Source organism: Garra rufa, chromosome 8, assembly GCF_049309525.1.
Source record: "Garra rufa chromosome 8, GarRuf1.0, whole genome shotgun sequence".
Classification (NCBI taxonomy): domain Eukaryota; kingdom Metazoa; phylum Chordata; class Actinopteri; order Cypriniformes; family Cyprinidae; genus Garra; species Garra rufa.
The window spans coordinates 20,703,039-20,775,127 of NC_133368.1; the positions used below are offsets into that span (position 1 = coordinate 20,703,039).

At 41.2% G+C, this 72,089-nt stretch overlaps 1 protein-coding gene and 2 long non-coding RNA genes across 3 annotated transcripts; 2 read left to right on the plus strand and 1 right to left on the minus strand.

Annotated features, from left to right (window-relative positions):
• Positions 1-7,448: 7,448 nt before the first annotated feature.
• On the minus strand, positions 7,449-10,328 carry LOC141340065 (uncharacterized). Its single transcript, XR_012356541.1, has 5 exons — positions 10,081-10,328; positions 9,456-9,531; positions 9,282-9,384; positions 9,059-9,188; positions 7,449-8,167 (listed from the first exon to the last, which is right to left on the minus strand). It is a non-coding gene; the product is annotated as an uncharacterized lncRNA (long non-coding RNA).
• A 23,955-nt stretch (positions 10,329-34,283) lies between these two features.
• Positions 34,284-36,692, plus strand: LOC141341182 (uncharacterized). Its single transcript, XR_012356632.1, has 5 exons — positions 34,284-34,613; positions 35,424-35,474; positions 35,667-35,731; positions 35,843-35,950; positions 36,288-36,692. It is a non-coding gene; the product is annotated as an uncharacterized lncRNA (long non-coding RNA).
• Positions 36,693-41,810: 5,118 nt separating this feature from the next.
• Positions 41,811-54,622, plus strand: LOC141341200 (uncharacterized). Its single transcript, XM_073846349.1, has 2 exons — positions 41,811-42,003; positions 53,221-54,622. Exons 1-2 carry the CDS (start codon positions 41,832-41,834, stop codon positions 54,159-54,161), a joined length of 1,113 nt encoding a protein of 370 aa, XP_073702450.1. The 5' UTR covers positions 41,811-41,831; the 3' UTR covers positions 54,162-54,622.
• Positions 54,623-72,089: the final 17,467 nt, after the last annotated feature.

The following is a 72,089-nucleotide window of genomic DNA, read 5'->3' on the forward strand; positions in this document are numbered from 1 at the left end:
GGCGTGTCTGTGGCGGCCTCGCAAATTTCGATGTTTCGCCATGAAAAAGGAAGTTGCTATAACTTAGGCATAAAATGTCCGATCTTTACCAAACTTCACATGTGTGATAACACTCCTGACCTGAAGACATCTACATGCCCATATTCAGTTATAGTCATAGCGCCACCTGCAGGCAACAGGAAGTGTCATGCTGTACTCTGCAACAAACTCCTCCTAGAGATTTATACAGATCAACTCCAAAAACGGTCAGTCTAATATAAAGGCTTTAGCGATGTTAAATTGTAAAGATCTTGAGTTTTCGGTAAAGGGCGTGTGCGTGGCGGCCTGACAAATTTCGAGGTCTCGCCATGGATATAAAACTTGTTATAACTCAGCCATAAAATGTCCGATTTGCCTCAAACTTCACATATTCGATAAAAGTCCTGGCCTGAACACATCTCAAGGCCAACATTCTATTATAATCACAGCGCCACCTGTTGGCAACAGGAAATGACTTGTATCAAACTCCTCTTAGAGATTTAATGATATCAACATTATATTTGGTCATTCTGATCTAGAGGCCTTAAAGATGTTAAATTGCGAAGATCTTGAGTTTTCGTTAAAGGGCGTGTCCGTGGCGGCCTGACAAAGTTTGATGTTTCGCCTTGGACATAGAAGTTGTTATAACTCAGCCATAAAATGTCCGATCTGCCTCAAACTTCACAGGTTTGGTAAGAGTCCTGGCCTGAAGACACCTAAAGGCCAAAATTCAGATATTATCATAGCGCCACCTGTTGGCAGCAGGATATATCATATCTTTCACTAACTCAAACATACCAAGGTCAATCTGCACCAAACTTCATATGTTTGATGAAAGTGGTGGCCTGAACACATCTACATGCCAATAATCAGTTATAGGCATAGCGCCACCAGCTGGCAGCAGGAAATTTGGCACATTTAAGTGATTTTCATTTATTTTTCCTACATTTACTGTATTGAAAGCATACTGCCCACCGTTTGCTGTTTTCCTGAAGCCACCGGTCGGCGGTGAGCCCGGGTGCGAGGGCCCGTTCATCGCTGCTTGCAGCTTTAATTATTATTATTATTATTATTCTTCTTCTTCTCCAAAGTGAATCGCATTTTAGAGGACCTAAACATTCCCGAAAACTCACAAAACTTTGCACACACATCAAACCTGGCGAAAATTTACGTCTGATTTGGGTTTCAGAAGTGGGTGTGGCAAAATGGCTCGACAGCGCCACCTTTAGACGTTCAGCGGTGTGCGCTTTCAGCTGTGATTCACGTACATGCACCGAAATCGGTACACACATGTAACTCACCAATACCTACAAAAAAGCCTCTTGGAACAAAATCCGGAACCCAACAGGAAGTCGGTTAATATTAATATTCTCAGCAAAATTTGTGTCATTTTTGCCTTTTTCAGGTGTCGTACTTGAACGAACTCCTCCTACAGATTTATTCGGATCAACGCCAAATTTGCAGAGTCTAGTCTAAAGCCCTTTGTGACGTTAAATTGTGAAGATCTAGAGTTTTCATCGGAGGGCGTGTCCGTGGCGGCCTCGCAAATTTCGATGTTTCGCCATGAAAAAGGAAGTTGCTATAACTCAGGCATACAATGTCCTATCTGTCCCAAACTTCACATGTGTGATAACACTCCTGACCTGAAGACATCTACATGCCCATATTCAGTTATAGTCATAGCGCCACCTGCAGGCAACAGGAAGTGTCATGCTGTACTCTACAACCAACTCCTCCTAGAGATTTATTCAGATCAACACCAAAATCGGTCAGTCTAATATAAAGGCCGTAGCGATGTTAAATTGTGAAGATCTTGAGTTTTCGGTAAAGGGCGTGTCCGTGGCGGCCTGACAAATTTCGAGGTCTCGCCATGGATATAAAACTTGTTATAACTCAGCCATAAAATGTCCGATTTGCCTCAAACTTCACATATTCGATAAGAGTCCTGGCCTGAACACATCTGAAGGCCAATATTCTATTATAATCACAGCGCCACCTGTTGGCAACAGGAAATGACTTGTATCAAACTCCTCCTAGAGATTTAATGATGTCAACATTATATTTGGCCATTCTGATCTAGAGGCCTTAGAGATGTTAAATTGTGAAGATCTTGAGTTTTCGTTAAAGGGCGTGTCTGTGGCGGCATGACAAAGTTTGATGTTTCGCCATAGACATATAAGTTGTTATAACTCAGCCATAAAATGTCCGATCTGCCTCAAACTTCACTGGTTTGGTAAGAGTCCTGGCCTGAAGACACCTAAAGGCCAATATTCAGATATTATCATAGTGCCACCTGTTGGCAGCAGGATATATCATATCTTTCACTAACTCAAACATACCAAGGTCAATCTGCACCAAACTTCATATGATTGATGAAAGTGGTGGCCTGAACACATCTACATGCCAATAATCAGTTATATGCATAGCGCCACCAGCTGGCAGCAGGTAATTTGGCACATTTAAGTGACTTTGATCTATTTTTCCTACATTTACTGTATTAAAAGCATACTGCCCACCGTTTGCTGTGTTCCTAAAGCCACCGGTCGGCGGTGAGCCCGTGTGCGAGGGCCCGTTCATCGCTGCTTGCAGCTTTAATTATTATTATTATTATTATTATTCTTCTCCAAAATGAATCGCATTTTTGAGGGCTTAGACATACCCGAAAACTCATGAAACTTCGCACACACATCAGACCTGGCGAAAATTTACGTCTGATATGGGTTGCAGAAGTGGGTGTGGCAAAATGGCTCGATAGCGCCACCTTTACACGTTCCGCGGTGTGCGCTTTCAGTTGTGATTCACGTACATGCACGAAAATCGGTACACACATCTAGCTCACCAATACCTACAAAAAAGCCTCTTGGAGCAAAATTTGACACCCAACAGGAAGTCGGTTATTTTTAATTTTCTTAGCAAAATTTGTGTAATTTTTGCCATTTTCAGGCGTCGTACTTGAACGAACTCCTCCTAGAGATTTATTCGGATCAACGGCAAATTTGGTGAGTCTAATCTAAAGCCCTTTGTGACGTTAAATTGCGAAGATCTAGAGTTTTCATCGGAGGGCGTGTCCGTGGCGGCCTGGCAAATTTCGATGCTTCGCCATGAAAAAGGAAGTTGCTATAACTCAGGCATAAAATGCCCGATCTGCCCCAAACTTCACATGTGTGATAACACTCCTGACCTGATGACATCTACATGCCCATATTCAGTTTTACTCATAGCGCCACCTGCTGGCACCAGGAAGTGTCATGCTGTACTCTGCAACAAACTCCTCCAAAAGATTTAATCAGATCAACACCAAAATCTGTCAGTCTAATATAAAGGCCTTAATGATGTTAAATTGCTAAGATCTTGAGTTTTCGTTGAAGGGTGTGTCCGTGGCGACCTGGCAAATTTCGTGGTCTCGCCATGGATATAAAACTTGTTATAACTCAGCCATAAAATGTCCGATTTGCCTCAAACTTCACATGTTCGATAAGAGTCCTGGCCTGAACCAATCTGAAGGCCTATATTCTATTATAATCACAGCGCCACCTGTTGGCAATAGGAAATGACTTGTACCAAACTCCTCCTAGAGATTTAATGATATCAACATTATATTTGGTCAGTCTGATCTCGAGGCCTTAGAGATGTTAAATTGTGAAGATCTTGAGTTTTCGTTAAAGGGCGTGTCCGTGGCGGCCTGACAAAGTTTGATGTTTCGCCATGGACATAAAAGTTGTTATAACTCAGCCATAAAATGTCCGATCTGCCTCAAACTTCACATGTTTGGTAAAAGTCCTGGCCTGAAGACATCTAAAGGCCAATATACAGATATTATTATAGCGCCACCTATTGGCAGCAGGATATATCATATCTTGCACTAACTCACACATACCAAGGTCAATCTGCACCAAACTTCATATGTTTGATCAAAGTGCTGGCCTGAACACATCTACATGCCAATAATCAGTTATAGGCATAGCGCCACCAGCTGGCAGCAGGAAGTTTGGCACATTTAAGTGACTTTGATCTATTTTTCCTACATTTACTGTATTAAAAGCATACTGCCCACCGTTTGCTGTGTTCCTAAAGCCACCGGTCGGCGGTGAGCCCGTGTGCGAGGGCCCGTTCATCGCTGCTTGCAGCTTTAATTATTATTATTATTATTCTTCTCCAAAATGAATCGCATTTTAGAGGACCTAAACATGCCCGAAAACTCACAAAACTTTGCACACACATCAAACTTGGCGAAAATTTACGTCTGATATGGGGTTCAGAAGTGGGTGTGGCAAAATGGCTCGACAGCGCCACCTTTAGACGTTCAGCGGTGTGCGCTTTCAGCTGTGATTCACGTACATGCACGGAAATCGGAACACACATGTAACACACCAATACCTACAAAAAAGCCTCTTGGAGCAAAATCCGGAACCCAACAGGAAGTCGGTTAATATTAATATTCTCAACAAAATTTGTGTCATTTTTGCCATTTTCAGGCGTCGTACTTGAACGAACTCCTCCTAGAGATTTATTCGGATCAAAGCCAAATTTGGTGAGTCTAATCTAAAGCCCTTTGTGAAGTTAAATTGCGAAGATCTAGAGTTTTCATCGGAGGGCGTGTCCGTGGCGGCCTGGCAAATTTCGATGTTTCGCCATAAAAAAGGAAGTTGCTATAACTCAGGCATGAAATGTCCGATCTGCCCCAAACTTCACATGTGTGATAACACTCCTGACCTGATGACATCTACATGTCCATATTCAGTTATACTCATAGCGCCACCTGCTGGCAACAGGAAGTGTCATGCTGTACTCTGCAACAAACTCCTCCTAGAAATTTATACAGATCAACACCAAAATCGGTCAGTCTAATATAAAGGCTTTAGTGATGTTAAATTGTGAAGATCTTGAGTTTTCGTTGAAGGGCGTGTCCGTGGCGGCCTGACAAATTTCGAGGTCTCGCCATGGATATAAAACTTGTTATAACTCAGCCATAAAATGTCCGATTTGCCTCAAACTTCACATGTTCGATTAAAGTCCTGGCCTGAAAACATCTGAAAGCCAATATTCTGTTATAATCACAGCGCCACCTGTTGGTAACAGGAAATGACTTGTAGCAAACTCCTCCTACAGATTTAATGATATCAACATTAAATTTGGTCAGTCTGATCTAGAGGCCTTAGAGATGTTAAATTGTGAAGATCTTGAGTTTTCGTTAAAGGGCGTGTCCGTGGCGGCGTCACAAAGTTTGATGTTTCGCCATGGACATAGAAGTTGTTATAACTCAGCCATAAAATGTCCGATCTGCCTCAAACTTCACAGGTTTAGTAAGAGTCCTGACCTGAAGACACCTAAAGGCCAATATTCAGATATTATCATAGCGCCACCTGTTGGCAGCAATATATATAATATCTTTCACTAACTCAAACATACCAAGGTCAATCTGCACCAAACTTCATATGTTTGATGAAAGTGCTGGCCTGAACACATCTACATGCCAATAATCAGTTATAGGCATAGCGCCACCAGCTGGCAGCAGGAAGTTTGGCACATTTTAGTGACTTTGATCTATTTTTCCTACATTTAATGTATTAAAAGCATACTGCCCACCGTTTGCTGTTTTCCTAAAGCCACCAGTCGGCGGTGAGCCCGTGTGCGAGGGCCCGTTCATCGCTGCTTGCAGCTTTAATTCTGATTGAATTCTAAAGTAACTGAATTGATCCGACATAGTGTGATCACAGAATTATTTCATGATATTTGTGTTATAGTGTAGTGAGTCCGACGTACCTTGACTCTGTTAAGTTTAAAACAGTAACCCGAAGCAGTGTGGTTTTTAGCCCGACGTAATGTGACACTGTTTTTAATCTGATAAATATCAGTTTGAGCCTAAAGAACTGTGGCTAGAAAAAAGCTGTTTAAAAAAAATTATGTAACAAAAAATGTTTTGTTCCATGCACTGTGACAAACATTGTTATATATATATATATTTTAAACAGTTGCAGAAGTTGAAACTGTAAGTGCTTGTTTTGCCTGATGTGTGAGACATTTGTCATAATTCTGTTAAGATTCTAAGGTAATTGAATCAGCCCGACGAAGTGTGGCAGCAGAGTGGTATAAGGCCTATTGTTTCTAAAGTAACTGAAACTGAGTTCTACGTTTCTAAAGTAATTGAAACAGAGTAAGTTGTTTTGATAATTCTGATGAAAGTAAACTGTTTTAAAAATATAACCTAAAACCCGATGTAATGTGGTTTTTGTCCGACGTACTGTGATAGTGTTACATTTTTAATAGTTTAGTGTAGTGAAGTGTAAGGCCCGACGGAGTGTGGCCGTGTCCGAAGAAGTAAAAATTTGGTTTAGTAGTGTGGTTGTTTTATCAATTTGCGTCCAAAGCACAGGAGCTGTGAATAATTAGACTAACAGGTATCTTAAAGTAACTAGATAATGTTCAGTCAGTGAAGGAATAAAGCTAATCGATCTGCTGAAGACAATTTAATAAGATTGTGAAAAATGGAAGAGCTGATAGTCAAATACATTGCTAAGCATGGCTCAGTAGGAATGTGTGATGGGATAGAGAAGGCAGATGACCCCTATGAGTGGGCTATGACTCAATTCAAAAATTTTCCCAAAATGCCTAAAAACAAAGAGGGAAAAGTTGCTAATGCACTTCAAGCTCTTTTTGCTTCATACAAGGTAACTAAGAAAAGATTAGAAGAAATAAAAACAGAAAACAAGTTGCTAAATTCTCAAGTCAGCTGCTATGTTATGTCATTGAGAAAGTGTGAGGCTGAAGAGATCATTCTGAAAGAACAGATGAAGAACAGAAAAGCTGAAACAGAGAGGGAAACATTTAGATCTTTGCATGAAGGGACAACTATACGGTTGGTACATGCCCAATCCAATTCTGAATATGACGAGAAGAAGAGCAAGGAAGCCTTTAGTCAACAGCATAATTCTTCAGATGATTCTGTGAGGTTCCCAATAGCACCAGTGCGAACAAGACAGTTTGGAAATAGAAATGGAAATGAGAGGGTTCTTGATCAAAGAACTGAAAATGGCAAAGCTGTTAGACAGCTGTCTTTTATGGACTTCCAAAGTCTTGTTGCAGCAGTGGGTACTTTTGAGCCTCATAACATGGAGCCTGCACAGCAAATTCTGGTCTTTGGAATAAACTCCCTGGTAGTTAAAATCAACTCAATCTGAGTGTACATGCGTGACCATCAAATAGACTCCAGCGCAGAGTTAAAATAACTCCGCTCTTGGAGTTGAATTTTTAACACTTTCTCAGAGTTAAATTTTAACACTTTCTGGAGTTAAAATATTAATCATTTGGAGAGTAATTTTAACTCTAAAATTTTGTTAATTATAATTTAAACTCTTTAACCAGTGTTAAAAACACTTTTTAGGGTTAACACAATATGTTTTATGTGGAAATGACTACACTGAAAGCCATACTCTCAACTTGCTGCTTTTATTTCAGGAAATACATAGATTGGATTTAGAAATTCCATGCATGTAAACACTTTGAAATTAACTGCTGTCATAAAATACTGAAAAATCTAACAGCAAAACATTTACATTTAATACATGTCTGCAGTGCCAACAAGAAATGTTTAGTAAAATTGTTTACAGCATAGTCAACACCACATCATTGCATTATATAAAATCAAGCCTGAATGATTATAAAATAGTGCAGTAGTATTGTGTAACCAGAGGTAGATATACATCAGATGAAGTAACAAGAAACAACTCCACAGTGATACCAGGATACATTCCATGAATTAGTTTGAGGCGCCTGAATAAAAACAAAGCTGAAAGCTGAAGGATGGAGCACAGAGGAGAGAACTTAACATTTTGCTTAAATAAGAAAATTACTGCTTGTTCAACTGCCTTGCTCTCAGTTCTTTGACTTCAGTTGTACCTATCAATATTATATACATTTGTCTGTCTGTAAAAAAAATGTGTACAGGCTGGACAGAGCATCATGATACTTCACTTTACTTGAACAGCTTTTCAACAATACCCAAGGTTTTACATGACTGACAAGGCGAAGCTTCTCTGTCCAAGACGATGTAAAAGGTGGAAACCTGTGCTTTTGATGTCCCTGAGGCAAGAAGATATGGCTGAGGGTTTTCTTTAGTGGTCAGGTGATGGTCATCAAGACTTTGGCATGACTGAAACACAAGATAAACATCCCTTTATAAACAATAGGCATTAAAGGAAGAGAACAAAAAATACAGATAATTTACTCACCCGCTTTTCATCCAAGAGGTTCATGTCTTTCTTTTCTTTCTTCAGTCGCAAATAATTTTTTTTTTAAGAAACATTCATTTCACAGCATTTCTCTCCATATAGTGAACTTCGATGGTGCATGCGAGTTTGAATTTCAGAATTGCAGTTTCAATGCAACTTCAAATGGCTCTAAACCATCCCAGCCGGGGAAGAAGGGTCTTATCTAGCAAAACAATGTGTTACTTTCATTAATAAATTCATATTTGTACACGTTTTAGCCACAAATGCTCGTCTTGTCTAGCTGTGCATTGAGCATACATACTATGTGCACTCTGGTTTCAAGACAGTTAGGGTACGTCGAAAAACTACCATCTCAATTTCATCCATCTCTGACTCAAAATTGTCCTACATCGCTGCAGAAGTACCGACCCAGTGTTTACAAAGTGAACGTGCAAAGATTATCAAATGCCCTTTGCAAAAAAAAATAAAATAAATAAATAAATAAATAAAAGAGTTTTTCGATATACTCTAAATGTATTGAACCATAGTGCACAGAGTATGCCTGTGCACCACAGAGGTAGACAAGACCAGCATTTGAGATTAAAAACTGTATAAATATAAATGTATTCAACACGTTAAGCACCACAGAAATCCACTATGTTGAGAAAAATCCTGCAATGCTTTCCTCAAAAAACACAATTTCTTTATGACTGATGAAAGAAAGACATGAACATCTTGGATGACAAAGGGGTAAATTATCTGTAAGTTTTTGTTCTGGAAGTGAATTAATTCAAGCTAAATATTTGGAATAGAATAGTGTTGTCTAAACAAACCTTTTCACCAGATGATATGTTGCCTCTTCAAAATTGATCTTCTTGGCCTCAATTACTTTCCAAGTGTTCAAATTTTCCAGGAACCTTGTAGCAACCACCATTCCAAGCATCCGTGATAATTCTTGCAAATCTAAAAAAAAAAAAAAAAAAGATAATCTTTTAGACAAATGTAACAATATATATATTTTTTCAATAACATTTTGAAATATTTTTTAATACTTACCAGTCCTTTGACATCCAAGAATCAAGAAAAAGTACATCAGCTGAGCCCTGGTCATCTGTGGTTTTCAGTGTTGTTTTATCTGGTGTCAAAAACTTCTGCTGGACTACACAATAACATGTTATTAACAAAATAAATCATAAAATTACAGTCACTTACTCTAAACATATAACTCACCTGAATTGAGAGAATCTGAGAAACAAATTTTGTCCAGTTTTACTACTTTACTCCATCCTGCACTTCTGTCAACATCCTGACAATGAAGAGAAAACATGTAATTTAAAATAACCTCTAATGTTATTGTGATTGAAAATGCAAAATGTTTAATATGAAAGCCACAAACTCTCAGGTCACGAGTCACTACTAAAACATTTGTAACGTTAGCCGTTACGACTCAAAACATTGCAGGCATAACTTTACACGTTCATGGCTAAACTATGATCGTTTTTAGCCAGGGTGAAGTTAGACTTAGACACTTCAGTTTACTGACATTGCTAGATATTACCTCGTCTCGTCGGCATTACATTATGGAAGCTTAACAGAATGTTTCTTGAGCGAGTCACAACTTAAATTTGACAGCAAACACTCGTTTACAAAAATAAGGTGAACAGAAAGACGTAAGCTAATATTAGCTTGTTCACATCGGGAAAAAAAGTCCGCTCAAAACAGCCATGTTTGCATCGGAGATTCATTCAACACAAAGTTCGCTGCGATTATTGGCGTCAGTACACTAACGTATCAGCTATGTAATCAGCTGTCTGTCAGAAGATAAAGAACATTTTGGAATTAGTTTTTTACCTACCTCATGACGAAGTAGACAACTTCCTCAGTCCTTCGTGTGGCAGAACCAGGCTCGTGTCATGGCGCGCTACTGATGTAACGTTAGTGTTAAAACGTGCTCCTGAACACCAATGAATGAACTCCGAAAAACAACACAGCCAGGGAGTATCCCGTAACACAAAATGTAGTGAAAGTTAAAAAATAAACTCCAAAAATTTAACTCTTTCACACTTTTTTGCCTAACTCCTGATTTTCGAACTCCAGAAATTTGCTGTGTGTAGAGTTCTTGTCAAAAATGGAAAAGGTAGTGGATGTTTATAGTGTGTCAGACGAAGATGCTTGTAGACTTCTCGTGATCTGCATTCCTCGCTCATTAACTAGTGCTCTCTTACAGGAAATTAGAGACAAAAGAGCAGACAGAGGGGCAAGGAGAGAGGCTCTACTTAGACTTGTTGGAACTGATTTGGTTAACTTGAGGAAGATAACTGAGGTGACAATGGAACCTGGAGAGCATCCTCTAGCATTTGCTTCCAGGTTGTGGGAAATGTTTAGCTGTTACAGTGGTTTGCCAAATGCAACTAAACAAAATCTCATGTTTAAGTCTGCATTAATCGCACAGAGCAGTCCACACATGCGAGAAGCCATTGCTCTTCATGTAGATGCAAATGCACCATACGAGCAAATCATTTCCAAAATGACACGGTATTTTAATGCAAATAGTCAGAGGAACGCTGCAGAACCTAGACATCCAGTTGATGCCTTTGGCAGGAGAGATTGTTCTGGATTATCTGATGGGTTCCTTCAGAGACCAAGCAGATTTGAAAGAGTAAATTCAGAAGGTGTTACTCTTTGTTATGCGTGTGGACAAGCTGGTCACATTGCTAGACATTGTCAAGAGAATGAGAGACCTCATCAAAGCTTTGTCTGTTATGCATGTGGAAAATATGGTCACATAGCAAGACATTGTTTGGAGAAAGGTAGGAAAGATCAGGAAGTTGTTTATTTTGCTTGTGGAAGGATGGGACACAAGGCAAGACAATGTCACTTTTCACACAAAAGAAAGATGGGCTATCGTGATTTGCTTAAAAAGATAGGCAATTTAGAGACCCAGTTGGCATTGTTGAAAGGAAATAAGGAAAAGGCCATTCACACCTTGCCAGACACAGCACTGCAAGAACATGACTGTAGCTCAGTCACAAGCAGATGCTGATGTGAACTGAAGGAATTGTTTTATAATAGTATCATATTTTAGAAAAATATGTTTACTATCAAAAGGGGGGTGATTCTTTATAAATTATGAGAAATATGATAATGGAATTGGTATTTAAATACATATTATGAGAAATGATTTAATTGCATTCTGTGATTAAATTTCTAGAACTTTGATGTTTCGAATGTGAAAAGATTCTTGTAGGGGAAAGGGGGGACAATCTCTTCTTTTTGATCATTTCAGGTATATGCATCAAGATGTTTGTTGGAAAGGTGTGAACTTTTGGAATAAAAAATGATCCAGTTATTCGAAGAACAAGAAGGCCAACAGAACCAGTGGAGCCAGGGAACTTCCACAAGAAAAAGGACTTCTTAAAGAACCAGAAATCCAGAGATTTCCAGACCTACAAGAACCAGAACTCCATGCCTAAAAGATTTAGGAACCATGGAACCCACCATAGGATGGATGGACCTGATTGAATGGCATGGATAGCAACAACACCAGTGACTGCTTCTTTTCTGAAGACTTGTTATCCAATGTGAAAAGAATGGACAACAGATAAAAGAACCAAGGAGAGATCAAACCTTTTCAGAGACTATGGACAGCAATTGTTCCACCAAGATGGAAAAGAAGTGGGCAAAGGACAGACCCACTCAAAGAAATGCACAAAGACACAAACTCACTGCACACAACACTAGAAAGACACAAATATATGCATACTCGAATGCAGAAAATATATTATTGTGTACTGAATGCACACATGTGGATAAAGGATGTCCACACACTAAGAAAACGGACCCAATGCACATGACACTAGAAAGACACAAATATATGCAGAACATATATTATTGTCTATTGAATGCACATGTGGACAAGGGATGTTCACAATGATTAAAAAGACGGAATGCACGTGAAGAAAACACAATGCATGCACATGGCTACACACACACTTTATCCTATTGATTGATGTTTTAGTCCTTAGGCTTTTGGCTATGGTTGTACTATCATAATGATTACATTTAGATAATTCCTTTTGCTGTTATGGTTCTCAAGTGCTCCTCCCACAAACCCAAGAAAATGTTTGTATGTCATTTTGCTAAATTTTAGAAAAGGTCTCTATGATAATTTTGCCTAATTGGATGGAGCGATAACCAGTGTGCATGAGATGAAGACCCAATGACGGGTAAGATTCTCTGATGGGAAGGGAGGTGTAATCTGTGTAAGGGAGTGGATGTGATGCTTCTTCCGGGCCAAAAGCATCAAACGGGGGACTGTAAGAAATATAGTCTGCCTCGACCCAGATTCCACTCCGCAATATATGTTTAATCATGCTCATTCCCCAAAATGGCTTAATTATTATAGAGAAGAAGAAAGTCAACAGTTTAGACCATTTGGGATAATCTCATCGTGAGCAAAAGGTGACCAATTGTAGAATGGGAGCGGGTATGAGACACTGATTACCATCTTAGACAAAGGGGTGTCAGAATTTAATTAACATAAAGACCACAGCTATTACGACAGGAGCAACTTCATTTACATTAAGGGTAGTAAACTGTAATGCTATAAAAAGTTTGAGCTAAGGATGTTCTGGGTTCATTCCAACTCCGCTGAACCCAAGGTACAACATGTACTTTGTCACTGCTATGCTGCAATAAACATCTTCATCGAGATCTTCTACGTCCTCATCACTTTTTCTTACATAAGAAAATTTTCCTTACCCCTCTGGCAAATAATTTAACTTGTTTTAAGCAAAATTCACTTAATTTAGATTTTTTTAAAAATAGTGTTTTATTAAATTTGAATTTATTCTTATTATTCCATAGCCTACACTGTAACCGATTTTTGTAATTTGAACAGTATTTTACTGTAATATCTACAGTAAGATACTGTAAAATGTATATACAGTATTTTACTGTAAACTGCAAAGGATTATGGGAAAATATATGATCACTACTGTAATTCTCCACTACTGTAAATCCGTTTACAGTAGTGAACTTGCCCGCGAAAAATTGACCAATGGCAAGGGAGATTTTTTTTTCTCCTGTTGAGAGGAAGTGGCGGTAAAAAGGACAAAAGAGAAATGTTGCATCAATAACTCGACAAAAAGGTTAGTATATTATTTCTGTTTTATGAAAAACTGAACAATTTTAATTTGTTTTCACTTGTTAACAGCAAACTAACAATATTCATCGTGTTTTTCCTGTCGGTAGCCTTTTTTTTCTGACTGACGGCCGGGGCGCCGCCATAACGGTGAAAACATGGACTGGTGAGTAAATTAAGGTGACCTATATTAGTCGAAATAAACTTTATTTAAACTGAGAAACACGTTTGTATATTGTGCTGCCCTTTAATGCAAGTTAGTTCGTCTGACGAGCCCTTACTCAAGCTTAACAGCAAACTGAGGTGAAATACTGAGGTAAAGTGCGTTAAGCAACACCACTGTTTCTGTGGAGATTTTAAACTGTATTTTCAAGCCCTTCTTTTGCTTGTCATTTTCAAGTTTCTGGTCTGGATGTCGTCTGTAACGTCGGAGCGCGGAGGTGTATTTTGGATCTTCTTCTGTGAATGACTGCCATAGTATCGACGATAATGAACTGGTAAGCTAATAATGTCAGTAAGCCGAAGTTCACAAACTTAACGTTAGTCACAGAGCAGCATAATATCTTTTAAACGCTGCCTCTTTATAGCTGGCAAGGTAATTCTCTTCAAATGATGTTTAAGTAAGAAATGTGTGTATGAATGTCGTATGTAACTTTATAGACGGTCCCTTCAGTGACAGACGTGACATAAACAGCGCGCTAACATGAAACACTGAGGTAAAACTGAACACCGCGGTTAACTGCATCTTTTGTGTTTTATTTTCAAGTTTGTGGTCTCGTGGTCATGTCGTCTGCATCGGAGGTGTATTAGAGTCTTTTCTGGTGATTGCCGTCGTCGCGGTGCAAACAACAGGTGAGCTTCCCCTTTCATCAATTTAACTAAGTTAATGTTAACGTTACTAAATTAGCCAAATTAGCCACAGGCTGCTGTTCTCCACTGACTTGCAGAACAGGTTAACTTTTTAAAGAGAGTAACGGGCTAGCAATATATTAATATAACAAGTTTTGCTAATAAATATTATAAATGTTTATTTTATTAAAAATGTAGATTTTATTACTGTACAGTAGTTGTCTTTTCTGATCATAAACTATAGTAACACTAAAAGGGTGTTGTGACACTGTCTGTTACAGGAGATTTCTCCAAGCACTAACTGGATGCTGACCATCAGATGCAGAATCATCATACAGCCAGCTGTCCATTTTACAGACATGCAGAATCAGGTAACCCAAAACATTTTTGTTTTACATTGCATTTACATTCATGCATTTTTCAGATGCTTTTATCCTAAGCAAGTTATATTGTATTTAAAGTACACATTTGAAAGGTATTTATTTCCGGGGAATGTTTTTTATTACCATGTCTTGTCACATCAAGATTGAGTTTGCATGCACATTAAAATTATTTCTATTAAACCAGCATTTAAACAGCAAAATGCAGCTGCTTCAGGTATCTTTAACTTACTGTAACCTTTAAATTCATAATAGCAATCTTACCGTCTGTCAATTTAGATTATTGTTACTGTAAAGCAACAATTAGAGATTTTTAATCATAGTAGGCTTATTATATGCACAGACTTTCTAGGAAACACACATTTAGAATGTTTATATGAACAGATTGGTTAGCATTTAGCATGGTCTGTGGCAGACTTTTGAGTGTCAGGGCAACAAAATTCAATAAACAAGAATGTAATATTAAGTGATTTAAATCATGAAGAAAGTATTGTCTTTTTGCTCCATTTAGTAAAAACGGTTCTTAACAAAGCCATGTTGTGCATCTCTGCACACAGCAGTGTTTCATTACTGAATGAATTTACCTTTTTTAAACACCTAGAATCAGTGACTTACTGACCCATTCATAAAATTCTTTATAAAAAATTTCAAGAAAAAGTTTCTTCAGTTTTTTTTCTTACTACTGCGTTCGTATGTAGTATATCATTTTTTTTTTTAAATGCATACAGCACCAAGTTTGACAGTTGAGGCAAATTCTTTAAACACTGTTTTTCTTGTGCTTGCAGGTTTGTTCAGACAGTCAACCTTTGTGGCAGCAAATGCATTGACAGTCACAGATCAGATGGACTTCTGGAAAGAGGGTGCAAACAACAAGCATCAGCCTGAATCCCATTCTGCCGTTTCTCATCAAAGAGCTTGTCAACTTTGACTCAAAACTACTAAAATGTAACACAACACAAACACATTTTTACTGTATGATTTTATTTTATTTACACTACCAGACAAAGCTTTTGAACAGTAAGATTTTAAATGTTTTTAAAGAAGGTCTCTTCTGCTCACTAAGCCTGCATTCATTTGATCCAAAGTACAGCAAACACAGTACACTTTTGAACCATTTTTATTATTTAAAATAACTGTTTTCTTTTTGAATATATTTTAAAATGTAATTTATTGCTGTGATCAAACCTTAATTTTTAGCATCATTACTGCAGTCACATGATCCTTCAGAAATCATTCTAATAATTTGATTTTCTGCTCAAAAACTATTATTATGATGTTGCTGAAATTATTATAATGCTAAAATACTTTTTTTTTTCAGGTTTCTTTGATGAATAGAAAGTTCAGATAAACAGCATTTATCTGAAACAGAAATAGTTTGTAACATTATGAATGTCTTTATTATCACTTTTGATCAATTTAAATCATCCTTGCTAAATAATATCTTTCTATTCATCAAAGAATCCTGAAAAATCTAAAAATTAAATAATGTTTATCAGCATACTAGAATGATTTCTGAAGGATCATGTGATACTGAAGACGAGTAATGATGCTGAAAATTCAGCTTTGATCAAAGGAATAAATTAAATTTGGATCAAATTAATGCAGGCTTGGTAAGCAGAAGAGAATTCTTTAAAAAAAATCTTAGTGTTCAAAAACTTATGACTGGTAGTGTACTTACTTATGTTTGCTTTTCTGTATGTGTATGTTTGCCATGATACAAAGTCTCTGTACTTTTAAAAAGAAAATGTTCAACAATTAAAAAGAATATTATCAGAACTAATGCTTATGAGTTATTGTGATTTTTATGGGGTTGGGGTGGTAAAAATCTTGAATTACAGTGCTGTAGGTTAATTGGATTGTTTTTACAGGTAAAAAATGTTTAAAATAAATGAAAATAAACTCTATAGTACTGATACTGTAATTGAAAATACAGTAAAAATACTGTAATTGAAGATACAGTAAAAACACTGTAAATTAAATAACAGTAAAAATAATGTAAATGAAATTACAGTAAAAATACTGTAAATGAAATTACAGTAAAAATACTGTAAATGAAATTACAGTAAAGACCTTTTAGTACTGTAAATGCACTTACAGTATTAATACTGTAAACATTTTTACAGTAACTTACTGGCATCCAGCTGCCAGTAAGTTACTGTAAAATTTACAGCAAACTTTTTACAGTGTAGAATCTAGACGCGCCCCTAGCGGCAGCAAATTACATTTGCTTCTAAGGTCAGTCTAGTTACTCTCAATTCACTTAAATTTCCGAAAAATCCAAGATGTACCGGGCCAATCACGAGTCGGTGGGCGGGCTTAACATGATGACGTCTGACCTGCGACCATAAGTTCAGTCAGACATGAATTCCTGGTTCCGTGAATTAAGCGTGGAAAACTGAACAGTATTTATATATTTTATATATATATTACTTTTGATACACAGCCACGTCCATGTGTCCTGAGCAGGAGCTCGTTACATCTGAACGCGCTGTGGTGTAGAATATGCAAACACCGGAAGCGATCTGTGGCGTGTATACGACACTCATTGTTTACACAGCACAAGAGATTGTGGATATAGCGGCTATTCAAAATGGTAATTACTTGCGCTTGTCCTGGTTGTTCAAACCCATTTAAAGCTGAAAAAGATTACGTTTGCTTGCGCAAACTCATCCTGGACTTTTTTTTTACATATTTCCCCTTTCGGTGTTTGCGTATACTACATCAAAGCGCGTTCACATGTGACGAGTCGAATCATAGATATGCTAAACTCGTGCTCATGACAGATGGACGTGGGTGTGTATCAAAGGTAAAAAGAAAATTATATAAATACTGTTCATTTTCTTGCAAAAACCGATCGTTTCGTGTCTTAGGACATCAATGTATCGTCACGAGCCGCAGGGTGTAATTTGGATTTGTCTGTGCATGTTTTTGTTTACTTTTAAAGGTTTAGTGCCCATCTATGTCTATTATTTAGCTGACAGACTGCACAGTGCACTGATTTTTGTTAAAAATCTTCGTCGCTCTGACTACGTCACCTGACCGACTAAGTCTCTGATTGGTTGTAGCGCTATCCTATTGCATGGCGAGGAGTTTGAAAGACAACCGTTTATCCCACCCCTCCGGTTGAGCCCTGTCTATGGAGAGTGCCCAGACCCTACATTTATGTGGGTCTGGCTTGCCAGGCTAATTATTCCAAGCATACGACATTTAATTTATAGCAGACAACCATTCTACTGGCCATGTGAGCAGTGCATTTCTGGGTTTATATGATCACACATCTTGCTTCCCCACTGCAAATAAATTGAATATCACTGAGGTGCCATGTAAAAATATTTTTACATACTGTATGTTGCTATCGTCTGAATAGAGCTTCTCTGACAGAGTTGACTTGGTGATACGTAAATATAATTGTAAAAGGTCCCAGTGTCATTTTTTGTGCAATCACTTAATGTTCTCATAGGCTATTGCAGAGAATTTAAGACTTGTAATTCGAAAAATAGCAAATGTTTTTTTGTTTTGTGCTGTTAATGTTGTATCAGTCAATGTCTGTTGTACAGATTGTTTGTGTAAGAACAAAATGAAAAATGTTGATTGAAAATGATGTTTACGGGTCCAATATTAAAATAAAATAATCAAGTTTAATTATGTCATTTATTTCTTTTTTTATTCAATTACAAATAAATCCAGTGAATTAAATCCATGTAAAAACAGAAACATTTCACAACAAAAAGGTATAGCAAAGATGCATCATTAAACTGCTGTAGTTTTAACTGGTTGATATCATCATTCCTAGAGGTTTTTAAGTTCTTTATTTCTTTAAGACACTAGTCAACAAATTTGAACGTGCTCCCTTTAAACCAAGGCCATAGGTTGCCTTGCCAAATATCTTCTCAAAGCCAGTTTCTTGGAGTCTTCAAAATTGTTCCTGCAATTGAAATGCATAAAGAATTTGGTTTCAGTTTACACTGGTAGTCATAAAAAAAAAATAAAAAAAAGAAAGTAAAAAAAAAAAAATACCTGAAGGCTTTAGTGGATATTGAATCATGGCCACCCTCATTTTCTTATATTTCCTGGACCACTTTCTTTTGTTGAGCAAACTTCCATACCAGGAAGATTACATCCAGCACCAGCTCACTGCACAGCATCTGAAATATAGCAACGTATACAAACAAAATTACTAGTAAAATCATAAGATCAAAGATAAAACTCATTTAAAACTCCCTCACAATTCCTAAAGCCTACTGTAGTCTGTTTGGCCTCAGCTACAACTACAATGATTGAGGACAGATCAGAGTATATGTTTGAGGGACAGCCAATAAAGTCCATAGGTTGGCATTAAGCAAACCTACCAGGTAATTGGTAACAGGAAGTAGACTGGAGTTACTACACCTAATTCATAGAAAACATTAAAATAGAGAAAGAACTTGGAAAAGGTAAATACTTTGGCAATAAAATCAAATGCAATAATGCTGTACAAATACAAATATTAACTATGTGGCAAACATATGAATCGTAACAGAAACTTTTTTCTTTTTTTTTTTTACCTCATCAGGAAGCTGCTGATACAAAGTGAATATGGCCAAAGTTTTTGTTTCTTTCCTATTCTGGTCTTGCTGTCCTGAGAAAAAACAAAACAAAAAAAACATAATGTATTGTTACTGTCACGCATCAGTCGGTCTCAGTCAGTCCCAGCTCATCACTAATCACCGTCACCTGCATGCCATGAATCACGCGCACCTGCAAACAATCTCAAGGCACTATAAGAGCCCTCAGAAGACACCACTCTTGGTCCAGGCTCGTTGCTGCGAAAGCGGACTCACTCTACTCTCCTCATCGGATTCTAGAGGTGATCTAAAATACTTACCTGTTGTTACTGTCACGTGAGATAGAGGGAGGTCTGGGTCCAAATGCAGGGTAAGAAGGTTTTTAATGAGAACAACTACTAAACAAACAAAAAGGCCAACACGGCACAACACGACTATAATCAAAGATCAAAAATAAACAGAACTGAAGCACAATCTAGAGCCGGATCAAAACATAGAGAACACACACACACACACACACACGAAGACAATGCAGCCAGAATGAGTAGTGGGAAATGAGAGTTCTTATAGACCAGATAATTGTGACCAGGTGAGAGGTAAATGATTGCTAATGACAAACAGGAGTGTACAATTTGGGGAAGTGCTGTGGAGGGAAGGGAAAACAGCGACCTCAGGTGGCTGAGGGAAACCCCACAGCCCAGATCATGACACTACCCCCTCCCTACGGAACGGCTCCCAGACGTTCCACAAGTCTGGAGGGTGGAGGAACGGGGGAAGGCAAATCAGGGGGAGGGACGGCGGGCCAGGCCCGTGCAGCGCAGTCACCGCCGCGTCAGGAACAGAGAGCGCGGTTGCCTCCGCGTCCAAAACAGAGAGCGCGGTTGCCTCCGCGTCCAGAACAGAGAGCGCAGTCGCCTCCGCGTCAGGCGCAGAGATAGCGGTCACCGCTGCGTCAGGAACAGAGAGAGCGGTCACCGCCGCGTCCGGAACAGCGAGAGCGGTCACCGCCGCGTCCGGAACAGCGAGAGCGGTCACCGCCGCGTCCGGAACAGCGAGAGCGGTCACCGCCGCGTCCGGAACAGCGAGAGCGGTCACCGCCGCGTCCGGAACAGCGAGAGCGGTCACCGCCGCGTCAGGAACAGAGAGCGCGGTCACCGCCGCGTCAGGAACAGAGAGCGCGGTCACCGCCGCGTCCGGAACAGCGAGAGCGGTCACCGCCGCGTCAGGAACAGAGAGAGCGGTCACCGCCGCGTCCGGAACAGCGAGAGCGGTCACCGCCGCGTCAGGAACAGCGAGAGCGGTCACCGCCGCGTCAGGAACAGCGAGAGCGGTCACCGCCGCGTCCGGAACAGAGAGCGAGGTCACCGCCGCGTCCGGAACAGAGAGCGCGGTCACCGCCGCGTCCGGAACAGAGAGCGCGGTCACCGCCGCGACCGGAACAGAGAGAGCGGTCACCGCCGCGTCCGGAACAGAGAGAGCGGTCACCGCCGCGTCCGGAACAGAGAGCGAGGTCACCGCCGCGTCCGGAACAGAGAGCGCGGTCACCGCCGCGTCCGGAACAGAGAGCGCGGTCACCGCCGCGTCCGGAACAGAGAGCGCGGTCACCGCCGCGACCGGAACAGAGAGAGCGGTCACCGCCGCGTCCGGAACAGAGAGAGCGGTCACCGCCGCGTCCGGAACAGAGAGCGAGGTCACCGCCGCGTCCGGAACAGAGAGCGCGGTCACCGCCGCGTCCGGAACAGAGAGCGCGGTCACCGCCGCGTCCGGAACAGAGAGAGCGGTCACCGCCGCGTCCGGAACAGAGAGCGCGGTCACCGCCACGTCAGGAACAGAGAGAGCGGTCACCGCCGCGTCCGGAACAGCGAGAGCGGTCACCGCCGCGTCAGGAACAGAGAGAGCGGTCACCGCCACGTCAGGAACAGAGAGAGCGGTCACCGCCGCGTCCGGAACAGAGAGCGCGGTCACCGCCGCGTCCGGAACAGAGAGCGCGGTCACCGCCGCGTCCGGAACAGAGAGAGCGGTCACCGCCGCGTCCGGAACAGAGAGCGCGGTCACCGCCGCGTCCGGAACAGAGAGCGCGGTCACCGCCGCGTCCGGAACAGAGAGAGCGGTCACCGCCGCGTCCGGAACAGAGAGCGAGGTCACCGCCGCGTCCGGAACAGAGAGCGCGGTCACCGCCGCGTCCGGAACAGAGAGCGCGGTCATCGCCGCGTCAGGAACAGAGAGCGCGGTCACCGCCGCCGTCTTGGGAACATTAACAGCGGACGCCGCCGCATTAGGAACAGGAATAGCGATCGCCGCCGCTTCGGGGACCGAGATAGTGGACGCCGCCACCTTCCCGTGAAACAGCGTCTCTATCCCCGCCGCAAAGCAGGGGCGCATCCGCGCAGCCTCGGCGCTACGGGCATCCATCGCCGCCAGGCAGGCGTAGATGCATTCAAAACGAGCGGCCGACGCCGCCTCGAAGGACATCCCCGCCGTCTCGGGAACAGAACGGGGGGACGCCCGCTGGACCCATATTTGCTGGCTGCATTCTGTCACGTGAGATAGAGGGAGGTCTGGGTCCAAATGCAGGGTAAGAAGGTTTTTAATGAGAACAACAACTAAACAAACAAAAAGGCCAACACGGCACAACACGACTATAATCAAAGATCAAAAATAAACAGAACTGAAGCACAATCTAGAGCCGGATCAAAACATAGAGAACACACACACACACGAAGACAATGCAGCCAGAATGAGTAGTGGGAAATGAGAGTTCTTATAGACCAGATAATTGTGACCAGGTGAGAGGTAAATGATTGCTAATGACAAACAGGAGTGTACAATTTGGGGAAGTGCTGTGGAGGGAAGGGAAAACAGCGACCTCAGGTGGCTGAGGGAAACCCCACAGCCCAGATCATGACAGTTACTTACCTGTCTTGCCTTGCATTCCAGTCAGTCTGTCTCGTCAGTCGATCACCATCTCCAGTGAGTGTGTGCCATAAGCCGAACGTCCAGTCTGTCTCTTCAACGCCCTCCGATCATCGTTCCTGCAAAAGGATAGGAACTCCACATCATTCATTCATCGAATATTCAACCATCATCAAATATCTGGACAGTTAAACTTACCCGGTCTTGCACGCCATCTTCTTCACTTGCTCCGCTGAAATCAAATAAACATTACCTGTTGTTTCACTCACCAGTTTGTCAGTCTGCTTCCCTAACAGTTACAGAGCATTATTCTTATTAATTGCAGGCAAGATATATACCCACACGGAAATAACCTATATAAACATATATGTTTTAATATATATGTACACATATATGTGCAAATATGTACATATAATATAGGAAAACAGCCAGTTTTATATATGTCACATATATTACAAACCTATATCAAAACCTATATTAAAACATATGTGTTTATATAGGTTATTTCTGTGTGGGCAATTTCACGTGTTTGCACATAAGTTTTTTGCATTTTTTTTAGTTAGTTCTAAGTTATTGCCTTGATAATAGAAAATATGAGGTAAGTATCATGTATGACAGTTGCCAAAGTGAGATATGAGCTAAAATTACCAGATCCTGCCGTGAGCTATATAGGAAACATATCTTGTATGTACATATAGGGCTTATATGTGGATATAAAGAAGCAATACAGGAGACCTATATGGCCTCTGTATATGCACATATATGCACCTCAATTTTGCCTATATGTGGCATATATACACATATATGCAGCATATATATATTATCATATATGTGCATATATATACTGCATATATAGGTTTCATAATATTTTTTTCTTAGAACACTGTATTCTTAGAGTCCAGCTCAAATCCTGTTTAAACAAACCTGTCTGTAATTATCAAGTGCTCTTGAAGATCTTAATTAGCTGGTTAATGTTTGTTTGATTAAGTCTGAACCTGATTTTGTAGGAAGGCAGATCTCCAGGAACAGGATTGGTTTAAACCAGGTGTTTTAAAAATGTTTCTTAAGGTAATCCAAGGAAACCAAGGAATAAGGAAAACATTTAAATGTACAAAGCTGGGACTTGGGAGGCTCTAGGAAAAAAATGGAATTTCTTGAGGTGGTTTTTGGCTTGTTTGATTAAGGGTTAATGCAAATAATGCACGATGGAAATGCATTTGAAATGGGGATGGCATAACCTGACTAACCAGCGGACCAATCCTGTTGCACAGCATCTGAAATGTTTTTAAGGTCAGTTTTAGTCATACAGAAATACTTTGATGTGAGTACACTACAAATAACTGTAATATGAACCTATTGATTACTCCTGTCCTGAGAGCAGTGTGTAGTTCATTAAAAATGACAGTAATACGAACCTATTCAGTACTCCTGCCCTGAGAGCAGCGCAGTTCAGTAAAAACACTAAATAATAGTGTTTGATTCTCGCTGCCAGCCTCGACCTTTCTGCATGTTTTTTGACTACGATTTCTGCCTGCCCCTTTGTGTTTGTTTGCCTGAATAAAATGCTGCAAATGGATCCGCACGTCTCAGTCTGTCCCTGTGACAGCAGCGCAGTTTCGTAAAAATATCAGTAATTTTAATATTGATTACTTCTGCCCTGAGAGCAGCGTATAGTTCAGTGAAAATATCAGTAATTTTAATATTGATTACTCCTGCCCTGAGAGCAGCACAGTTCAATAAAAATATCAGTAATTTTAATATTGATTACTTCTGCCCTGAGAGCAGCTGCAGTTCAGTGAAAATATCAGTAATTTTAATATTGATTTCTCCTGCCCTGAGAGTAGCGCAGTTCAGTAAAAAACACTAAAACGAACTTATAGCATAAACTCCTGAGAGTGGCGCTAATGCTAACGCAAACTGATGAAACATAACAGAGATTTGAGTTTTGTTTTCACTCATATTGGTGTCAGCATATGAAAAGCATGTTTTACTACATTTACCCCATAAGCAGCAGCTTTGGTGCGATCGACTGATGAAGCATTCAAATGAAAATGCATAGGATATGATCGTATTGTTCGCTAGTTATCTTAGTAAACGACACATATGTTGATTTTTTTTATAAATACATGGAAAATTCACTTACCTTACAATAAATGTCTCACACTAAGCGTTATTAACGTCCAAATTTCCTGACCCCGCCTCTTCTTCAATTTCATTGGTTGAATCTGTAAACCAATCATTTTCCTTTCTGCCCTCAGAACATGTTTGAGTAAAGCCGAGTTCTCTTACGAGAGGTCTCTCGTACTGCGTAAGCGTAAGCTTACGCTTGGGGAAAATCCTTTCCGCGAGAGATATTGAAGCCAAAAAATTATCCTTAATTTTGTATTAATGTAAAACGCGTTGCCGCAGTGAGCAGACATAGGCGAGGCGTATTGCGTGCCTATTGGCTGCTCTGCAGCAACTGCAGCACCTATCGAGCGAGGCTTGGCGCGAAACCAGCTCCAATGAGGGCATTTCGCGCCTAATACGTCATCTCCCGCCGAAAGTGGCGTGATCCAAGCCTATAAATATCGCTCGAAGGCAGCTACACTCTGATTTTTTCATCCTTCAAGCGAAGCTCACGCATCGCTGGAGCCGGAGAAGAAGCCGCCGTCGACTGCAAGCATCTCAGCGGGACGAGCCATTGGAACTGCTGGCCACGCCGCCTTCCGTGCCTTCCTGCTGCGCTTTCCGGCGCCTATATCCTTTATAATCCTTTATAATCTACAGTGTGTGTCGCCGCTGCGATACACACTGTTTCTCTAAGAGAGCAAAGTGTCTTTTTAAAGATGCTTTCATACGGCTCGTGCAGATGCCAATGGCGACTCTGAGGACTTGCCTTGCCTTCTTCACTGAGACTGCTCCCCCGACCGCGCGGTGTCGCGCCGTAAAAAGCGCTGTGCCCAGCGGGCCCCGGACCCTTCCTCCAGCCGACAAAGCTCGCCGGTTCGCCCGCCTGCTTCATCGACCTCGTCAGCCTCTGTTCCGGACGTAAAGCGGCCGCTGTATGCCACCGCTTCCATCGACACCGCTGACGAGGGGGGCCATGAAGGAGGAAGAGGATTTCCGTTTCCCGCCAAAGCGGGAACGCGCATGCTGCTCAGAAGAGGCGATAGCAGCCCACTTATGTCTGCCCTCCGCTGGACGGCGTGCTAAGTCGGCCCTCCCCTCTAAAGCTTGCCGTCAGACGTCAAACCTGCTTCGCCGCGCTCTCGCCGCCGCCTAGCCGCGTCAGCGCTGCGTAACATGGTCTCTCACCGTTGCTGAGAGGCACCCGTGGTTAACGATTTCTGACGTTTTTCTCGTCTGGCCGCCGCCCCGCCAGACGCGGCCCGCGGCCCAGGATTGAGTTGAAACCTGAGCCTCCGAAATCGTCCTAGCACATCTGGGAAAACGACAGTGTAGGAGTCCCGCGGTTGCCGGACCCCCACCAAAGTTATTCGCTCGTCCAGTTCCAGGAAATGTGACTTCCAGTGTTTTCTGCAGCCAACAAACCGGCTCCGTCGCCCGTTTGCCTGCACACAAAAGTCGTTCCCACGGCTACACAGATATACCCCCAATAAAGTGTATTATCTGGTGTCCCGGCCACGGCCGATGGTGTTTCATGTGTCGTATGAATATGCCCACTAACCCAGTGCTCATCTCTACACACAAACACAGCGCACATAAAATCGACTCAGATCGATTGCGCGTCACACGTGGTAAATGTGCCCGCTTCACAGTGCCCACAGACACCACATTATGCACTGTTGGTTTCTGTAAAAACGAAACCAACAGTGCATTAACTCTATGCTTTGGGATGTTAACCCTCTGGGGTTCTTCCCCGACCAGTCACACTCAGGGCCCTCACGGTCAAAAGTGACCGGAGCCCTGAAATCATTATTTCCTTTTTTTCAGTAAAATCAATCAAATGTATTTTTGTTCAATAATATTTTTTCTTTTTTTCTGTCGTGTTTTGACAGAATTTTATGATAATAATTAATATTTATGCTACAATTATGATCTATTTTTTGCCATTGAATATAATAGAATTTTTTTTAATATATATAATTTTTATTCTTTTTTAATTAATGCTGTATTTTAGTTTAAAGTAGATACCTGGCCTATAGAAAATAATTTTTTGAAGTCGGATTTGTGCCATCTGGTGGCGTAGTGAGCATAATTACCAGGCAATATCCTATTTTAACCACTAGATGGATGTAATGCTCTCTATAGAAGGATTTGTGAATTCTAGTTGTTTTTGCACATATTTGCCAATGCCTTTTCAGGTTGTGGATTTTATTATATAAAATTAGATTATCAAAGACTATTTTTTTATTATTTGCCAAGTTTTTTGTTTGTTTGATTGGTTTAACTGGTAATTTGAAGTGCCAGTTTTACTTTATAATACAGTCAAACCAGAACATTGCATTAGAAAGAGAAACAATGGAAAGCATTTTGTTACCCATTGTTTTAATTCTAACTGAATAAAAATGCCGTTCTTTCAGTCATACCATTTTTTTTTATTTTGTAACCTTTTTATAATGAACATTTTGATTTAAATAATTTTTTGTAAAATTCAATAAACAATAACTCTTATTTAGCACAGGAATTATGAACAGCAACAGCATGGGCAACAAAATAACAGCAAAAGTATAACTATCAAACATTAAATGGAAAATAGAGAAATAAAAATATTTTAAATATCATCCTAACCCTATTTACATTTTATGTGCATTCTTTTTTTACATATTCAATGAACAGTAACTCTTATTCAAAAGGCAACAGCAATTATGAACATAAATCTAAAATAACAGAAAAGTATAACAATTGTCAAATAGTAAATAAAAAAATAGAGGAAAAAAAAGTTTGTTTTAAATATCATTCTAACTATAATTACATATTATTTACATACTAATTGTGATTACAGATCAGGTTGTGACAAATCACAACAGAGTGTCTCCATATAGCACTTTGAGCAAATGATGCTTGTTTTGAAATCTTTTTTCCGTGTGTGTGTGTGTGTGTGTGTGTGTGTGTGTGTGTGTGTGTGTGTGTGTGTGTGTGTGTGTGTGTGTGTGTGTGTGTGTGTGTGTGTGACTTTTGGATTTTGGATCCAATGTCTCCCTTTTATTTGATTCATAGTCTCACATTCCTCTGTTACAGTCTCACCAATCTCATATTTCCCTGTGTGTGTGTGTGTGTGTGTGTGTGTGTGTGTGTGTGTGTGTGTGTGTCTGTGTGTCTATTTTGGAACTCTGATGGCTTACAGTCTCATGCTTTCATTGCTGTGTGCTTTATTTCTTACATTGATTGCTTCTATTTCACACATTTCCCAAAATTAGCTTTTGAAATGACACACATTCATTTGTGTGTGCGTGTGTTTTTGTGTGTATAAGTGTGTGTGTGTGTGAGTGTATTGTAGTGTTTTGCACTCTTGATGTTTTAGAGAGTCACCCCTTCACAGTTGTGTGCTTTTTTTCTGGATTGTGGCTGATTTGTAGATTGTATGCACAAAAAAACTCTGTATTTTCATATTTTTGCCAATTTCCCATTCATTTCCTATGGCCGGTCATTTTGACCCGAAGACCCCGAGTGTGACTATTTTTTTTACGACCACTTAGACTTTTCCAATCCTGTCCCCAATTTTTTTGTGTGTTCATATACCAAGTACCATAAAAGTCACCAGGTTTCATACCATTCCGATGAAGCTACGATTTTTAAAAAATTTTTATTTAAAAAATTCCGGTCAAAAGTGACCGAAGAACCCCAGAGGGTTAAATGTGCCCGCTTCACAGTGCTCACAGACACCTCATTATGCACGTCAACCGGTTTCTGTTAAAACGAAACCAACAGTGCATCCGCTCTATGCAGGCGAACGTTGTTTTGGAGTGTTAAATGTGCCCGCTTCACAGTGCTCACAGACACCTCATTATGCACGTCAACCGGTTTCTGTAAAAACGAAACCAGGAGTGCGTTCGCTCTATGCAGGCGAACGCTGTTTGGAGTGTTGAACGCCGGTGCGCGAGTCCCGCGGCTGCCAGACTCCCACCGAAAGTATTCGCTCGCTCAGCTCCAAGAAATGTGGCTGTTCCAGCGTTATCCGCAGTCATCAAGCCGGCGCTGCAGCCTGCTTGTCTGCACTCAAGAGCCGTTCTCACGGCTACCCAATTAAATCCTCAAAGGAGTGTATTTTCGGGTGTTCCGGCCATAGCCGAAGGTGTTTTGTGTGTAGCTCGCATGCACATACACATGAGCACATCCTGTCATACAAAACCCGCGCACATAAAGTCGACCCGAATCGGCTGCGCTTCACATGTGATAAATGTGCCCACCCCAGAGTGCCCACACATATCACATCAGGCAGGTCTTACGGTTTCTGTAAAAACGAACCGGACGACGCCCCGTCTACACGGCTAAAGGCTGCGCTGAGTGTGTTGAATGTGCCCGTTACTACGCAAGCACATATACACACAAAGATAGCAGTCCCCGCGGTCAGTGTACCCCGAGCCTCGAATGTCACAGTCACTCGTGCGTCACAACGCACCGAAGCGACTCCGTTATTGACAGATCGGAGCGCGCTTCGCACCTACCCCCTTGCGTTACAGGTAAATGCATGGGAAAAGCTCCCAGGGGTTTCACAATGGGTGCTGGACATTATTAAAGGAGGCTATTCGCTACAGTTTCACCGACTTCGCATGTGGTATATGTGCCCACCTCAGAGTGCCCACACATATTACATCAGGCAGGTCTTACGGTTTCTGTAAACCGGACGACGCCCAGTCTACGCGGCTTAAAGCTGCATCGAGTGTGTTAAATGTGCCGTTACCACGCAACCACACATACACACAGAGAAAGCAGTCCCCGCGGTCAGCGTACCCCGAGCCTTGCATGTCACAGACACCGAAGCGGCTCCGTTAGTAACAGATCGGAGCGCGCTTCGCACCCACCCCCTCGCATTACATGATAGATGCATGGGAAAAACTCCCAGGGGTCTCAAAATGGGTGCTGGACATTATAAAGAGAGGCTATTCGCTCCAGTTTCGACGACGCCCTCGCCGTTACACGGCGCGCGTCGAGACCACGATAAAGGCAGATGCAGCACACCTGCTACGAGCCGAAGTGACCACTAGATCTAAGGCAACTGAACAAAGCGCTAGTGAAGCGAAAGTTCAGAATGCTCACAACCAAGAAAATCCTCGCACAAGTGTGCCGAGGAGACTGGTTTGTGTCAGTGGATCTGAAAGACGCGTATTTTCAAATACAGATAGCGTCGCGTCACAGGCGATTTTTGAGATTCGCCTTCGAGGGCCAAGCTTATCAGTACACAGTCCTGCCATTCGGTTTGTCCCTAGCACCCCGTACATTTACAAAGTGCATGGACGCAGCGCTCGCCCCGCTCAGACAGAAAGGCGTGCGAATACTGAATTATTTGGACGAATGGCTGATTTTAGCGCAATCTCACTCAATGCTCAGGGAACACACGACCATGTTACTCGATCACCTCGAGAACTTGGGTTTGAAAGTCAATTGGGAGAAAAGCTCGCTGAACCCCAGCCAGAATATCTCCTTCCTGGGCATAGAAGTGGACTCGCTGGCAATGACAGCGAAGCTTTCGTCAGTGCGCGCGCTGAACGTTCAGAGCGCAGTGAGCGCGCTCTGCCGCAGCAAGTCTGCCCCGCTCAAGACCTTTCAAAGAGTGTTAGGTCTTATGGCCTCAGCATCATCAGTTCTACAGTTAGGGATGCTCTGCATGCGCCCACTGCAGTTCTGGCTGAGAGCGCGAGTGCCGCGCCGAGCGTGGGCGTCCGGTCGACTCCGTCTCACGATCAATCAGAGATGCGTTACAGCCCTGATGCCGTGGAGAACAGCCGGCTGGTACCAAACAGGTGTCACTCTAGAGAGACCCTCGAAGGTGAAAGTAGTGTCCACGGACGCGTCCACCTCGGGATGGGGAGCGCTGCTAGACGGCAGACCGTCGTTCGGCCAGTGGTCAGAACGCGAGAAATCGCTGCATATCAACTGCCTCGAAATGATGGCAGTGGAGAATGCGCTGACATATTTTCTTCCCTTATTGAAGGGAAGTCATGTATTAGTCCGCTCCGACAACATATCGGTAGTGGCTTACATAAATCGCCAGGGCGGTCTCAGGTCCAGAAAACTACATGCACTTGTAGAACGCCTTCTGGTATGGGCTCATCGCAACCTGCGCTCGCTGAGGGCAGCGCACGTGCGGGGGACCCTAAATGTAGGACCAGACAGACTGTCCAGGAACAATGTTCCGGCGGGCGAATGGTCGCTGCACCCTCAGACGGTGCAACTATTATGGAAAACATTCGGCAGAGCGGAGATAGATCTATTTGCATCTCAGGACAACGCTCATTGTCTAGAATTCTTTTCCAAAGCCAAGGACGCGCTAGCCCATGCGCGGCCCCGCCGTCCTCTTTATGCTTTTCCCCCAGTCTCTCTCCTACCTCAGGTGATAGAGAGGGTGAAGGAGGAAGGGTGTGCAATACTGCTAATAGCGCCGTTTTGGGGGAACCAGCCTTGGTTCCCAGCGCTGATGCAGATGACGAGCATCTCACCGTGGCCAATACCTGTGAGGAGAGACCTCCTCTCGCAGGCGGGCGGCGCGATTTGGCACCCTCACCCCGAGCTGTGGTCCCTTCATGTATGGGTCACCAGGGAATATATGATGAACTCCCCACAGGAGTGATATCAACGATCGCACAAGCTAGAGCTCCATCTACTAGACGGCTCTATGCCTCGAAGTGGTCGATATTTGCGGACTGGTGCACAGCCCGCGGATCTTCACCCACAGACTGTGGAGTGACAGATGTACTTTCCTTCCTACAAGAGCTGCTGGACAAGGGCAGGTCCCCGTCCACGCTCAAAGTTTATGTGGCGGCCATAGCAGCGTTCTCGAGGACAACGCTAGGTCAGTCAATAGGGAGGAACGATTTAATCATACGCTTCCTTAGAGGAGCTAAGAGATTAAATCCACCCAGACCGCCTTCAGTCCCAACGTGGGACCTTTCTGTGGTGCTGGACGCTATGAAGGGCGGACCATTCGAACCACTACAGGCGGCTGAATTAAAATATCTGTCTCTTAAGGCTATATTCCTCCTAGCGCTCGCTTCAGTAAAGCGCGTAGGAGACTTGCACGCGCTCTGCGTGGGCGCGACATGCATGGAGTTTGGACCTAACAACTCTAAAGTTATACTCAAACCCAAGCATGGATATGTGCCAAAGTCTATTAACACACCGTTTCGAGCACAGGTCATCGCACTGTCTGCTCTGCCGGTTGTGGATGAAGAGGCTGACGCGAGACTCTTATGTCCAGTGAGAGCGCTAAGAGTCTATGTGTCTCGCACGTCTGCTTTTAGACAGACAGAACAGCTGTTTGTCTCGTTTTACGGGCATTCTAAAGGAATGGCTGCGTCAAAACAGACTTTATCCAGATGGATAGTGGATGCTATTGCACTGGCGTACGAGTCCAAGAGCATGCAATGCCCGCTGGGTGTCAGAGCACATTCCACAAGGGGCGTGGCCTCGTCGTGAGCTTGGTCGAGTGGGATTAACTTGCAAGACAGTTGTACGGCGGCAGGCTGGGCCTCTCCGTCTACATTCATAAGATTCTACAACTTGGAGGTTCCCGCCCTACAGGCCAAGTTGCTATCGGTCTAGATATTAACAGATATCTAGACCCATGTTCCAAGTTTATCCAGGTCGTTTACCTGCCCGGATACACCAGGAGCCAGTGTTTCTAGGGTCCTAATCCCCTTATACGTTCAAGCACGTTCAAGCACTATATGAACCCCGGGCTATCGCCCTCGGGTCTATGGTATCAGATCTTGGCATGCACGGCGTTTTACATGGGGTCCCCAAGCGTAAGCTTACGCTTACGCAGTACGAGAGACCTCTCGTAAGAGAACGTACTCGGTTACTAACGTAACCTCGGTTCTCTCAGAGAGGGAACGAGTACTGCGTACCTTGCCGTGCAAGCGCGTGCTCTGGGCGCTTTTATGATGAAAAAACCAGAGTGTAGCTGCCTTCGAGCGATATTTATAGGCTTGGATCACGCCACTTTCGGCGGGAGATGACGTATTAGGCGCGAAATGCCCTCATTGGAGCTGGTTTCGCGCCAAGCCTCGCTCGATAGGTGCTGCAGTTGCTGCAGAGCAGCCAATAGGCACGCAATACGCCTCGCCTATGTCTGCTCACTGCGGCAACGCGTTTTACATTAATACAAAATTAAGGATAATTTTTTGGCTTCAATATCTCTCGCGGAAAGGATTTTCCCCAAGCGTAAGCTTACGCTTACGCAGTACTCGTTCCCTCTCTGAGAGAACCGAGGTTACGTTAGTAACCGAGTACGTTCAGACTGCATGATTTTATGGGGTTATTTTTGTTTCTTTATTATTCAAACAAACATACTGTGTTTGAGAGTAAAACTAATTATTTTGTAATTAAAAAAATAAAAGTTTGCAAAAAAACTCTTCTTAAATCTCAAAAATAAAGAAATTGATAACAAAATTATTTGCAGTGCGTGTACATTTTTTTTTACAATCTTTATTTTTCTTTGTGCACTTCAAACGCTTTTCATTGCGAAACCACAAAAGTTGCTCTCTTTTCTGCTGTCTTTTTTTGCGGGTCTAAATTTTTTGTTTGCGAGTTGAAAAGTTTTGCTTGCGAGTAAAGATGAATCTCAGTGGGCAGGCTCTCTACCTACCAGGATGAAAGGCCTTTTTCTATTGGTCACTCTCGATTGAAGTGACCACGCCCACTACGTTTCCCCGTGCTGCCGCAGTGAGTCTGACTGAGGAGCGAATGAGTGAGGTTCTATCACTCCAAATTCATGGATACCAAAGACGTCACTTCCGCTATGCTCGCCGCCATATTTGTGTCCGATATGACAACAGACACAGCGCATCTAAATGAGATTTAATAATAAATTGAAATAAGAAATTACTTTTTACTACTACTTCCCACACTGTGTATCTGACTTGATTGTATGTTTAGGACAAAAAGTGTACATCTTTGTGAATGTAGTCGCTCGATGAAGGCTTTAAGACCTTGAAGAATCCTCTGCCGGGTGGTCACTAACTTACTTCACAGCGAACGGGACTCGCGCTGACGGCACTTATCCCCTTACAGTCCGCGCTTAGATTTCGGCAAATTAGTTTTGGCAAATGCAGAGAAATGTGATTATTGAGCATAAGACCAACATCCAGCAAGCCAAGAAAACATCAAATTTACCTAATGGAAGACGTCTTTCACGTCTTGTGTATTCCTAAACCTGGATCTCATTATTGAAGCACAAATTCAAGCACCAAAAGCATGAGATTTCTTTATTTAAAATATGCATTTTTATTCATTCAAGCTATATGGCTGCAATAACATTTTAGTTTAATTTAGTTTAGTTTATTACACCACTTGTGCAGCCAGTTCACAATGGTACCATTTACTCGGGATGATGGTTTGTGTGTAACTTGTGTGCCATTTTTGTATGACAAATAATTTTAAGAGTAACTGTACATAAATAGTTTCAGCAAAACAAATATGATTATTTTTGAGAACCTTTTTACATGTATATACTTTACTGCAGGCGTTGTAATGACGAACGCTATGTAGTACAATAGTTTAGCGTTTATTATTTAATTTTCATAATTCACTAAACACCGTATATTCTAAAACACTTTCAACTATAAAACACTCTTGCTCTTAAGCCAAATACACACTGAAACAAATAATTTACTGCATCTGGATGTACTGTAAGTCACTATTCTCTACATTAGCACTGTTTTGAACGTGCTGTTCGAATGCTTTCTTGTTTACTAAATCTTTGGACTTACGAATTGATCGGTTCAAAATGATGTAATTGCAAAAAAAATGCTTCTTTTCATTTTAAGGCATTATTTTCATATTAATGTATTGATTCACAATCTTAGTCAATAATTAATTATTATTCCACTACTCTTATTGTGCCGAAAAAAACACCCTTGCTGTGAAAAGCACCTGCGTGAATGACACCGGTACGCTAAAGGCTATATGCATACCGACCCACTTCAAGCACTGCTGAGAACGAATAAAACTGTAGTTAGGTTTTTTTCTGATGACTGTTGTTACAGCGTACAGAACAACAGATCCCGGCAATAGAGTCTGGCTGCAGACATGCACTCTCAGCGGCGCATGCGCACTCAGACACATGCACTCTCAGCCGCGCATGCGCAATTAGACACATGCACTCTCAGCCGCGCATGCGCAATTAGACACATGCACTCTCAGCCGCACATGCGCAATTAGACACTTGACATGCACTCTCAACGTGATACACAGGATTCAACGGCCGCACAGGAATTGTAAGTATATTTATTTGTACAAGATTAAGTAAAGTAAAATTGTTGTTTTTAATTCTTAGGTAAATGTTCTTAAAATGATCTTTACATTTATCTGATATTTCAGGCACACACAGGCACCTCGACGTAATGGACGTATTTTAAAACGGATTAGAGGAATCAACGACCGCTAAAGGATTATTGTAAGTGTTTTTATTTCATTCGCACAAGAATAAAGAGATGTGAAAGTGCTTTTTCAATTATAAGGTGAACGACCGTTATCAAAAAACTATCCTGATATCTATCACATATATCGCGTCTGTGGTAATTGGGTACCTATTATAATTTATACGGTAAATTAGTGAAGAACTAAGTAAATTCAGTTTTGTTTAGACGGTGAAAAAATGAGTGTTTTACTGGGCTTGACCTGCTCTAATTGTTTAGACGAGGTGCTACTCAACATTATTTAATCTGAAGATGGATTTTTTTTTTAAATAATAAAAGTAATTTTAAAGTTAACAACGGTTCTTTAAAATGAGACATGAAATACAGCTCAAAGAAATTAACAAAAATTAAAAGAATATTAAACAGAATGATTTTCATTTCTGTCCCTTCAATTTATGCTCACAGCTGCTTCAATCAGTAGTCTTAGAAGGTTTAAAGCACCTGTTACCAAAGTGCACATTCTGCACAACTTGCTGCACTTTGTATCATTGCCCCTTGTGCCATTCATTTTATCTAAATCTAATTTATCTATCCATTTTACTCTATCTATCTATCTATCTATCTATCTATCTATCTATCTATCTATCTATCTATCTATCTATCTATCTATCTATCTATCTATCTATCTATCTATCTATCTATCGTCTGTCTAATCCATCTAAATATAATCTATCATCTAAATATAATCTGTAATCTTTCTAAATATAATGTATAGTATATCTAAATCTAACGTACGAAATATTAATATTACGAAATTGTGCTTATTTCCTCCTTTTATTATATTTAAGGGTTTTCCTGGACAACCATATGGAAACGACTTTGGTGTATTAATGTTGATGGTAAGATGTACAATATGTTTGTGGTTAATTTGTGTTTTTGCTCTTAATACATACTTGTCTTTCAATTATTGTCTGCATTGTACATGTACTGAATGCCCCATTTGACTACACAGTTGTAAGTATTATTATAGTATTCACTAACACTGAGAAACTGAAACTTACAAATGCCATTACCTTTTATGTTTTGAGCAGCTGGACATGGCAGAGCTGAGGAAATGGTGGTGTGTCATGTTGATAGAGAATTTTGGACTGGAACGGTAAAGAATTGTTTTTTTGTTGTTTTTGTTTTGTTTTTTGGATTTTGAAAATTAAAAGCTTTCATGAGAGAGGAATTATGTAACATTTAATGTTCAATCTCTATTTTCCAGACATGGAAATTGTTTGCCCACTATGCTGAGGAGTCCAAAGCCTTCCTGAGAGGTGATCAGCAGCCTGTATTTTGGTTGTATAAAAGGAGGTTTGAAGAAATCTCTCAGGTAAAAGCACTTGAAGAATCATAAGGTTAAAAATAGCATGTTTTCTTGACAAACTAGGTAAACTTGTGCTGTATTTTTCTATACGTTCAGGTAATTTGTACATGTTACTTTGTAGCTCCTCAGGAAAAGTGCCAGTTACCTTAAAAGGTAGTACTAAAGGTACTGTAACAGATTCAAACTCAAAATTCTAGGTAGATGAAATGTCTCTTCACCCGTGAGTTTGCATCGGAAAAGCAGGTGGTTCAGTCTATTTGAAAAGTAGGTGTTGTTAGAGGGATTGCAGTCATTATTGTTCAGCATATTTGTATATATCCTCTTTTGCATTGTTGTTTCTTAGGTGCGTGTCTTAAGACTGCAAGTCAGTGATGCATGGAGAACTCTGGGGATGATCTTGGCTCAATTCAGCTTCCTCGTATACTGTGCATGGAGGATGAAGAAGCTGCTGAGGCCTTGGACTGGTTCATCAAGGACGATCTTGTAGAGCCACTGATATTTGTTTTTGAATTTTTGCAAGACATGCATAATTATAATTTTTAGAGCATATTATTATCGAACACTACATTTAAAAACATAGTTGTTTATTTTTTATGTAATGATTTTATAATATAATAGTAGTTATAGTAAGTAATCTTTCATTTATTTTATCTATGTATTAAAATTGTTTGACAACAACAACTTAAATAACCCACATATTGTCACAATACCATGTCATGTTATTTACTAAAGTAAACAATCACCAACAGCTGTGTGTTGAATTATTTTCCTGGTGTGTTTTGGAAGCATATTTAACATTGAACATTGAATGTGACAGCAACAGACTTTGACTTTTAATCTATGATTTAATAATTCATTATAAAATGTTAAATGTACAGTAGTCAACTTTTAAAGTGGATCAAAAAAGTACATCAAAGTTGTCCTAAGACAAAAATGTGTATTGTTTTGGTTTTAGGACATCTTTGATAAAAGATTTTGATCCACTTCAAATGTTGATTACTATATATACATATAAAATTCTCATTGTGCAATGAAGGATTATAAATGGTGTTAGTCAATGACTTAATAATTAATTTTAAAGCTTATATATACAGTAGTCAGCACTTCAATCGAAGTTGTCCTTAATCCAAAACAATAACCATTCTTGTCTTACAGGACAAATTTAACTTTTTTGATCCACTTCAAACGTTGACCACTGTATAATGTTTCAGTTTAATTTTAATATAATTTATAATTATTATAAATAAGGAACATGTGTATAAGAAAAAGTTAAGCTTTATTTAGTGATGTTTTTTGCCAATATGCACATCTTTTACACAGGCACATATGCAAAGTAATCTGACATTACTGAAGTAGATTGAGTGTTGATTATTAGTGTTTGTACTAGCATTTTATATAAATCCGAGCCATGACCAGAAACACCAGTCTTTACGGCACTCTTAAATAGCAGCATTTTCCAGTCCACCTCCAAAAAATACGTTTTCTTTTTCATGTATATTTTCAGGCGGTGTTAATAGGAAGTTATTTTATTTCGTGCTTTTAGTTTGTAAAAAGCATTTTGAAGTGTTTCTGCCTTCGACCTACTGTAAATATCGCATGCATGAATCTGAGCGCGTGCGTGAGGCTGAGTGCATTTATCTAAATGCGCATGCGCGGCTGAGAGTGCATTTGTCTAATTGCGCATGTGCGGCTGAGAGTGCATGTGTCTGAGTGCGCATGCGCCGCTGAGAGTGCATGTCTGCAGCCAGACCCTTCTCGATCCCGGGCATATTGTATCCTTGTTGTGAACATTCTGGGAGTTTTGTTGATCTTCCTCTGGTAGTTGTGGCTGCTGTGACCATAGACTGAAATAGGTAGCGCGGTCACAAAAATGGCGGCGATAAAGCACAGTGACGTCACATGGTCCCTATGGATAGAATCAATAACAACAGCTAAATCCTTCTAGAGTAGATTATTGTTTTAATAACAAGCGAAATATGTTGGCTGCGTAAATTAGACTGATTTATTAAAAATGCAAACTCATCCTCTGCCAGAAGGAGGTGCTTTAAGCACGAGAAACGAGGTTTCCCCGGTAATGGCTATAGACAAGGCAGCTCTTAATTTAAAAACGCTGCCTTATGCAGGATGAAATGAAAATGACATTTTCTAAAGACAGTCTTTCTTCAGAAATACAGTGATATAAAAACACCCACACCTCGGTTTGATTTTTAAACGTGCATTACGTTTATTCAACGAAGTCTATTGGAAAATCAGTTGGTTTTTATATCGTGGCAGGTCGCCACAAATAAATAAATGTTTGGGAAACACATACCACAGCACAATAACCTGAGACCAACTTCATTACTCATTATTAGCTGCGTTTGTAGCCCGCGACACGAACCAGACAGATAAACAAACACAGACCGGAAGTTAACTTAGGTCCAGGCTCGTGCGCCCGATGAAACCGTCACATATTTCTGCTTGAACACAGTTCAGTATATTCACGTAGTTATATTCAGCGAGTGTTTTATAATGAATGCTCTGGTGTTTTGAATACGTTTGCCAGGATTAGTGGTGTTTATGTACATATGGGCATCAGACGCTCCAAAACACCCTTTTCTTTTTTCATCTGTGAGGACCCAACCTAGCGATTTGCCAGGACCTTTCTCGCTAATCTAAACTAATCTAAAATATTAAAATAATAGCCTGACGCTTTACTATTGGGGGCTCTGGCAGCTAACGTTAGCTACACTGGCTAATTAAACCTATTCAACGGTATCACCGAACTACAGACGAGCTTAGCTAATGTCACGTATTTAAATGGGTGAGCATGAGAAGAGAGACTACATAAATTCACTTGTCACTCAGTTTAAGATGTTAAATTAGTTATCTTCCTCAGTAAACACTCTTTTGTTCGCCATGGCTGATAGAACCTCACTCATTCGCTCCTCAGTCAGACTGACTGCGGCAGCAGCGGGGAAACGTAGTGGACGTGGTCACTTCAATCGAGAGTGACCAATAGAAAAAGGCCTTTCATCCTGGTAGGTAGAGACCGCCCACTGAGATTCATCTTTACTCGCAAGCAAAACTTTTCAACTCGCAAACAAAAAATTTAGACCCGCAAAAAAAGACAGCAGAAAAGAGAGCAACTTTTGTGGTTTCGCGATGAAAAGCGTTTGAAGTGCACAAAGAAAAATAAAGATTGTAAAAAAAATTACACGCACTGCAAATAATTTTGTTATCAATTTCTTTATTTTTGAGATTTAAGAAGACTTTTTTGCAAACTTTTATTTTTTAATTACAAAATAATTAGTTTTACTCTCAAACACAGTATGTTTGTTTGAATAATAAAGAAAAAAAAATAACCCCATATGATTTTAGCCCCGATTTTGACTCGCCGACAGGTTTTGAGAAATCGCCGACAATCAGAGGGTCAGTTGCACATATGTAAGGTACTTTTATAGTTTTATTTTAATTTTGTATTAATTTAATTATCAAATCTGGCCCATTGCCTACAAAATCACTTGTCCTCAGATAGGAGATAATCATTTCAACTTGATTAAAAAAGCAAAAAGTAATCATTTAATTGAATAATATTTTTACTATATGAAAGAGTACATTGTAATATGTATCAAAAATTACAAACACTGTGTTTTGAATAATATTTACAATTATTTTTGGTTGCATAAAATGTGTCCCACATATGCGTCACCACCGTCAGATATTTATAAAAAGCAATAAAATCAGGCAACTACAAGGTCAACTGCATTTTTGAGGACCACATTATCAAATCTTCAGCTCTACTACATGCTTCAAGATCAGCCAAGCTCCTGTAAATTTGCAATTTTCTCTTAAACTTGTTCATATTTTTGGACACTGCTACTGTGGCAACCATAACATGTCAACACCCTCTCTTTTGTATAAATAATATTAGATTTGATTATGACATAAATGTATACTTTTTTTAAAACAAGTCTGAAGTTGCTAGCAACAGAGTGGAAACAAGATGGCTAATGTGAACAACTAATGCATATCATGGGAAATAGTAGGTTTTTGTCACCACCGTCAGGTTTTCTGTCTGACGGTGTTGACATATTTGAAAAATATTTTATCACAGTGCTCAGGATTGTTATTTGTTGGACCAAATAGTTAAATAAAGTTGTTAAACAAGAAGCCGTTGACTTGAGTGGTATACATTTTGGAATTTTATGTTGTAATGAGGCCACTGTCACCACCGTCAGATTAGTGTCACCACCGTCAGAGGGAGTTTTAATTTTTTTAAATAAATATGCATACAATATATTTTGTCAGTGCTGCTGAGGTATTAAAGTAATAGTCTCTTTAAATACAAAAATACGTTTGTTAAATAAAAAACATTTTTTGTTTGATTTAAGCAAAAAGTAAACGTTGTAAAACGCTAAAAAGTAAAACACCTATTTTATGAAAAAAATACAAAATGGGGAGGTGACACCAGTACATTGCTGAAAAGCTAAGACCTTGGTCTATAATAATATACATTCAGATGGTGTAATTAAACACTTTTTTTTTTTTTTTGAAAATTAAAACCTGTTTTATCCAAATTCCCAAGAATCACTGTGCTGTCAGTCGCAAATATTAAACATGCGGATCGGGTACAATATTTTCTTTCTTTTTTTTTTTTTTTTGCAGTCCGAGTTAAATCCCTTATCTAACTGAGTACTCGGGGCTCCGGACGTCTGTTTGGATATACGGTGTACATCCGAAATTGTTATTTGTGGTAGCTCCTGTAAACACCGGCTATAGAAGGTGGCCATAACTTCGCTGTACCAGTAGCTGATGGCCGGAAGTAGCTAAGGCTGTTTTGTAGAACCCGGAAGAATGTTAAAATAATGAATGAAAAAGAGAAAAAATTATGCAGCAGATAATGTAATGTTGTCTCTGTTTAACAATGTTTCAATGACTTCCAAAAAGAGAGAAAAAATTAATAAACAAGAGATAACAAGAGTTTAGTAAAAAGAGTGACACCCTCAGCCTTTGTATAGAAATACTTACGCAGCACCGTTAACTAGTTTTATGTAATTTAATGGAAAGGTAAGAAAACACAAAGTTGTAAATGTACATTCATTTTTAAAAATTAAAATATTGCCATGTTAATAATTGTGGAAATGCATTATCATATGCATAAAATATACAGTGTGCAAACGTGACTTTTATTTTGGTCTGGCGTGTAATGTCATAAAGCTGCGCCCCTTCTAGCCTGCATTTGTTGTGATTCTGCTGAAGAAAGGTTTGTGGTTTTGCGATCCGCTGTAAAACAAGAACAATAATAAGAAGAAAGGTTTGTAGTTTTTAAGTTTTTAAAATCAATGCGAACCGTTTTGTCAATAAATACGTTTTCATAAAATTACGAGTCTTATATATAACGTTGTAGTGCTTTATCCAACGTTATTTTTGTGAGTAAAGCGCGTCCTTATATTAATAACAGAAAAGGTGCGTCTCATTTCGCTCACTTAATGTGAATCAGTACATCGTTCAAGTACGAAAAAGATGTGAGAGAAGCTGGGAAGCAGAATCATCTGAACAGAATCATTCGTAAAATGATTCAGTGATTCGAATCCGTTCGTGCTGAAGACAAACGAGAACAACAAACGTGTAATGATGATAACTTTTACAACCCACAAATGTGTTTATTAAATATTATGTATGAAATAAATGAGTACCATATAAAAATCATAAATACCTAAAATTAACTTTAAATTTCTCTGGTTTAATTGTTTATATTTTGCTTTACTATCTCACTCTGACTGACTCCCTTGTCAGTGTGCTGACTTCTGAGCCAGGGAGCTAACAGAGACGATACAGAGATTTAGTTTGCATTTATTTTTGAAAATAATTTATCCACAGGACAGTGTCCAAACACACTGAAATAATGGCGTTAATTAAAGAGGAGAGTGAAGACATGACGATTGAAGAAACATTCAAAGTCAAACATGAAGATACTGAGGAACAAACAAAGATGGTGTTTATTAAAGAGGAGAATGAAGACATGAAGTTTGAAAAAGCATTCAGAGTCAAACAAGAAGATACTGAGGAACAAACAGGTTGGTTTTTATTCTCAAAACTAAAATCTCACTCATTTGATCTTTATTAAAATGTGCAGCTCTACAGAAATTAATGATATTTATGAAAAGTGTTACAGGTGTGTCATAATTAAAGAGGTCTGTCGACAGACATGTTGAGATCATACAACCAGACAAATCCTGAAGCTCAAGCCTTAGTATAATAAAGTATAATAGCCTCCCTGCTGTAAAAAAAATGGTCTTAGCTGGTTTAAGCTGGAAGTAGCTGGTTTTTGCTGGTGGTCTCGCAGCCTAACCAGCTAAGTCCAGCCTGGCCAGGCTGAAAAAGTGGCCAAAACCAGCCTGCTGACCAGCTAAAACCAGCCAACCAGGCTTGGCTGGTTTTAGCTGGATTTTTCAGCAGGGCTATTATACCGACCATGTTCAAACTGTTTGTGTGAACACTCACCAAGATGGGAATTTTGACATAATTTTGTATGTATTTTTGCACAATAAATATAGAAAGCTTATTTCTCAGACTAGAGAAAAATGCTGTGCAGAGAGTGGAAACTAAAGTGCGCTATAGGCGAGCAGTAGAAAAAAACTTTTTTTTAAAAATTATTTTTGCTCATAAATTTAAAAGTAATACATCATTCGAAACTGTAAAGGGTCTGCTTTTATTTGTGTGCATTTACAATATCAACAAAAAAGGTGTGTTTTTGTAAAGAAATAAAGAAAACAATCTGGATGTGCTTTCTGCCATCTCTCTCTCTCTCTCTCTCTCTCTCTCTCTCTCTCTATATATATATATATATATATTATATTAAATATTTGTATGTATTTTTAAATTGCTGCTTTAAAACTAAATAGTTCAAATCTAAAACAAAAACTCTTTCATTATGTAATCTGTAAAGATGCATGTCTCTCTAAAGGCGCGTCCAATGAGATGGCGAGTCGGCCATTGTCAACTTCATCTTTGTGACGCTGACTGTGAAAACCATAGACTGTAAAAAAATATGGACGTAGTATCCGTGATGTCACCCATAGGTTTCTGAAGAGCGATTTTGAGGCCTATAGAGGGCGGGATTCCCTGTCGCCATCTTGGAATCGCGTCATAGCGCGTCACTACCGGATAATCGATAATGGGCAAAGAGGCAGGACATGGGTGGAACTGGGTGCTAAAACCACGCCCATATAGCGCGACAGTGGTGACAGCAGCGGCAAACCCCCTGTCACTCAAGTGGCCATATAATTATGCAGAACTTTACGGCTTAATTTAACTTAAACGAATGAGTTATAAAAAAATTCACCCCCCTCACAGTTGACGTGAAGGGAAAAATTAGCTATATAGTCTAAAACCACTTTTTGAACCAGGCTGTAAACATGTTTTTTTCTGCTGTAAAGTTGGGCATTTTAACATGGGACTGACTCCCTTTTGCAGCCAGTCTCTAGCGGCCAGTCGATGATTTGCAGTTTAAGCCCCTTCCATGTTGGTTTCAATAGAGAGAGGAGGAGGTTGCCGCTTGATGAAAACACTAGTTTATAAACAAACAATTAAAATATTTCCTTACTATTTCTCCCCCTTGACACATTCATGGTAATTCACGGTAAATTCTCTGCGAGCCGGTCTTGACAGTCACGGTAGCGTGGTCTCGTGTTGTTTCAACAATGTGGCAAATCTTTTTCATCACCATAATTGATCAATGTGTAAAACTTGCTTGATGCCCAGACTTGTGCGTTTTTTATTACATGAAGAGGCGGCACAAACGCAAGACGTGCTGTGTACATTCCCAATATAGACACAGTTCAAATAATAACTTTATTTCTTAAAGAGCAAGTCATGAGTTATTACAGCTTTAAGCGTAATGTCTGTAAACCCTTCCCTTCCATACTCCTACTCTGCTCTGATTGGTACTGAGGAGTACTTTAGCAAGTTAATGAGCGCTACGATCTGTGCTGCCTTGTCTGCGGTTGATTTTGATGTCACGGGTCTTTTACTTCCTGCTTTAACCCTATAACTGCCAGTGCAGCAAAATATACAGCAGTTTCACAATGATTATAAAGCCTGTGCATTACACTACATTCTTTATTATTATTAAATGAAGTAATTAGAACAATGACAGTCTACATCAGGGTTCCCCAAACTAAGGCCCGGGGGCCGAATGCGGCCCGCCCCCACATTTGGACCGGCCCTCTGAACAATGCCAGAGATATATTTTGAAAATGTAATTTGTTTTACTTATATCATGTCGGTATTTGATAATAAAGGTTGGCTTTCAACCTAAAATGTCCCTTAGTTATTAACATTGCCTAATTATTTGTTAAATTCACCAACAGAATGGTACATTGCCATAATGTGTCATCGCGATCGTTCCTTGACACGTCTGTGTGTGGTGGCTCTTGATGCCTTGACCCCAGCCTCAGTACATTGCTTACGAAGTTCACAAATTCTTGAATCGATTTTGCTTGACAAGCCTCTCAAGGCTGCGGTTCACTCGGTTGGTTGTGCATCTTTTTCATCTACACTTTTTTCTTCAACTCAACTTTTTGTTAACATGCTTGGATACAGCACTCTGTGAACAGCCAGCTTCTTTGGCAATCAGTGTTTGTGGCTTACCCTCCTTGTGAAGGGTGCCAATGATTGTCTTCTGGACAACTGTCAGATCAGCAGTCTTCCCCATGATTGTGTAGCCTAGTAAACCAAACTGAGAGCCCATTTTGACGGCTCAGGAAACCTTTGCAGTTGTTTTGATTGGCATATTCACCATATTCTAATTTGTTGAGATCATCACAATTAAAAGAACCAAAGACTTAAACTACTTCACTCTGTGTGCATTAAATGTATTTAATAGACAAGTTTTACAATTTGGCCACGGTGTTCAGCCTTTTTCCAGCACGCACAATAGGCTTGTTTGAGATGATCACCGGTGATCACCCGAATATCCCAGGTGAAAAAAAAAAATACTTAAATGCAATGAAAATACACTTAAATACCCGCAAATACATTTTTAGTACATTGTTATTTTTTTGTGTTAAAAAAGTGTGATGTTTATACACTATAAATACACTAATTAAAAGTATGTTTATACTTCAGTAGGACTTAAGTACACTTGAAAAAAGTATACTAAATACCAGTAATACTTAAATAAATTTTTAGTGTACTAAAATAAAGTATACTACAGAAAAAACATGCAAAAGAGTTTTATTAGTGTGTTTTTCAAAAGTGTGCTTTAAACATTAGTTGATTATTAGTAGACTGTTTACATACTAATCCTAAGTTTAAAATAAGTTAATATATAAAAAAATCTATTAGTAATGTATTGTAGTAGAAATATATTTTCCCAAAAGTTGTACTTAAGTACACTTAATATGAATGCACTATAAGCCTTAACACTTAAATTGATTTTGAGTGTGGTAATTTTAAGTTATATTAAATTGATTTTATTAAAAATCTATTAGTAATGTATTGTAGTAGAAGTACATTTTCTCAAAAGTTGTACTAAAGTACACTTAATATGAATGCATTATTAGCACTAACACTTAAACTGATTTTGAGTGTGGTAATTCTCCCAGGTTAAAAAAAGTGCACTAAAATACACTTTATTTAAGTATACTTAGTACACTTTTCAGTAATGTACTAAAAGTGCTCTATTTTCGCACACTAATTTTGTACTTATTGTACTAAAAAATAGTATTAAGTATATGTTAAGATAAACTTAATACCATCTAAGTGTACTCAACTGTGCTATTTTGAGACACCATGAAGATGAACTAAAATGTGCTTTTAACATACTATCTCAGCATTTCCAAAAAATGTATTTTGTTACCACTTCTAATAGGATTGAAACATATTTCATAAACCTTTAAATATACTAATTATACATAAAAAATAAACTTACTGATTATTTAAAATACATGAATAATATATAACAAATGTATACAAAGCGTATTTATAATGTATTGCCCAGATATTTTTATCAATAAAAAATACACTTGTTGATTATTTAAAATACATAAATATATAACAAATGTATGCAAGGCGTATTTATAATGTATTTCCCACATATTTTTATTACAAAAAAAATACACTTGTTGATTATTTAAAATACATGAATAATATATAATAAATGTATACAAAGCATATTTATAATGTATTGCCCACATATGTTTAATAATAAAAAATACACTTCTTAATTATTCAAAATACATGAATAATATATGATAAATGTATACAAAGTGTATGTCACACCCTTGGACTGTTTGTCTTGGTTTTTCCCAGTGTTTCCCCCATTGGACTGTCTGTTTGGTTTCTCCCATGCCCTTTTTTGGTCTTCCTGCTCATTAGTGTGATCCCCTCCACCTGTTGTTGTAATTATCTCCCCTTTATAAGTTTGTTTGATTCCCTTGTTTCTTTGTCCGGCTACAAGCGTTACACCTATGTTCCTTCGTTGTGTGCGCGTCTTCTCCCGCCATTCCTGTCTATTGTTACTCTGCCTGAGGATTTATTGAAGACTTTTTATTGAAGACGTTATTTTTTGCTTTCCTACACGTTTCGTGACACCGTATTTATAATGTATTGCCCATACATTTTTATTCATTATAATACACTTATTAATTAATTAAAATATATCAATTATATATAATAAATTTATACAAAGCGTAATTATAATGTCTTGCCCACATATTTTTATTAATAAAAAATACATTATAAATACGCTATGTATACATTTATTATATATTATTCATGTATTTTAAATAACCATCAAGTGTATTTTTTATTAATAAAAATATTTGGGCAATACATTATAAATACGCTTTGTATACATTTGTCATATATTATTCATGTATTTTAAATAATCAACAAATGTATTTTTTATTAATGAATATATGTGGCCAATACATTATAAATACGCTTTGTATGCATTTTTTATATATTATTCATGTATTTTAAATTATTCATCTTCATGGTGTCTCAAAATAGCACAGTTGAGTACTGTGACGCGGCAGCAGAAGAATCATAAGACGTTGGATCCATTTGCAACAGTTTATTATAATCAGACAAATCAAACAGGCTGAGATCAACAATGGCAAACTGGTGTGGTGAAGGCAAATCCAATAGACGTTATGCGCAACATTCTGCCGGGTTCTACAAAACAGCCTTAACTACTTCCGGCTGTCCGCTACTGGTACAGCGAAGATAGGGACGTTCTAAAAACACTTAACGTGAAAAACGCTTAACGTGGCTTAAAAAACGACCAGGAAACCCCAAATTTATGTCAAACCTTACTTCTAACAAACACTAACTACTGTCAAAAGAACGAGCCCTTATTCCACAGATAAAGTGAATAATATCACGTTAAGTGTTTTCTCCCCATTATAAGGAAACAGCTTAACGTGGTTTACCTCAATAGCGATCAGGGAAGACCAAATTTATGTCAAATGTTACATATAATAAACACTTGCTGCTGTTATTCAGCATATAATCGCTCCCCTATTCCATTACAAAAAAAGCTTAACGTTAACGTATCTTAACAACGACTGGGAAAAAACAAATTTATGTCAAATGTTACATATAATTAACACTTGCTGCTGTCAAAAGAATGAGATCTCATTCAGCATATACAGTGAATAATATCACGTTAAGCGTTAATTATTTCACATAGAAGTCAGTTTAACGTGGACGCTTTGACGAATTGAGAACATTGTAATTTTGTTCAGTTTAATTTTGTAATAAGCATGAAAGTTAAGACAGGTAGCCTACATTTTATCCTGCTGTCTGTAATGATCAGTCCTTTGCGCAGATCTCGGTGAAGTTGGCACGCATAAAAAAAGAAATGTTCACCAAAACTATCATTTGTTTGTGCTCGATTTGTGCTGTTGTAATGAGAGTCAAATATATTTCCCCTTCCTAGAAATAACAAAAACAATTCGAGGCAGTGATGTCCCTCTCCACCCTGCTTGGCAGCAGAGTTTAAAAATAAATCTATTGTTGCCAACCGCAGCTACGTTTTTGTGTGGTCGATTGTCCCAATAGAATAGAATGAATATTCTATTTTTTTCTCTACCGTAAAACATTACAAATTTCTGGAGAAAATGTGATGGCACGCAAAGTTGGTCCAAATTCATGACTTCTTTATTATAAGTAAAATTTGACAGAAGACGTGGTTAAAGTACGCTAAACCAGGCTAAGCTGAGTCCTTATAATGGACTTCTATGGGGAACGCGTAACTTGATATTATTCTCTTTATGCTGCTCGTTCTTTTGACAGCAGAACGTGTTTTTTATTTTTTTTCTATGGGGAATAACGCGTAACATTATACGCTGAATAAGAGCTCATTCTTTTAACAGCAGCTTATTTTGTAAGAACGAGCAGCATAAAGAGAATAATATCAAGCTACGCGTTCCCCATAGTGCATGGACTCAGGCTGGTTTAGCGTACCTTCTGTCAAATTTTAATTATAATAAAGAAGTCATGAATTTGGAGCAACTTTGCGTACCATCACATTTTCTCCAGAAATTTGTAATGTTATATACGTTAAGCCACGTTATTTCCTTATCTATGGGGGACGCTTAACGTGATATATTCACTTTATATGCGGAATAAGAGCTCATTCTTTTGACAGCAGCAAGTGTTTATTAAATGTAACATTTGACATAAATTTGGTCTTCCCTGATCGCTGTTAAGGTACGTTAAACCACGTTAAGCTGTTTCCTTATAATGGGCTTCCATGGGGGAGAAAACGCTTAACGTGATATTATTCACTTTATCTGTGCAGGGTTCGTACGGGTGCTTGAATTCCTTGAAAATGCTTGAATTTTAATGTAGTGTTTTCAAGGTTTGAAAAATGCTTGGATTTTGGATGAAGTGCTTGAAAGTGCTTGAATATGCAGTTGCATCGGTTTAATATTAATTCGCTTTCATACTAAATAGTTATTTTTTGTTATGCTTATAATATGTAAAAGAAAGAAAAGAAAAAAAAAAAAACAGCTCCGCTCGAGTGTGCACGTGAGGCTGTAGTGTGATCCGCCGGTCTTTCTTGCTGCGCGCCCTCTGATGGAACAGAGCGGTAGATAAAACATGCCAGTTATCAGGAGGTTGTTGCATCAGCCCTCGATGGCTTGAAAACGACAAATAAGAATTATGTTTAAAACGAGAATTTGGGGATCGCAAAATTGCCTGCCCGATGTCCCAGGGCTATTGTGTTTTCCAGTCGGGCTACTAAAATGTTTCACCGGACTATCTTAAAGTAGAGGGCTCGTGCGGGTCATTACAAACTCATCAATTTAGCCTTATCAAAGTTAAGGCCATACAAAGTTTTAAATGTATTAAATAGTATAAAAAAGGCTTAATTATAAGTTTAAGAGTTAGGGACGGATATACGAGAATCGCGATAGGGCTGGATAAAACTTAAAAAGGCAATGATGTCATATTGAATAAATATGCATGCTGCAGGTTTCAAAGTCAAAACACGGCACTGATGTCTTTATATGAATGTATCTGAAGGGAACCGACTGTCCTCAGAAACGTGTCGTTGGCATTTTCATTTTATGTCTGATAAAACTGCGTTAATGCTGATTTGTGTACAGCCATTACTAGGAAACCGTAGAATTTCAGCACTCCTAAAGCGCCCCCTCGTGACAGGGAATGCATTTGCGAATATTCAGCTGTTTAGTAAGATTATCACCAATTTTGGCCCATGTTTTTGTGCAGCAAACACATAAGACTTGTAAATGTAAAAGTTATGTGCTTTCTAAAAATCTAAACAATTAAGACAGTAATATTTATGTTTTAAATAAATTATACTTGATATATCAATTTTAAAGGTATAAAGGCTGAAATGCCATTGAATAAGATGTTTTGTTTTTGTGAAAATCTGAATTATAAATCATGTCATTTAATGGCTTAATGTTACTGTACATTGTTCAACCCCACAACGGCATTCATTTTACTTGTGCAGCTCTTAAAAAGGGTCATAAATTGCCTTAAATTGATATTTAAAAATTCTGCAGATACACTGTAAATAGTGAAAAAAATACCTTGATATTTGTTAATAGGAAATCAGATAGGAGTCTAAATGTCAATCAAAAATATTTTCAATGTTTAAAAAATTGTCTTTTTTCATTTGGGCCATTTAAATTTTATTATTAATTTTATAGTGTCTTTTTGACTACCTTTTAGTACTTTTAGGCTGGAATGTGAAATGTATTTGTGAAAATCCTTCAAGTTTTAGAAAGTTTTCAAGTTTTAGAATTTTAGTTTATCATATTTTTTTACAGTCATTTTATAGCAGTCATTAATGTGTTACCATAGACATTGCCCTACTCCACAGTATTACTTTTATTTGTGCAAGTCTTAAAAAGCCTTTAAATTTTATTTTTAAAATACTACATATAATATTAATTATATATTTTAAATTATACAATTTGAATACTGAATGTTGACTATTTATATGGGGCAATGTTATATGCAATCTAGAGACAGTTGTTTTTTAATAGCACAATAACATCTGATTTAAAATTTAGAACTCATGTATGTGAATATGTAATTTACCACAGTGCTGGAAAATCTTGAAAATGCACCTTGAAAGTGCTTGAATTGTACTTTGGAAAAGGTGTAAGAACCCTGTCTGTGGAATAAGGGCTCGTTCTTTTGACAGTAGTTAGTGTTTGTTAGAAGTAAGGTTTGACATAAATTTGGGGTTTCCTGGTCGTTTTTTAAGCCACGTTAAGCGTTTTTCACGTTAAGTGTTTTAGAACGTCCCTATCTTCGCTGTACCAGTAGCGGACAGCCGGAAGTAGTTAAGGCTGTTTTGTAGAACCCGGAAGAATGTTGCGCATAACGTCTATAGAGTAGTCAATGTCCATGCAAAGGGGTCAGGGCGGGCGGCGATCAAAAGCAATAGTCCTTTGGGATAGCGAGGGTCACAAAAAGGCAGGCAGAAAAGAATCACACACAGCAGTAACAGTCCAGTTGGCAGCAGAAAGACAGTCCGATTGAAAACGCTCAGGATTGGGTACATGACCGGCAAAACTTCGCAATGAGTGTGCTGGCGTGGCACGCTGATATGGCCGCCATAACGGAAGTGCCCCGGGTACTCCGGAACCGGAAGAGCGGGTTCCCAGATACGGGATTGTGGGTAATGTAGTCAGTATTCAGGTGAGGGTTCCCGCTGGTGCGGGATAGAGGGAGCCACAGAGACCGCGTTTGTGACAAGTACACTTAGATGATCTTAAGTTTATCTTAAGATTTAACTTTTAGTATATTAAGTACAAAATCAGTGCCCGAAAATAGAGCACTTTAAGTACATTAGGGAAGTGCACTAAGTGTACTTAAATTGTTTAAATTTTAGCACACTTTTTTCACACTTTGTATATTCTTTTAATATATTATTGTTATACTTTAAATTAGTCATAAATATATTTATAAATGTTTAAAAGTAGGGTTCAAGTGTATTTCTAGTTGTAACTAAATTTATATTTTTAAATACAGATATAGTATGTTAAAAGCACATTTTAGTTCAACTTCATGGTGTCTCAAAATAGCACAGTTGAGTACACTTAGATGGTATTAAGTTTATCTTAACATATACTTAATACTATTTTTTAGTACAATAAGTACAAAATTAGTGTGCGAAAATAGAGCACTTTTAGTACATTACTGAAAAGTGTACTAAGTATACTTAAATAAAGTGTATGTTAGTGCACTTTTTTTTTACCTGGGATGCATGCCGGTTAGAAAAGTTACGTCGGCCTTGCTCGGATTTTGGCACATGTCAGCATAACATCAATGTATGTTTGCGCAGTCAGGCGCAGTAGCTCTCCACTGACTGCGCTGATCAAAAGCACGATGGGAAACGACTGGCTGACGACAATGCTCATTGGTTCAAACAACGGGATGTTACATTCTCTTTTTTAATTTTTATATTTGTTATCTGATTTTATGTGATAATGTATTTTAATTCTGCATGAATGTTCCCAAACACTATGACTACATTATGCACTCTCTGTGTGAGAAATCTGATTGTTGTCATATTAATATAAAAATTAGGGCTGGGACACGATTAATCGCATCCAAAATAAAAGTTTATGTTAACATACTAAATGTGTGTTTACTGTGTGTATATATAATGTATGTATAAATACACACACAAACATGTATATTAAAGAAAACTGAAAATAAAAATTAAATTAAAATAATAAAATATTTATAATTCTATATATAATCTAAATTAGATACAAATATAACTATCCACACATATAAGTATTTTTTAAAGGCTTTACATGTATGTGTGTGTATTTATATATACATAATAAATATACACAGTAAACACACATTTAGTATGTTAACATAAACTTTTATTTTGGATGCGATTAATCGCGATTAATCGTGTCCCAGCCCTAATAAAAATCTAAAGTACATGTTTGCGTTAAAGTAAAAAATGGATAGTAAATACACCTTTCATATGGAATTAAATAGCAAGCACTTTGAGTGTCTTGTTCATCGTATTTGTTTCAATATAAAAGCAACAGGAATGAAATTATATAATGTTTATAAGCAACACAGCACATGAGTGTGAATAACGCAATATCCGCCTTTGATCTCATAGATATCTGTTCTGCTTCCAGAGCTCAGAACTGTCCGGCTTGACTGCGCTTATTTCACTCCTCCCCTTACTGCAGCCGCCTACTCTCACCTATATTTCAGGCGAGGCGCATCTCAAACGAGCCTAATCTCTCCAGTCTCTCTCTGCCCTTCCCGTTCTCCTGCGGTCTTTTATCCAATCTCTCCATGCCAATTAGTGCAAGCAGACACAGGTGTTTTTTATCTTCCACTTGACCTTCATAGACTGCAAGGGTCCTTCCACGTTCAAGTGTGACATCAGTGGTTCAATCGTAATTTTATGAAGCTACAAGAATATTTTTGTGTGCAAAGAAAACAAAAATAACTTTATTCAACAATTCTCCTGCATCACTCTAGTGCAATTTGGGAGAGTATCGCGACATGGAACAACATGAGGCTGAGTAATTAATGACAGAATTTTCAATTTTGGGTGAACTAACCCTTTAAGGCTATCAATGTCTTAAAAAGCCTTCACAAACTTCTAGCATATTTATTTGGGCTAAACTTTGTAGGACACCATCACAAGTTTGGACACCCTGGTGTAGGATAGATGCATTGTGTATCTACATGTTTTGATGTTGATTGCTTTGTGCCATAAAAGTGGTTAACTTTTTTCTTTCTTTGTTTTTCCACCTTAGACCTAATGCCACTGAAAGAGGAGAGGGAAGTACTGAATGAAATTGAAGAGAAAGATCAATATGAGAATCTTCATGATTTCACAACTGGAGAAAAGTATTTTTCTTCCTTACAATCTGAAAAGACTTCTACACGAAAAAGAGCACAAAAGACAGAAACTACGAGTTATTGCACTTGCTTTGAGTGTGGAAAGAGCTTCAGTAATAAAGGAAACCTTAAAAGGCACATGAAAATTCACAATAGAGAGAAGCCTAACAGATCCCCTCAGTGTGGACAGAGTTTCAATCAAAATGGAAATCATGACGTCCACAGGCACACTGACACTATGGAGAGCCTTTTTACCTGCAAACTGTGTGGAAACAGTTTCACTCGTAAAGAAAGCCTTAACAAGCACAAGAAAGTTCACACTGGAGAGAAGCCTTACACATGCTGTCAGTGTGGAAAGAGTTTCAATATTCATGGAAACCTTACAGTCCACATGAGAGTTCACACTGGAGAGAAGCCTTTTACCTGCAAACAGTGTGGAAAAAGTTTCAGTAGACATAAGAATCTTGAAGTCCACATGAGAATCCACACTGGAGAGAAACCTTTTGCCTGCAAACAGTGTGAAAAAAGTTTTGGTCAACTTGTACATCTTGAATCTCACATGAGAATTCACACTGGAGAGAAGCCTTTCACCTGCGAACAATGTGGCAAGAGTTTTACTCAACCTGGAAACCTTAATTACCATAGAAGAATTCACACTGGAGAGAAGCCCTTCACCTGCCAATGGTGTGGAAAGGGTTTCTGTCAACCTGGAAACCTTAATTACCACTTGAGAGTTCACACTGGAAAGAAGCCTTACATGTGCCCTCAGTGCGGAAAGAGTTTCAGCCAAAAACAATGCCTTGAAGTCCACATGGAAACTCACACTGGAGATAAGTTTCTCTCAAGTACCACATGAAGATTTACTCAAGAGGGACCTGTTTCAATGTCATCAGTGCGGAGTGAGTTTTACAGACAAGAAAAAACTAGAAATCACGCAGAGACATCGGAGAGTGCCATGACTGTGGAAAGACATTCAGAAACAAAGCAAATCTTGAGTTTCACATTAGCTGGATGATGGCATACCGTCTTCCATAGAACTGATTTACAGCTGAATCGCATCCTGCAACATTAACATTGGTAGCTAACTGAATACAGAAACTAAACTGATTCTAATTGAGTAGCTACATTGTTGTCTGTTTGCAACTGAATCGATGACATTTCAAACTGATGAACCTCACAGTTATTGATCTGAACTGACTTGAGCTGAATAATGACACTCTTGTCTTTTATACCTGCTTTACAACAGAATCTGAATTGCCTTCATTGATTCTGCAATTTTCCTGTTTATCACTATGAAGTGATTTGGTACAATCTGTATTAAATAAAGCATTACAGAAATGAAGTTGACTTTGATTGACTTGAGATAAAAGCTATAAATGCTAGAGGGAATTATTTCATCAGCTCCCCTAAGACCATGATATATTCTTTTTCATTCTTCTCTTGGGGGTAAAAAGAAGAACAACCTTGATATCTTTAATATTGACTGAGCAGGCCTGTCGCCAAGGGGGGTGGGGGCACTGGGGGGCAGTGCCCCCCCAAGTGACTCGACGTGCCCCCCTGCCCATGACCGCGAGTTAACTTACATTTGAGAACGAAAAACATTGATCTAGCATTAAATACTGCCAAACAAATCATCTAGCTGTAAAGGAGCACTAGCCTAAACAACGGTAAACTAATATGAAGTAAATAACTCGTTTTATCGTTTCCGTAACCTTTTTTATGCACATTTTTGGATATTGCATAAAAAACGCTGGATGGAAACGCCAAGATGCGCATAAATTCTAAAAATGCGCGTAAAAAATTATTTGCTAAGTAGGATAAAATTCTTATCCGGTAAGAAAACATACATAAACTCGATGAAAACACTTTTACCTAATACATTCCTTGATGCTCATAAAAAATGTGATATGTGACTTTGCAATGTGATAGAATAACCAGTGGAGTAGTGGTGCCCGGAGAAGTGGGTATACGCTTAATTTATAAATTCCACCAACCCCTAGACCTGACTCTCGGCAATCTCTGATGAAATCGGTCGGGTTTTTATTTATTAGAAACGTTTTGAACTTATTTGAACGCATTTGTTTACTAGATCCTTGGACTGATACGTTTACAGGGGTTCACTGGTTGAAGAAATTTCTGATTGTAAAAAAACGGCTTCTTTTTATTTGTTAGGTATTGTTTTCGTTATTGTGTACTTATTTAAATTACTGGGGTGGGGAGATGGAGCGGGCGCAAGCGCATCATCAAATATATTTCAAAGCAAGCTGGTGCCACGGTCCTGACTACATCTTTTTGTAGCAAATATTTACATGTATTCACATCAGTGATGCGCGGGTCAATGTAGCCTATATATAACCCGAGCCCGATCGACGTTTTCAACTAACCCGCCCGCAACTCGGACCGCAAAAAAAAAAAAAATACCCGACCCGCTTCCTGACCCGCATGTTTAATATTTGCGACTGACAGCAGCGATTATATGCGGCTGCGGTGGAGATGTGTTCACTGTCAAACATCATTCGGCATTAATTAGGTATTTAGTCAAAAGAAATGTTCTTGATTACAAGAAAAATACAGATTGTTCTTATTGTGATTTATTTCGTCTTTCCTTTATACAGATTTAAATAGTTTCGTTTTTGAAATACTTAATGATTATCCGATGTTAAATATGATCAAGAATTATTTTATTTCGATCTACAGTGTGATAAAAGTTAAGAAAAAGATTAGCCTATAGCCCTAAATATATATAGACTACAAGCTAATTCCTTTTTTCTTAACTTTTAACTTCTAAAAATGATCAAGAATATTAAATCAACTTAACAGGCTAGGTTAACGAATTTTCTTATACAAACATAAGGAATGCACTTCAAAACAAAGTTTTCATATAAATTCAGGAATCACGAATATGACAAAATAATATTATTTTTATATATATTAATTGTGTAGCTATAATAGTTGCATCAAATGAATAAAGAAATTATAGTGCCTTTAATTTATTAAGTAATGTTTAATTTAGTTTGTTTCGCTGTCTGGAAATGTAAAGAAAAATACAGTTTTTGAAATTAGTTTTTAATCATAATAATTAAGCATATACAAGAGATAATTTATATATTATTGCTTGAATAAACGTTTACAAATAGTGCTAGAAATTTTATAATTAAGGAAATTAAACAGACCTAGGCATTTGAAAAGACATAGTGAAATGTGTCTAATAATTCCAAAAAGAAAGAGAAGCATTGGACATAAGCAAAATACTCGAGACATTTATTAGGAATACCATTTTCTTAACAATTAAGATGCTGCATGTGTTTATCCAGTCTAATTGAAGTGTGCGTCTCTCACCCGACTTTCCTAACAAAAATTCCACCCCCTCTCAGAAAATACATAAAACTGACATTACTGAGCTATATGTGTTTAAAAGTAGCCTATTAAAATGGTACAATGGCATTGCTCAGTTCAACGTGTTGGGAAATCGGCCATTTTGTCCCGCGTCAGCATTTATTCAACAGTTAATAACTCAACATACAAAAGGTAAATATTATTCAGCCAATAAAGTGTAGGTCTATGTATTTCATAGAAAATTGTGTGTAGTACTATGTAAATTACAAAGGTTTAATTGGCATTTCAAACGACCCGACCGACCGCGACCCGAATATCATTAAAAATATTTTTGGATGACTCGTAACCGGGGGTAACCGCGGATGACCGCAAGTACCCGCTCATTTTGGATCAACCCGTGCATCACCGATTAATTTATGACTGGATTTGTTGGACTGTCATGTTTTTGGCTAATGCAGGCCTAGTGAATGATGTGCATCAGAGGGGATTTAGAAGTGGGTATACGCAAAGCCGCCTGATAAAGAAGTGGGTATACGCCGTATACCTGCGTATACCCTCCACTACACCACTGAGCTGAACTGGACCAACCAACAGACCGATCTCATTGCACAGCATCTTAAATTCTAGTTCCGTCAATTTAAAATGCTTGAGGAAAGTCTCAAAGTGATTCGTTATAATAAACTCCCAGAACTGCGTTTTGTCTGCAAGCTCTGAAGCTCTAATTTATTGTATACGAATATAATAATAATATATATAGCCTACAGTGCCTTCTCCTATACTGCAGAATTTTTTTTTTCTTTCTTCGTGATATTTAGCGTAAGTTAATCAGGAAGTGACAATTTTGTTCTCTTCAACTCACTGGATGGTAACAGTGCTTTATTCGCAAATGTTTTATGCGAGATTCTAATTTTGCGCATAAGTTGAATTAACTTTGGATGGAATACTGGCGTAGCAAGCAATGTCAAGGAAGGATCCTCGGAAGCCAGAATTTCGAGGATGCTATGTCATCGACATCCGTCGAAGGACTGTTCCAATGTCGAGGATCCTCGGAATTTCAACCAAGGACTGCGTCCTTCGTTCGGAAAATATCCCATACACAGGAAAGGATGCATAAGTGTAGCCTTCGCGCTCTAAAATCACCCACAATCCTATGCGTGCAGCTTTGCTATCTTGTTCAAAAATACAAATGTCGGACGTTAGCGGAGTCATGAAGGGAATGAAGGGATCATTTTGCTCAATAGGGTAAAAATAGTGTAGTTGGGGAAATTAAAAAATAAACTTGTTTGTGAGATAGGACAAGTCTTTAACAAATAGTTGTTAAATTATAAATATTTTTAAATATCAAATATTATTACAATGGCTTGGTTGAATTCCGGTCTGTTATAACAGACAACCGCGAAGTATACGGCACACGGTTGCCATGAAAACGTCTCGGTTACGTATTGTAACCCTCGTTCCCTGAAGGAGGGAACGGAGACGTCTCGTCGAGAGCGACGAATTGGGATATCGCCTGGATAGACCAATCTACTTCGTGTGTATACAAACGAGCCAATGAATATTGGCATGCATGATTGCAGCCAGCTGCGGCTGATCACAGCGTGAGCATATAACGCGCAGCAGGTTCATGCATCATCAAGGTTTCGCTGAAGAGCTGGGACAGGCCCGGCCATACAGCGGTGGTACAGGAGCCGCGGCAACGGGACGAGACATCTCCGTTCCCTCTTTCAGGGAACGAGGGTTACAATATGTAACCGAGACGTTCCCTATCAGTCGGTTCCTTCGACGTCTCGTCGAGACCGACGAATTGGGATCCCTAACAAACGCCGTGGCTGCTGCCCCTTCCAGTGTCCTGAGCGGGCCCCCCTGGGTCCCGTTACTGGCTTTGGCCAGGGGCTCGCATCAAGGAGAGCCAGTCACTGTATAACTCAGCACCACCCATTTAAGTGAAACTGGAGCACTAGGAATATGCGGAGCTCACGTCCTTCCGATAGGAGGTTCGAAGCAATACACATATAACTCAATTCAGGTTTATATGGAAGATTGAAGGTGATTGAGCCCTCATATGCTGGTATAAGTACTACCGGGGAAACACACGGCCTCTAGGGCGCGATGTGGAATTTGTAAGAGATGCAATTAAGTCTCTACGTAGAGCCTAGCCCTCCGTCAGTTCTGAAGGATTCATCGAGTGAGGGCCTGATGCCTGGCGTTCCGCTACGTCGGCCGTCAAGCTCAGCGGAGGAGCACCCAGAGCTACTCTCAGGTTACTCTGGAGCAGTATAGCAAGCCGACCCGAGGCCTCTCCATGTCTACCCGTTTGAGGTGAGAACACAGGAGGAGACTGTGTCTACACGAAGGCTGTAGAACCTCGTAAACGTGTTAGGGGTCGCCCAGCCCGCCACTCTGCAAATGTCATTTAGCGAGGCGCCACGAGCCAATGCCCAGGAGGATGCAACACTCCTAGTCGAGTGTGCTCTCAGCCTGAGGGGGCAGGGCACACCCTGAACCTGATAGGCCAGGGTAATGGCATCCACTATCCAGTGGGCCATCCTCTGCTTGGAGACGGCATTCCCCTTCTGCCTGCCTCCATGACACACAAAGAGCTGGTCTGAGGTCCTGAAGCTTTGTGTCCGGTCAACGTAGCATCTTAGTGCTCGGATGGGACAAAGCAAAGCCAGGGCTGGGTCTGCCTCCTCCGGGGGCAGCGCTTGCAGGCTCACCACTTGGTCCCTGAAGGGAGTAGTGGGAACCTTGGGCACATAACCAGGCCAGGGCCTCAGTGTTACCTGGGAATCCGCCAGGCCAAACTCTAGGCACGAATCGTTGACCGAAAATGCGTGCAGGTCTCCTACCCTCTTGATGGAAGCCAATGCAAGCAGGAGCAGAGTTTTCATCGAGAGAAACTTCAGCTCTACTGACTGCAAGGGCTCAAAGGGAGCCTGCTGCAGTGCTGTGAGCACTAGCGACAGGTCCCAAGAGGGCACGGAAGGGGGCCTAGTGGGATTCAACCTCCTGGCGCCCCTAAGAAACCTGATGATCAAGTCGTGCTTCCCTACCGTCCTTCCTTCTATGAGGTCGTGATTAGCGGATATAGCAGCCACGTAGACTTTCAGGGTTGAGGGGGACAGCCTACGCTCCAACCCTTGCTGCAAAAAGGAGAGCACGACTCTGATCGGGCATCTTCGGGGGTCCACTCCACAGGAGGAACACCAATCAACGAACAGGTTCCAATTTAGGGCGAAGGCATGTCTAGTAGACTGCGCTCGCGCCAAAGTGATAGTGTCAACTACCCCTTGGGGTAGGTCACTTAGAACCTCCGCGTCCCGTCCAGGGACCAGACATGTAATTTCCAGAGGTCTGGACGCGGGTGCCATAGGGTGCCCCGTCTCTGAGTCAGAAGATCCTTCCTCAGAGGAATTTGCCAGGGAGGGGCTGTCGCGAGGAGCATGAGCTCGGGGAACCAGGTCCGAGTGGGCCAATAGGGAGCTACCAGAAGGACCTGCTCCTCGTCCTCCCTGACTTTGCATAGTACCTGTGCGAGAAGGCTCACTGGGGGAAACGCATATTTGCGGAGGCCCCGCTGCCAGCTGCATGCCAGTGCGTCCGTGCCGAGTGTGCCCTCGGTCAGGGAGAAAAAGGAGAAAAAGTGAAAAAGTGGGCTGTCTCCGGGGAGGCGAACAGATCTACTTGAGCCTCGCCGAAGCGTCTCCAAATCAGCTGAACCGACTGGGGGTGGAGTCTCCATTCTCCGGGAAGCGCAGAGCTCGTCGGCCGCACGGTTGAGCAACCCGGGGATGTGAATGGCACGAAGCGACCTCAGATGCTTCTGACTCCACAAGAGGAGATGACGGGCGAGTTGCGACATGCGACGGGCGCTAGACCGCCTTGCCGGTTGATGTACGCAACGGTCGCAATATTGTCCGTACGGACCAGCACGTGTTTGCCACGTAGGTGCCCCTTGAGGCGGAGCAGGGCGAGACGTACTGCAAGCAACTCGAGGCAGTTGATGTGCCAAGTCAGCTGGGGGCCCGTCCAAACCCCTGAAACTGCCTGTCCGTCGTACGTGGCTCCCCACCCGGTGGTGGAGGCATGCCTGGAGACCTGTTCCATGGGTACTCCTGCCCGTAGAAATGAGAGGTCTGACCACGGGGTGAAAGTCTGGCGGCAAGCCGGTGTTATCTGAACCCGGTGAGAGCCGCGAAGCCACGCTCTCCTCGGGACTCGGCCATGAAGCCAGTGTTAAAGCGGTCTCATATGGAGTAGCCCCAGCGGTGTAACCGCCGCTGCTGCTGCCATATGCCCCAGGAACCTCTGAAATTGTTTCAGTGGGACCGCTGTCCTGCTCTTGAACGTATCTAGGCAGTTCAACACTGACTGAGCACGTTCCTGCGTGAGGCGTGCTGTCTGGCTGAGTCCAGTTCCATACTGAGAAAAGAGATTCTCTGTGTTGGAGAGAGTTTGCTCTTTTCCCAGTTGACCCGAAGACCCAACTGGCTGAGGTGTGCGAGCACCAGGTCCCTGTGTTCGCATAACTGAACCCGAGACTGTGCTAGGATGAGCCAGTCGTCGAGGTAGTTGAGAATGTGAATGCCCTGTTCTCTGAGGAGAACAAGGGCCGCCTCCGCGACCTTTGTGAAGACAAGGGGGAGAGGGACAGCCCGAAGGGCAGGACCGTGTACTGATATGCCCTGCCTTCGAACGCGAACCGCAGAAAGGGTCTGTGGCGCAGAAGGATTGAGACATGAAAGTACGCGTCCTTCAGATCGATCGCTGCAAACCAATCTTGGGGACGGACACATCTGAAAATGTGTTTCTGAGTGAGCATTTTGAACGGTAGCCTGTGAAGGGCTCGGTTCAAGACGCGCAGATCCAAGATCGGCCGAAGCCTGCCGCTTTTCTTGGGTACTATGAAGTAAGGGCTGTAAAAGCCCGTCCTCATGTCGGCTGGAGGGACCAGCTGAATCGCTTCCTTCGCCAGCAAGGAAGCGATCTCTGCACGCAAGATGGGAGCATCTGCGGCCCTGACTGAGGTGAAGTGGATACCTCTGAACTTGGGAGGGCGCCGGGCGAACTGAATCGCATAGCCGGAAGTGATGGTCCGAAGGAGCCAGCAAGATGGGCTGGGAAGCTCTTTCCAGGCTCCCAGAAAGTGAACAAGCGGCACAAGGGGGACCACCGGGGCAGGGGCCCCGCCTCGCAGTCTCGTTGCCGGAGCGGGGCGGGGTCAGAGCATCTGTATGTTGAGTGTGTGAGATGCTTACCTGCGCATGAGCCGATGGTGTGTGAGTAGTCCGTCTTGCCGTGCTCTCGAACCGCCCATCGTCGCTCGCTAGCGAGGGGGGAGGACGGGTGAGGCGCAGGGGTGACCTGCGCACTCCCCGCAGTCCCGCTTGGGGACCCAGAGATAGAGAAATTTGCTCTTTTGTCGAGTATTTGGGTACCGGCGGGGAAAAAACATACAAAAGATTCTCCGCCCGGCCCTCCTCCGGGGGAGGTAGTGGTGCGGTCACCATCTCCCGAAGAGCAGCGTCCTCCATCTCTGGGTCGCCCGTCTCAGGGTCTCTTGTTCTTACGTTTCCCACTGGTCTTTGTGGGGGCCTGGACGGGCTGGGCGGCTGCCCGGCGACCGGCTCCACGGCGCCGTTGTGAAGGCTTCTGCGGTGGCTGCTGTGGAGCGGAGGCGGAAGCCGGGGACCGCCCTCGGCGACGAGCAGACTGGGGTGCCGCCGGCGGACGGGTGGAGGCAGCAGCTGTACGCCGGGGCAGGATGTGACTGATGGCCTCAGTCTGCTTCTTGGCTGCGGAAAACTGCTGGGCAAAGCTCTCCACAGCGTAGCCGAAGAGGCCGGTCTGGGACACCGGAGCGTCGAGGAACCTGGTCTTGTCGCAGTCCCTCATATCAGCCAGACACAGCCAGAGATGGCGTTCCTGGACCACCATGGTGGACATGGCACGACCCAGAGACCGCGCGGTCACCTTTGTCGCACGTAGCGCGAGGTCCGTGGCGATGCGAAGTTCACGAAGAACTTCTGGGTCGTGACCACCCTTGTACAGGTCTTTCAGTGCCTGGGCCTGATGCACCTGTAGCAACGCCATAGCATGTAGGGCGGAACCAGTGGAGCCGCAGGCCGCATAGGCACTGCCGATCAGAGCCGACGAGTGCCTACAGGCCCGGGACGGGAGCGACGGACTGTTGCCCCGCCAAGTGGAAGCAGCGCCCGGACACAGTTGCATCGCAACCGCACGCTCCACCGGCGGGACTGCCGTGTATCCCCGCGCTGGTCCGCCATCGAGGGTGGTTAGGGAGGAAGTCCCACTCGAGCGGTTTCGGGCAGTGAAAGGTGCCGTCCACGTTCGGGTGAGTTCTTCATGCACCTCCGGGAAGAATGGCACCGGGGTGGGGCGCTGAGAACCAGCGCGGGCCACCCCGAGATACCAGTCATCCAGCCGGGAGGGGTTGGGACGTGATGGAGGATTCCATTCAAGCCCTACCCTCTCGGCGGCCTGGGCAAGCATAGCCATCATCTCCGGGTCAGTATCGGGCACCGCTGACCGCCCAGTGGACGTCCTCCTCCTCAGAGAGGTCTGCCTCTCCCCCCAATGCTGCGACCGACATCTGTTCGTCGGGGGGGGGGCCCAAAGGTAACGGGCGGTACCCCTAAGGGAGGTCCAACCCGCTCCCCTGAGAGCCCCGATGGCGACGGAGCGTCGGTGGAAGGAGGAGCCCCCGCCGATGGAGTGGGCGGGGATTTCCTCACCGTCACCGTCAGACCGGGCAGCCCCCTGCTTTCAGCGACAACGCCCCCCCGGCGTTTGCCTGGAGGAACGTTCGTTCTGGGCAGAGGGACTGGAACCCTGCCCCTTTGCAGGAAACGGAGTCTGGTCCGCAACTCCGTGATGGTTATTTTCCCACAATGGGGACATGACTCATCCACGAACGCTGCCTCAGCGTGTTGAAGGCCCAGACACGTGAGGCAGTGTGCGTGGCCATCACCCGGCACCAGGAAACGGCCGCACCCAGAAACGCACGGGGAGAAAGGCATGTTGCCTCGTCTTTAAAAAGACGCTCAACCCGTGGAGCTCCTTAGAAATTCTCTCTTTTAGGAAATTGCTCTTTTAGGAATTTGCTCTTTTAGTGCTGAGGCGCACAGGGGAGATGGCCGCAGCAACACAGAAGGTGGATGGTGAAGACCAGCTGTGTGCTTCCACTCGACACGGAAGACCACGCCGCTGAAGCGCTGTGCCACCAACACAAAAGAGAAGAAAGGAGGTAAGTGTTGCTTCTTGACTCGTCCCACAAAGAATGGTCCAGCTCCGAAGCGAAAGCTTGATGATGCATGCACCTGCTGCGTGTTATATGCTCACGCTGTGATCAGCCGCAGCTGGCTGCAATCATGCATGCCAATATTCATTGGCTTGTTTGTATACACACGAAGTAGATTGGTCTATCCAGGCGATATCCCAATTCGTCGGTCTCGACGAGACGTCGAAGGAACCGACTGATAGGGAAACAGAGCGTTGCTATGGACGCAGTTCTGTTCACTCAGGCAATATAGTCGTTTTTAAATCAATAAACTCCTTTTTAATCATATTGATTTTTTGACTGTCAAGTGTGTTTAAACAGTGCAGGGTCAATTTGACGTAGTGGATGTAATTATTTTTAAATAAATGATAAGAGCGGACCTTTCACTGAGGTAATGACGCAATAACGTGCACTTGCTAGCCTGTTCCATTTATGTGTTCTCTGAATGCTTAAGAGGAGCCTCGCCTAGCCTCTGAAGGAAGTGACTTGGAAGGACCAGTCCTGCCAAGGACGTATCCTTGACATTGAGAAACACCTCGTATTTTGATGACATAAAAATAGCGTATAGTGTGACGAGCGTCCCAGTCATCTATCAGCGTTGCCCTGGAAACCAAGGACGGACACCTGGAAGAGCTAGTCAGAAGCCAAGCGATCACGCGAAAAAATGCCGCGATGGCTTGAAAACGACAAATACGAATTATGTTTAAAACAAGAACCCCTGGCTCGCAAAATCGCCAGCCCGACGTCCAGGGGCTATTGTGTTTTCCTGTATGGCTACCAAAATGTTTCACCGGCCTCCCCGACGGACTATAGTCGAGGGCTCCTGCGGGTTCTTAAAAACTCCTCAATTTAGTTGTATCAAATTTAAAGCCATAAAAAGTTTTAAATATGTTAAATAGAATAAGAAAATGCTTAATTATAATTTTAAGAGGTCTTACAGTTGGGGTCGGAAAGACGAGAATCGCGACAGGGCTGGATAAAACTTCAAAAGGCAATGATGTCACTGAAAAAATATGCGCGCTGCACGTTTCAAAGTCAAAACGCGGCACGGATGTCTTTATATAAATATATTTGAAGGGAACCCACTGTCCTCAGAAACGTGTCGTTCGCATTTTCATTTCATGCCTGATAAAACTGCGTTAAGGCTGCTTTGTGTACAGCCGTTACTAGGGAAACCGTAATGTTTCAGCGCTCTTAAAGCGCCCCCTCGTGACAAAGAATGAATTTGCAAATGTTCAGATGTTTATAGTCAGATTATTGCAAACATCGACCCACGTTTTTATGCAGCAAACACATAGAGTTTTAAATGTGAAACAAGTTAATGTGCTTTCTAAAAATCTAAACAATTAAGACAGTAATATTTATGTTTTAAATAAATATAATCAATTATATACTTGATTTATCCCTTTTAATCGTATAAAGGCTGAAATGCCGTTGTATAAGACGTTTTGTTTTTGTGTCATTTTATGGCTTAATATGTTACCGTACATTTTCCAACCCCACTCATACTGTGTTCATTTTACTTGTGCAGCTGTTAAAAAGGCCATACATTGCCCTAAATTGATATTTAAAAATTCTGCAGATGCACTGTAAATAGTGAAAAAAAAATGAATTCCTTCATATTTGTTTGTTTGTGTATTGAAAATATTTTTGATTGACATTTAGACTCCTATCTGATTTTCTATATTTAAAAATATTGTCTTTTTTATTTGGGCTAGTTAAATTAATGTTATTATTAATTTTATAGCTTCTTTTTGACTACCTTTAGTACTTTTAGGCTGAAATGTGAAATGTATTTGTGAAAAACTTGTTTTTGAACTGCAAGTTTTAGAATTTTAGTTTAGTATCATGTTTTTTTACATTCATTTTATACCAGTCATTAATATGTTACCATAGACATTGCCCTACCCCACTCATACAGTATTACTTTTATTTGTGCAGGTCTTAAAAAAAAATAATAATAATAATAATAATACTGCAGATACTCTGTAAATTATATTAATTAAATATTTTAAATTATATAATTTGTTTACTGTATGTTGGCTATTATATTAGGCAATGTTGTATTCAATCCAGACAGTTGTTTTTTATTAGCACAACATCTGTTTTAAAATGAAGAACTCATGTATGTGAACATGTAATTTACCACAGTGCTGGAAAATCTTGAAAATGCACCTTGAAAGTGCTTGGAAAGTGCTTGAATTTTACTTTGGAAAAGGTGTAAGAACCCTGACAACTGTAATGTCTACAACAATATGTCTGCAACTGTACACATGTGCACCAAAGCTGTTTGTGAATAGTTTAATAAACTGCTGGTCATAACCTTGTTACACCAAAATTTGTTATTTAGTATTCGGTCCATGCAAATTTGTTGGTTTGTTAAAAAAGAAGAGATACTTGGACTTAAAGGGACTTTTGTTGCTTTACTTGCACTAAAATTATTGAATTTGTTTTTATGTCTCATCCAAGATATTTGAATACTTTAAAAGGTCATTTTGTTGCTCTTGTTGCACTGAATACTGTGATTTATTTTTTTTTTCATTTTGAAGACATTTGTTGGTGATTTAAATGTGTATATTTATTATGTGTTTTTGACTTAAGGAAACTTGATCCACTGAGACTTTTTATCCATATGCAGTCTGCATTGTTTGTCATGCTTTGTAAATTAAACTTGGCATAGACTTAAACTTGCTACAGGTTTGCATAGAACTCAACAAAGATAAGTTAAATATACCGTACTATCTCATTTCATTTATCTGACTTTCCAATCCAGATATCAGGTTCAAGTCAATCACACATCAGCCTTTATTTCATATTTATATGACAATGTAAAAATGTGCACCCTAGTGTATACACCAAATAAGAATAGCGTTCCTTGAATCCACAAAAAAACATGCAAGGATGCTTGCTTTAGTGTTGCCACCCCTCATAATTTTAATGCCACCCCCTTGCCACCCCATGAATAATTTTCTAGATCCGCCCCTGAATGGGACCAAAAATGACATATTTTAAGTTGGTTCCGCTATAAGGAAAAAAATCTAAGCGATCGCGCCGGAGCCTGTGGAAAATATTTAAATTCTTGCCAAAAGATGCATAGGTGCGTTTCAGTTTCTCTTTAAATTCGTATGGTTAGACTTTTGTATGGTGTTTATAACGAATGCCATTATAATTTGTGATTTATTTCATAATGTTTATTTATAAATTTGTACTATAATTTTGTAGCTGCTATTTTGTAGCTAATATTTTCAGATTTTTTATGTTCGTCTGTCTGAATAGGCAAATTTAAAGGATTTGTCTACAACAACAGTTTTTTTTTTCTCTCAATACAATTTTGTCTGATATGTGTATAGCAGCTTTTTTATTCATGCAGCAAATGTTTTAAAACTAGTAAGTAAGTAAATACGTTTTTTTAACTTTACATGATTTTAAGGAACTTTTAACTATATAACTTTTCGGGTAGTTTAAAGTAAAGCATTGTCATGAATTCGTTGTAAATTACAAAATGCATTGTTATAGGCCTATATAGATGGAAGAATATTGTTTTAGCAAAGTATATAGTCGCATATAGCATTATACTGATGTATCAATACATATTACGCAATTCCTTAAAAAAATCTCCTTTTGCTCAGCTGCGCATACAATCTTAGCAGTCATGTCTGTGATCAGCTATTGTTCAACGCTGCAAAAACATGCTTTAAAATATGTTTTAATATAGAACTTTATTCAAGTTAATGTTTTATATACAATTATATATAAATTGTTATATATAAAAACTGTGCCCCCCTATGAAAACGAAATGCCCCCCCCCAATGAAAATGGTCTGGCGACGACCCTGTGACTGAGTTAGGCCATGTCAAAGATTTGCTTAATTCCTGAAAATAACGTGTTTGAGAAATCCCAATGTAAAGAAAAGCTTATAATTAAGGCGAGACACTGAATAGGGTTAAAAAAAGAGACCGTACTTACACAGTTGATTACACTGGTAATTGCAAACATTTTTTGTATTACAAGTTTTCTAAAATGTTAGGTTTAAATAGGCAAATGAGGCATTATTTAATGAAATATATGCAAATTTGCATGAATTTCTAGTACAAAAATCTAAAAACTGGATGAAGTCCGTTTCAAACTACTTGTTTATTTTTTGTGACATATTAAAGTCAAATTATACAGAGGGGATTTTGGGTATCTCATTTTCTTAACTAAAAACTAAAATAGGCATTAGAATTTTCGGGTGAATAAAATGTATAAAATCAAGCAAATTATATATGAACAAATCCCTCTGCTACTGAAGTGGTCTCTCGTACTGCGTAAGTATCTTACGCTAGGGGAAAATCCTTTTCTGCGAGATATTGAAGCCAAAAATTATCCTTAATTTTGAAGTAACGTAAAGCGCGTTGCAGCAGCATACAGACATAGGCGAAACAGCTTGCACGCCTATTGGCTGCTCTGCGGCAACTGCAGGAGCCTATAGAGCAAGGCCTGGCGCGACGCCAGATCCAATGGGGGCATTTCGCGCCCTTTGCGTCGCTTCCTGCCTAAAAGGGCGTGGTCTAGGTTTATAAAGACCGCTCGTAGGCAGCTATTATCTGATTTTTCATCCTTCAAGCGAAGCACACGCATCGCTGGAGCCGGAGAAGAAGCCGCCGTCGACTGCAAGCATCTCAGCGGGATGAGCCACTGAAGCTGCTGGCCACGCCGCCTTCCGAGCCTTCCTGCGCTTTCTGCCGCCTATATCCTTTATAATCTACAATGTGTGTCGCCGCTGCGATACACACTGTTTCTCTGAAAAGAGCAAAGCGTCTTTTTAAAGATGCCTTCATACGGCTCGTGCAGATGCCAATGGTGACTCTGAGGACTTGCCTTGCCTTCTTCACTGAGACTGCTCCCCCGCCCGCCGCGGTGTCGCGCCGTAAAAAGCGCCGTGCCCAGCGGGCCCCGGATCCTTCCCCCAGCCGACAAAGCTCGCCGGTTCGCCCGCCTGCTTCATCGACCTCGTCAGCCTCTGTTCCGGACGTAAAGCGGCCGCTGTCTGCCACCGCTTCAATCGACGCCGCTGACGAGGGGGCCATGAAGGAGTAAGAGGATTTCCGTTTCCCGCCAAAACGGGAACGCGAATGCTGCTCAGAAGAGGCGATAGCAGCCCACTTATGTCTGCCCTCCGCTGGACGGCGTGCTAAGTCGGCCCTCCCCTCTAAAGCTTGCCGTCAGACGTCAAACCTGCTCCGCCGCGCTTTCGCCGCCGCCAAGCCGCGTCAGCGCTGCGTAACATGACCTCTCACCGTTGCTGAGAGGCACCCGTGGCTAACGCTTTCTGACGTTTTTCTCGTCTGGCCGCCGCCCCGCCAGACGCGGCCCAGGATTGAGTTGAAACCTGAGCCTCCGAAATCGTCCTAGCACGACTAGGAAAACGACGGTGTACGAGTCCCGCTGTTGCCGGACCCCCACCAAAGTTATTCGCTCGTCCAGTTCCAGAAAATGTGACTGTTCCAGTGTTTTCTGCAGCCAATAAACCGGCTCCGTCGCCCGTTTGCCTGCACACAAAAGTCGTTCCCACGGCTACACAGATAAACCCCCAATAGAGTGTATTGTCTGGTGTCCCGGCCACGGCCGATGGTGTTTCACGTGTCGTAAGAATGCCCACTACCCAGTGCTCATCTCTACACACAAGCACAGCGCACATAAAATCGACTCAGATCGATTGCGCTTCACAACAGGCCACGGCCAATCGTGTTTCATGTGTCGGAAGAATGCCCACTACCCAGTGCTTATCTCTACACCCAAGCACAGCCTGTCACACAGGTCCCGCGCACATAAAATCGACTCAGATCGATTGCGCGTCACACGTGGTAAATGTGCCCACTTCACAGTGCCCACAGACACCACATTATGCACGTCAAACGGTTTCTATAAAAACGAAACCAAAAGTGCATTCGCTCTATGCAGGCGAACGTTGTTTGGAGTGTGTTAAATGTGCCCGCTGCCGCACGGCCACATCCACACACAGACATAATAGTTCCCGCTATCAGCGTGCCCCATGCCTCAAATGTCACGAGCACGTTTTTCATGAAATCAACGTGCATTCGCTCCACGCAAGCGAACGATGTTTGGAGTGTGTTAAATGTGACTGTTCCAGTGTTTTCTGCAGCCAACAAGCCGGTTCTGTCGCCCGCTAATTGCCTGCACACAAAGGTTGTTTTCACGGCTACCCAGATAAACCCCCAATAGAGTGTATTTTCTGGAGTCCCGGCCACGGCCGATGGTGTTTCATGTGTAGTAAGAATGCCCACTACTTAGTGCCCATCACTACACACAAGCACAACCTGTCACACAGGTCTCGCGCACATAAAATCGATTGCGCTTCACATGTGGTAAACGTGCCCACTTCACAGTGCCCACAGACATCACATTATGCACACCCCAAGGTTTCTGTAAAAACGAAACCAAAAGGTGTTCCCTATATGCAGACGAATGTTGTTTGCAGTGTGTTAAATGTGCCTGTTGCCACACAACCACATCCACACACAGACATAATAGATCCCGCTATCAGCGCTCGCGCCCCGAATGTCACGAGCACGTCACTTGTGCCGCAGCACACCGAAACCACTCCGTTACTGAACGAACGGAGCGCACTTCGTATTCAACCTCTAGCTATTCATGCAAACACATGGGAAAAGCTACCAGGGGTTTCGAAATGGGTGCTGGACATTATAAAAGGAGGCTATTCGCTACAGTTTCACCGACGCCCGCGCCGCTATACAGCGCGCGTCAAGACCACAATGCAGAAGCAGCACACCTGCTTCGAGCCGAAGTGGCGAAACTATTGAGCAAAGGGGTCATAGAGCCCCTTTCTCAAGCTCAAAGCGTAGGAGGGCTGTACAGCAGATATTTCCTGGTACCGAAAAAAGACCTAAGGCAGCTGAACAAAGCGCTGGTGAAGCGTCGGTTCAGGATGCTCACGACCAGAAAAATCCTCACGCAAGTTCGCCAAGGAGACTGGTTCGTGTCAGTGGATCTGAAAGACGCGTATTTTTAAATACAGATAGCGTCACATCACAGGCGGTTTTTGAGATTCGCCTTCGAGGGCCAGGCATATCAGTACACAGTCCTGCCGTTCGGTTTGTCCCAGGCACCCCGTACATTTACGAAGTGCATGGACGCAGCGCTCGTTCCTCTCAGACTGAAAGGCGTGCGCATACTGAACTATTTGGACGATTGGCTGATTCTAGCGCAGTCTCACTCAGTGCTCGTACAGCACACGACCATGTTACTCGATCACCTCGAGAATTTGGGTCTCAGAGTCAATTGGGCGAAGAGCTCTCTGTCCCCCAGTCAGAAGACTTCCTTCCTGGGCACAGAATTGGACTCGCTGTAAATGATAGCGCGGCTGTCACCACAGCGCGCAGCAGACATTCAGCACACAGCGGGCTCGTTCCGCTGTGGCGCCTCCGTCCTGCTCAAAAAATTTCAGAAAATGCTGGGTCTCATGGCCTCAGCGTCATAAGTTCTACAGCTGGGTCTGCTCTGCATGCGCCCACTGCAGTTCTGGCTGAAAGCGCGCGTCCCGTGTCAAGCATGGGCGTCCGGTCGGCTTCGTCTCACGGTCAATCAGAAATGTGTCACAGCCCTGAAACCGTGGAAAGCAGTCGACTGGTTCCAGTCAGGTGTAAGCTTGGGGACTTCCTCGAGAATAAAAGTGGTGTCTACGGACGCGTCCACCTCGGGATGGGGGGCTCTGCTTGAGGGCAGACCGTCTTTTGGCCAGTGGTCAGAACGGGAAAAGCTCCTGAATATCAACTGCCTCGAAATGCTGGCAGTACAGAACGCGCTGACGCGCTTCTGTCCCCAAATAAAAGGAAACCATGTACTAGTCCGCTCTGACAACATGTCAGTGGTTTCCTATATAAATCGCCAGGGCGGTCTCAGGTCCAAAAACCTATACAGACTTGCAGAACGCCTCCTGGTATGGGCTCAGCGCAACCTGCGCTCGCTGAAAGCAGCGCATGTGCCGGGGCTTCTAAACATAGGGCCAGACAGACTGTCCAGGAACAATGTTCCAGCAGGCGAATGGTCTCTACAACCACACTGTGGAAAAAATTCGGCAGAGCGGAAGTAGACCTGTTTGCGTCTCCGAACAACGCTCACTGTCTG

Coding starts and splice junctions, on each gene's coding strand:
- LOC141341200 (XM_073846349.1), top strand. CDS start 41,832: ATGGCGTTAATTAAAGAGGAGAGTGAAGACATGACGATTGAAGAAACA. Junction 42,004..53,220: donor AGATACTGAGGAACAAACAG/GTTGGTTTTTAT, acceptor TTTCCACCTTAG/ACCTAATGCCACTGAAAGAG.